The sequence below is a fragment of the Lampetra fluviatilis genome, chromosome 32 (genome assembly GCF_964198595.1).
Source record: "Lampetra fluviatilis chromosome 32, kcLamFluv1.1, whole genome shotgun sequence".
Taxonomy (NCBI): domain Eukaryota; kingdom Metazoa; phylum Chordata; class Hyperoartia; order Petromyzontiformes; family Petromyzontidae; genus Lampetra; species Lampetra fluviatilis.
In genome coordinates this window covers 11,755,073-11,826,664 of record NC_136306.1, presented here as the reverse complement: position 1 = coordinate 11,826,664, position 71,592 = coordinate 11,755,073, and the positions used below count along the sequence as shown (strand labels likewise).

General features: G+C 47.6%; 3 protein-coding genes across 4 annotated transcripts; 2 read left to right on the top strand and 1 right to left on the bottom strand.

Moving 5' to 3' along the window:
* Positions 1-1,439: 1,439 nt before the first annotated feature.
* Positions 1,440-9,823, top strand: PSMA5 (proteasome 20S subunit alpha 5). Of its 2 annotated transcripts, none has more exons than XM_078871599.1 (10): positions 1,440-1,511; positions 2,402-2,449; positions 2,780-2,846; positions 3,313-3,439; positions 4,371-4,438; positions 5,159-5,266; positions 5,680-5,738; positions 7,218-7,320; positions 7,620-7,706; positions 9,009-9,823. In XM_078871599.1, the coding sequence occupies exons 2-10, from the start codon at positions 2,421-2,423 to the stop codon at positions 9,084-9,086; spliced, it is 726 nt and encodes a 241-aa protein (XP_078727725.1). In that variant the 5' UTR covers positions 1,440-1,511; positions 2,402-2,420; the 3' UTR covers positions 9,087-9,823. The 2 variants fall into 2 exon arrangements, with proteins under 2 accessions (XP_078727725.1, XP_078727724.1); XM_078871598.1 differs by having other exon boundaries at positions 1,462-1,521.
* Positions 9,824-16,587: 6,764 nt separating this feature from the next.
* Positions 16,588-43,463, top strand: LOC144943771 (nicotinamide phosphoribosyltransferase-like). The gene is made up of 11 exons (XM_078871597.1): positions 16,588-16,785; positions 27,718-27,874; positions 31,124-31,227; positions 32,219-32,347; positions 34,986-35,144; positions 36,166-36,296; positions 36,932-37,160; positions 37,547-37,666; positions 38,418-38,558; positions 38,879-39,004; positions 39,532-43,463. Exons 1-11 carry the CDS (start codon positions 16,738-16,740, stop codon positions 39,694-39,696), a joined length of 1,509 nt encoding a protein of 502 aa, XP_078727723.1. The 5' UTR covers positions 16,588-16,737; the 3' UTR covers positions 39,697-43,463.
* A 6,924-nt stretch (positions 43,464-50,387) lies between these two features.
* LOC144943817 (uncharacterized) lies at positions 50,388-66,997 on the bottom strand. The gene is made up of 6 exons (XM_078871664.1): positions 66,839-66,997; positions 66,395-66,514; positions 66,014-66,160; positions 59,831-59,965; positions 55,511-55,643; positions 50,388-50,671 (listed from the first exon to the last, which is right to left on the bottom strand). The coding sequence occupies exons 1-6, from the start codon at positions 66,995-66,997 to the stop codon at positions 50,388-50,390; spliced, it is 978 nt and encodes a 325-aa protein (XP_078727790.1).
* Positions 66,998-71,592: the final 4,595 nt, after the last annotated feature.

Here is a 71,592-nt window from a genome sequence, read left to right as displayed (position 1 = left end):
GTCTTTGTTCGATGGAGAGTCAAAGGTGTAGTGTATATTGTAGTGTATATTGTAGTGTAGTGTATAGTGTAGTGTATATTGTAGTGTAGTGTATATTGTAGTGTATAGTGTAGTGTATATTGTATCGTATAGTGTATTCTAGTGTAGTGTATAGTGTAGTATCGTATAGTGTATTCTAGTGTAGTGTATAATGTAGTATCGTGTAGGTATTCTAGTGTATTGTATAGTTGTAGTATCGTGCAGTGTATAGTGTAGTGTATAGTGTAGTGTATTCTAGTGTAGTATTTATGGCATCTGAAAGCTCGCCATGCGGTGTTACCGTCTTTGTTAGATGTCTGAGCCACAATCCGCTGCTGTTGCTGCGAGGTTGAGCCAATCCTCCTGCTGCTGTTGTGGAGTGACTCAAGCAGCCAGCTATGGTTGCAGGGTTTGGTGGTGGTACATGTTGTTTATGTCCTTTATTGTGAACGGTCACAGTTCCTATGATCACTGTTTCATTGCTTTCATGGCTTTATTTTGGTGATTTCGAAAAGTTTTTTGGTTTGGCCATGTTTGTTTGTTGTAGTACGGAGTTAGAATGATGGCTTTAATCTAAGTTGTCTTGTGGTTGTTGCTGTTGTTGTTTGACTTGCATCCCACTGGGATTTTTGCACACAGCGTTGGTGTACGGTGCTTTTTCTGCAATATTTTGCAGTTTTTTCCTGCATTTTTCTGTTTGCGCAGAGTCTTTAAGATGTTTTCATGTTTTTGTTTTTTTGTTTGTTGTGGTTGCACCCGATTGAGGAGCCGAATGGCTCACAGGGCTACACCTAATACATGAAGCTGAGTTAGCCTGATGATGCTTTATAGCTCAATCTTGAAATCAGCAGCGAGGCTGGCATCTCGTGAATAGTCAGTGACTGGTGAGTGTCAGTGGGGAGTTCAGCAACATTTGTCTCGCAAGCCTGGCACTGCTGATGAGGCGCGGAAGTTTATTTGATTTAAAACAAATGCTGCTTCTTGATAAAGAGTGGCATAGCTGCAAAGTAAATGTGCTGACGGATTAAAACATAATCTATTCATTTGTGGACATTGCAGGGAATTATGTTTATATTTGCTTTCGTGTAACGGCGCTCAATTGAATTTAATAAATTTGTCAATAACGTTGTCTTAAAGATGTAAATACACTGTACGGATAAAATTGGCGACGTTTCGGCCACTTGCCCTCTTTTGAAAGTACAAACCCCAGTGATGCAGGTTTCGTTGCAAATGCACCACTGCCAACCCAGCATGATCACCAAATATTGTGTTCAAGGGGATTGGCTTGTATGTACATTTTTTTTAAATAAATGTTGTTAAGTGCCTTAGATTAAGGCGCTATATTTAAAACGTACATCAGCTCAGATTTCCCGAGCACGACCCGGAACGTGTAATGCCAATCACGCGGCCGGAAAGAATGTTGTGATCCCGCGGTTCTCGCCCGGACGTGTTCCCACAAGGCACCGCGTTCTCGTGAGTCGACAAAAGCTGTGGTGAGGCCGCGTGAGTTTCGTTATCGACAATTTTTTTTTTAAAAACCTTAAACCAAATTTAAACAAAATACACAAACCTCGAACTAATACGGCGACGGCGATTAACTTTGCGCGCGTCGCCTGAGCGTGGCTGCACCGTCGCGGGTGTGCGGTGGCGGGAAGGGCCTGGGCCGAGTGTTGAATGGAGGCGACGTTTCGCGCTTGAGTGCAGTCGGCGTGACGCGGTTTTTGTTGTTAATAATAATCGGCGTTAAACGTTTATTGTTGTTGTTATTATCAACCCGTGATGGTCGTGGTCTTGTAGCGAGCACTTGCTGTGCTAACGTTGCAGGCCGTATCGCTGTTATCGTTGTGCTTGATTGCCATGCCGTCGTCATTAAACGTCTGCAGCAGCAGAAGAGTTTTTAAAATGCCATCATCACCGTCAACAGCAATTGCCGGTCACGATGCATTATTAACTTTGTTGTCGCTACCATCACCGTCATCAGTGTTGTCATCACTTCCAACATTACCTCCGCCGTTAATGTCTTCATGAAGATATTGTTAGCCTCGTTACGTCATTGACATGTTTAATTGTTTTAATCGCGGCCTGCCGTTATGAGATCAATCCCATTCGTAATGATCGTGATTGTCATCATTGTCGTTACTGTCATCTTTTTAAAAACAGTTGCCATAAATAGGCTAATCCATGATCGATTTTCAATCATTAATACTAATCATTAATGTCGGTGTCATGAATGCTTTCACACCATCAATTGGCATCGTTTTTATTTCCATCGTCGCGGCAATCACGAACAGTATCACTCATTTAAATCATCACCACCTGATCGTAATCGTGAAAGTCGTGTTCGTTATAAGCCGCTGTCTGACCCTAGCGTGTGTGTTCGCAGGTGCTAGCGTTGAAAGAAGATGTTTCTGACACGCTCAGAGTATGACAGGTAATGTGTGTTTTTTAAATTAATCACTCTTGGTCAAAAGTTAAAAGTGGTTCATCTCAGTTGGTGGGTCTGAGCCAATGGTGGGAATTCCGCTTCATCGTTTTTTTCTGTGGTAGATAAAACGTATTTCTGCTTTGCAGCAAGACAGCAATTCTCTCTTAGTAGAGCTGCCTACTCCTTAAGCATGTGTAGTTTTCACCGATAAAGATGCGCTCCGCTCAATGCTTGCCTGAGCAGCAGTGAGACACCTTCTGCTGTGGTGCTGGTATTGCACCGGAGTCAAGTGTTGTCACTTTGGATTAATGCGAACCTCGTTCTTTTTTTTTGCAGAGGTGTGAACACATTCTCGCCTGAAGGACGAATCTTCCAGGTGGAATATGCCATCGAAGCCATCAAGGTGCGGATCCCAATTGACATCGTCTATTGTGTGTGTGTTACAGGTGATTTAGTCACAGGAGAATCTCGGCGAAGTAGGTTGAGACTGGACAGTGCTTGGATGTGTGGCCAGGATGCACAGCGGGCTAAGTTGCAGGGCTGCTTGGTGGGCAGCGGAGGGCAGTGCAGAAAAATCCACAATTGTACTGCACTTCTAAGTTGCCAAGTCTATGCAACACGCCTGTCACCCTTCCCCGTACTTACGATTAGCACGGTTGGTACGCACGGTGTGAAAGAAGTTCAACATACATGCGTACACATTCAGCCTACACTGAACAGCATGGTGAAGTATGCTCAAATTACCAAATGGCCCGCACTACATGGGAAAGCCTTCAGCAGTGGAGTGACAAAAGAGCTGTATAGTTGCGCATTCAGACGTGAAGGGAGTGTTACAAATGACGTTGCCTTTTGCTGCTTTTGCCACACAGCTCGGCTCGACTGCGATTGGCATCCAGACCTCGGAGGGCGTTTGTCTGGCGGTGGAGAAGAGAATCACGTCCCCCCTCATGGAGCCCAGCAGCATCGAGAAGATTGTGGAGATTGACTCTCATATAGGTTCGTGGGCACTTACCTCCAGCACGCACACTGCTCCTACTCTGTAAACTGGGCCTTTCAAAAGCCTCTCCTTGTGCCCTTTGCATAGCACAACATTGCTCTTAAATATATCTTGTGAGCACTCATGTATGTACAGGCAGGCCGTGACTTACGAACGCCCGTATTTACGAACCAGCTTCCGTGAAATATAAAAAATAACATTGACTTAAAACGCAAACGCGCACTTTAAAACTGAACCGCAGAACTATTTTGTTCAGAGGAGCAATCCTCCGCGAGATGTAGTTAGTTTAACAATGCTTCCCTTTTGTTGAACCGTCACATTTCACAACATTGACCATATGGGCATTTAAATGCATTGCGTTATTATATTCCGACTTACGAGCTATTCGACTTACAAACGGGTCTCAGGAACGAATTAGGTTCGTAACCCGAGGACTGCCAACCATGCTAATTGGAGGTGCGAATGTCGTAATTCAAACATTTAAACATGGCCATTTGTGAATTCAATGTAATGTTAGCAACTGTTAGATTTAGCGTGGGTTTTAATGGTTCAGTGTTTAGTAACGCTACTTTCTCATCACTCTTAAGTAAACTATAAGAAGTACATGTTTTATTTATGGAAAGACAGATGTCATTCTGTTCATGCATCGTAATACACAGTGGTCTACAACAGCACGAGTTGTCTGAAACCCAGCCGTATTTTTGTGACGAGCCTGAGTCTGCTGATGAGACCAAACTGTTGAAACCGATAGAGAGTTGGCTTGCTAAGACAAGTACTTCTGGATAGTCTTGTTACAGAGGGTCTGTAAAATGAACAGAAGTCTGTTTATTTGTGTTCTTATTGTATGTAAATAAACAATACAGTGATAATAATTACATTTTTTGTAAAACAGTATCTTGCATTGGTTGTGTTTTTGTTACTTCGTTTTAGGTTGTGCAATGAGTGGGCTGATTGCAGATGCCAGGACACTTACAGACAGGGCAAGAGTTGAAGCTCAGGTATCTTTCATTGTAACACTGTTCAGATTCTCGCTCCGTGTCGCTTCTAATTTCCAACCACCTGGACTCTGCAAACTCACATATACAAACACGTTTGCTAGACATGATTGGACTGACCTACCATACAACCAAGCATTTGTCTTTTTAGTCAATTTTGGATTTGGGCTGCCTTGTAGCAACTGGCCCAAATTTGCCAGCTGGTTGAAATTGGGTGTAGTAAATGGTGGCGCAACTCCAGGACTGACTTACCGGGCAAATGTCCAATTGTCTGTTTGCCCGGTTCAACCCTTGTCAGGTGTGAGAAAAATGTTTAAGAGCTTTTGAAAATGTAATTTCTTATAATTTTGTTGGTATGCCACATAACAAAATTTGAAAAGTCCCAACAGTGGAGCAGTGGTTAGTGCACTGCACTATAAACCCTCCAACCTGGGTTTCATTCTCAGCCACGACTAACATCAGTGGCGAGTGATAGTTGAACTGATCTTTGACCCCCCCCATTCACCAAATTCCACTGTTCAGTTTGGTGAAGTATGGTCAAATCAGCCCCCACGAGTGACACAGCTTGGTGAGCCTTCATCCACCAATATATTGAAAGCTTCAAATCAAGATTATATTGACAGAGTTGTACATTGTGAAGTCTACGATTAATGTTTAATGACATAATTATGTGAGAGACAGAATTCAATGGAGCAACGTGGGATGTGTGCGCTGCGTATACAGAACCACTGGTTCACGTACAACGAGCGGATGACGGTGGAGAGCGTCACGCAGGCCGTGTCCAACTTGGCACTGCAGTTCGGCGAGGAGGATGCCGAGCCTGGTGCTATGGTGAGTGACGCCTGTCCTGGCACGCGGACTTGGTCTGAAAATAGGACACCACAGGACTTCCGTTAACTCCTGAACCTGGAAATTTAAACCTTGCAACAACTTTTTATTTACTGATGGGGCTCACTTTGTATACACATAATATTAAGATTGGTGTGTCTCATGACATCACTGTGGGGTCTGTTTTCCTTGTCCTCTTTCTCTACTCATTCCAGTCCGAGGCCATATCCATGTTCACTCCACAGTCCTTCATATCTTAGTTCACCACTTACAACCACCGGTTCATAGGCTGACCTATCTGTGTACACCCTGGTGCTTCCACGTCCATCACCTTTCTCCTGATGTAGTTGTTTTATTTGAGCTCCTCTGAGATGGAACCGCTCTTTTCGTTCACAATGCTTCTTTCCCACCCGCAGTCTCGCCCGTTTGGAGTAGCACTGCTCTTTGGAGGAATCGACGAGAAGGGACCACAGCTGTATGTATTATTGCGCACGTCTCTGAGCCGCATTCATCATACACACACACACGGGCAAGTGGAGAAGTGCCCTGCTACATTAAGTTCCCTGTAACCTTTCTCCCAAAAGTGTGTGTGTTTGTCAATTATTCATTTATTGATGAGTGGGGAAAACTATTTTCAAGCATTGCCTTCATTAGCAATGAACAATGTTTGGAAGTTAGAATCTTTTTTTTCGTTGTGCATTTATTTTGAGTTCAATTTGTCCTGAAATTAGTCATTGTGGCAGGGCGGCTAAGCCAAAGCCTTGCACTCTGGCTTATAAGCATGACACTTGGCACAAATATGCAATGCCAGGTGTTGTATATCGATATGGACCTCACTTGGCAGTGTCCCCCGGTTGCCTTGGGGAAAACTAATGTGTTTGTGTCTTAAACATTCCAGTATGTGTTGCATGTACAATTGGAGCATGTTTCCTGAATTCACAAGTGCCTTTTGTTACATTGGCTGTAACCCCACCATGCATGTCATATGATACCAAGGCACTCATAAAAATAGTTGTGTTGAGTAAGGTCAATGACTGAACTTGGGACAATGGCATTCGTATAAGTCATAGTTAATTGCAATGACAATGTATTTTCGGCTGACAGTCTTCCTGTAACTATCCCAGGTCTATACAGCTCTTTTGTCAACAAAGGCAGGAAGCAGTTTTTTTTCCAAAAGATTGCAAGCCGCAGAGAATATCGCACTGACACAAGCAGATAGAAAACAGCACGCCGTGCTTTTGTTGATGTGCCGAAGTAGTAAGAAGGATTGCCGAGCTCGGTGTAAGTGCTGTTAAGGCCAGTCTGGGGAATACTGTAAAAACATGTCTCCTGTATCAATATATATTCTATATTTATTTAAATTGTTATTAAAACCTGCTTCAACAATCATTTCTGAAAAATGTAAGGGTTTTTATGCATTTTTAGTTTTTCAGCAAAATACTGAAACACAGGTTCCTAATTTGGCCACAAGGAGGAGCTTGAGTGGTGGTTCCATTATCAGAAATTGTTAATGGCAGTGGTGCCCACCCTGTGGTCCGCAATGCCATGGCAAGGTGGTCTGTAGAACTGTTGCAGATTCTAAAAGATGGAGAGCCGTTTTCATTTTTAAAATACGTTATTGGTGCATGGCCGTGGGCGAAGATGTTTTTTAGACTTGACGCTGATCCGTGAGTCTAAAACAACTATCTACGAGACTTTACCGAAAGACCCAAAGAAAATGAATGAATGTTCATGGCAAGTTTTATACTTTTTATCCAAAGTTCAAAGTTTTGGCCATATTCTTACCTTAACCACCCAATTGTTTGGTCCAATTGTGTTTAGAATAGTTTATAGGCAAATAGAGGTAGCCAGACATGTTGCTGCATTGTCCATAATGGGTGCTCCCTAACAACAAAAGCACCAGTTTAACTGAGCTAATGTTTGGCTGAATGTGCGTGTGTGTGCACGTCCGTAGCTTCCACATGGACCCATCGGGCACCTTCGTGCAGTGCGATGCTCGTGCCATTGGCTCGGCTTCTGAAGGCGCCCAGAGCTCTCTTCAGGAAGTCTACCACAAGGTCCGCTCTGTCACCAGTGGGCAGCAGCACTTGACAGCAAACAGGAGCTCGTTGCTGTCGCTGCTTGCTTACTCTCCCCTCTCTCGTCTCCCTTCCCCTCACCCCACAACTTCCCATTTCACTTTATCCACTCAACGTTGTTGTCAAGCGTATTGAGATAGAGTTGTAGTTATATGGTGTATGAATTTAAATTATGGTTGTAAAAATACCGCTGAGCAGCTACTGTTTGATGTTGTTTTCAATCCGACGACAATATTGCTTTCATTAACTGATATATGCTGGTGTGTGTGGGCTTCCAGTCTATGACCCTGAAAGAAGCCATCAAGACTTCCCTAACCATCCTCAAGCAGGTCATGGAGGAGAAACTCAATGCAACCAACATCGAGGTGACTTGCAAATCATACTGCCACTGATATAGATATGTTTGTTTAAAAACATGTCCATCTATTGTGTCGTCTATATCTCTTTTACAGTGTTGGTCAAAGGTTATCCCTGGAACACCCGCATCGCATCGTTGAAAAATGTATTAAGTGGGCCATTCCATAGCAAATCAATCAAGAATATAGTTGACCAAATCGATTTTGATTTAAATTCGGAAGATCGATTTTGTAATTGAGGAATGGGCTTCAAAGCTGGTCTCTCGGGATAGCCGTGGCGAGCGCTGCTCGTCTTCTCCCTCGCGACGTTCCGCCACCTCCCCCCACGTTGTGGAGGCATCTTCTGGCAGTGCGGTCGATCCAGCTGAGGTTTTGCTACCACTTGTAGAAGTTCTGGTGACTCACAGGAACGTGTGGTAAATACATAGAGCCGTGAAAAACCTATTTCATTAGATTTGTATTTGGCAAAGAAGGCCTGCACCCAAATGTTCAGTCAATCCAGCCTCCTGTTGCTCAGATACAGGTCACCCACCGTGACCAGTGGGTGACCTTCACCATTGCCTTTAGCACCTCCAGTGGTGGAAGTGGGAACTAAACTAAACAGTCAGGTGAAATCTATGTAACCGACCAGAATCATCTCTTGGCATCTGAACATGATCGTAACTCCCGAAGTAATGGAGTACATGTACACTTTTACACTTGCAGGAATGATTGCCAAGTCTGTACTCTGCGATATTTGAGCAAGGTGATAGTCAAAAATAACGTCGAGTTTTTGTTCTCCATTTCTAGGTTTTTGCCAGAGTAGAAACGTTAAATTTCATCTAGAGCTTTAAAATGACAGAATTCAACAAAGGGAATGCATAATACCTAGAAGGTTGCCGAGTGGTCATGGTAAAACTTTTATTTATTATATCTGTGAAACAGGAGGTGGGATTAACCTTAAATTAAACTTGCCTGTTGCACACAGCCACATGCCACGTGTCGTCCGAATAGATGACGGTCGTATCAATTCCACCCTTTTTTATTATTCGGCATTTAATGACCCATGTATGAATTATATTAGGGATTGAAAGTTATTTATACCTTTTGGTCAATGGAAAGAATGGGACGAAACAAACAGGATGGATCAAACGTGCCAGGAAATACAGATTACAAAGATAAGATTTTGAAATATAATTGTGACCCTGATCGTGATTATTGATCTCACCATGGAAGTGATTTGTTATCTGCCAAATACAGTTGCCCTGTATGAATATTTTTGAAATTCATGGATTGTGTATTCACTTAAACCTTTTCCTATTCTGTCAACAGCTGGCCACGGTGCAGCCGGGTAAACTCTTCCACATGTACACAAAGGAGGAGATTGAGGAGGTTATAGCAGACATATGAGCGCTGCAGCGTCGATGATGAGCAACGAAGTTAAGCCACTCTGCGTACAAATCTCCTTTACACTTACACCGCATTTTCATGAGCCACATCACCCGAGTTTGCCATTCCGACAGCAAGTTTCCTTATTTTGGGTCAAAACGACAAGTAAGTTGTGAATTTGGGCCTTACCCGAATTTTTCTAGGCCACTTTAGCTTCGTGGGCTTAGGCTTGATTCCTTTTGTCATAATTGAGGCGGAGAGAAAATTCATCGCCGGACATGTTATGATAAAAATGTGTGGGTGGTGGGAACGTTTAATCTTGTCAACAACACGGTCCTGAGGCTTTTCCTCGCAAGTATTTATGGGAAAGTTCTGCTCAGATCTATTTCTGGGCAAGACCTGCCCATCTTCCTTGACAACTCGGGTAACTCGGGATATCATGGAAACAACACTTTATAGGCAAATCGAGTTTTCCTTCAATTAGAGTTCTGGGAGAAATCAGGTCAATTCAGGCCAACTCGAGTCGGCTCAAGGTGGCTATCTTACAGAATTTGGGTATAATTTGTCTTTGCAGTTTCCTATTTCATCAAGGTGAAACTAGACATCTTCGCAAGTGGTAATTTTACCCAACTCTTTCATATTTTGAGCATTTATGATAAGAATTCAAACAAAAACATCCCTGTTGTACTTTTTCACAAAAATAAATCTGCCGCCACATTGTTGCTCAACTGGAAAATAAACGGTGTTTTGTTAATGGATGTTTGAGCTTCCGGAGGTTTCTGTTGGCTCACGTTGTTGCAGTGTAACTGGACAGAGTAACCTGATGAACGTTTGGTTGTGGAGGAGTGTCAAAAGTAAATGTCACCTTTTTTGTTGTTGCAGTTTATTTAAATGACCATTGTGTAACAACATCTACAACAGTGTATATTACAACAGGGAGTGTGCAACCTTTTTTTTTTTATGTGGGCCACATTTGGAGTCCAGTTGTCCGTAGACCAGCATGCCAGCCTGGTCGCAGCAAACAGCCTGCTGAGTGGCACTCCGAGCGTTCACATGTATCTCGAGCGCTCACGGGCCGGTCAAAACCACTTGGCGAGCCGATATCGCCCCGTGCGCAGTAGGTTGCACACCCCCGTACGTTAGAAGCTACTGCACAGACACACCGGGGGTGAGAAAATTGCTCCCAAGAGAAAGGGAACCGCTTTTCTCCCCAGGTTAACATTGCACTGGCGATGCTCTTCTGCGGCCGTAACTCGTGTGTTGGTATCGTAGGGGACAATTTCCATTAGCTGTGGCCAATTTGTATGCTTCGATTGCCTATTTCTTTTGTTAAAGGTAAACTTCGTAGGCATTGACACTTGACTATGAGGACACAGGGGTTGGCTCGTGTGCAAGGTGATACGTCTCCAGTAGATGGCGTTGCCTGCAGGTGGACTTGTAAAGCAGGGGACCCAAGGCTTGCTCTCAACAAGATGTACTGTCAAATGAGTGGAATTTAAAAAAACACATTTCAAGTATTTTAGACCCGTGTATGTTGGTGGTAATTGTCATCGTATGCCTGTTTTCATCCCAGCAAAAACAATTTTAAAGGAATAGTTTGACATTTTTTATTTGGGTTAGTGAACAGAAAAGAGTTCACTCTTGAAATTTGTTTAACATTCTTGTGAGTGTATTGGAAACTAAATTTGGAATAAAGTGAGTTTTTATATTTGTGAGCATTTCAACTTATGTTTCCTGGTACATTTGTTTGTGAACACTTTGAAAGAAACACTCTAAAGTGTTTGTATCACCAGATTACAGGATATTGTACATGCTTCTTTAAGTACAGGAAATTGCATTCAACTGTGGGTTTTAAAATTGTTAAATAGCAGGCACTGCCCTGCAGTAACATGAAGAATGATGTATAATGTCACGTGAGTTAAACCCTAAACTTACACAGGAAAATCATATCAGCTATATATGTCATGTAATGGAAATGTACATATGTCTGTCAGTCCACTGCTGGGGGAGAACCTTACCATGCTGTGGAGGTTATATGACCATACTTCACGTTGGTTAGTGTGGGTAGGTGAATGTGGGAAATGGAGCTCAGTTCATTCCAGCTATGGGTATAGCTGCACTACCTCTGCTTCCCACAACGTAATCCCACAAGATACGTGCTGGTGGCAACCCATCCAAATACTATCCAGGCTGAACTCTGCTTAACGTCTTACATATGGCGCCTCCATAGACATTCTCGAAAAATAGTTGAAGTCGATACCAACTGAAGAGCCCATTAAGTTATTGGGGTCTTGGCAAATAATTCTTTTTTTACCAATGTCCTTTATTTAGCCTGAGTGTCAACACATACTCCTTGGTTCTTTTGGTAAAGTCACATAGGTGGGAAAATAAATAATAAATCACGACTTCTCGATCGCAACACAAGCAATCGTCATTAGGTAAAAAGATACAGCAGTAGACCTGCTGAACAAGAAAGGGCTGCTGCAGCAAGAGTTATATATAGGGTTGAGGTGGGTGTCACCCAAGGGTACTTGCGCACAGCAGCTGCGTCAAAGGGAGAGATTGGCATGTTAATGTAAACGAATTTAATGGGAAATGTCAAAACATGTTTTGAGGAGGTACTGTCAATTATTTAATTATGAGGAAACCCCAATAAAAATGTTCATGGGAGGAGCACACTCAACATTAGTACAGATATGTCATCAATAGACTCGCAGGCTGGAAATCTTACCCACCTGATCTCTTCGACTTACCTATAAAAGGCATTTTTTGTCTGTGTGTCCGTCCGTCTGTCTGGACGCACGCTTGCGAAGGATTTGGCTTGCTTACTGGGGTTTACGTTTTGAAAAAGTAGCTGGGTACCACGCCGTAAGCCCCGTGGTGAGCCAGCGCTATTCCGTTTTCCCATCCGTCAACTTTAAAGTAGTTAAATAAACAATTGAATGCTATTTTTCTTTACTTAATTATTTCCTCGTGCCGCTAAAGCTGCCCAGGGGTTGCCCCCTAGCAACGCACACACGTCATCAGTGGAGCAGGGGGGGGGGTCTCATTCGCGTTCAAAATGCAAAAAAAATACAACGCTGAGGGAAATTCATCAAAGTGTCATGTCCTCTTCTCCCCCACCACCCCAATGTGTGCACTTACTACTATAGGGTCGGTAAATACTAATATAGCGCTTAGATAATATTATTGTAGCACGGGGGGGGGTGGTGGGGCGGGGGGGATAGCGGCCCAGCCCTGAGCCTGCCAAAGTGCCACCTCGGCCGGCTGGGCAATCTAGGCGAGGCCGGGGGCCCTGCACGGGACTAGGCCTCACCACGCAACTCTGTCAGGTGAGTACTTTGTGCTATAGAGTCAGCATGTACTACTGTAGTGATAGCAGGTACCACCACAGTAAGTTTGCACTGCTATAATCATAGCAGGTACCACCAGTCAGTATGCACTGCTGTAGTGAAAGCAGGTACCATCACAGTATGCACTGCTGTAATCATAGCAGGTACCACCCGAGCAGTATGTACTGCTGTAGTCATAGCAGGTACCACCACAGTCGGTATGCACTGCTGTAGTGATGTTAGATACTGCTATCGAGTTGGTAGATACTGCTATATCAAGTTAGCAGATACTAAAACAGTCAGTATATACCACTACAGTCAGTAAATACTGCTACATACTACTATACAGTCAGTAGCTACTACTGGCTCAGTAGATGCTACTGTACAGTCAGTAAATACAACTACAGAGTCAATGGATACTACTTACTCTGTTGTATGTAGGGTGTGTAGGTATATATACCTACACGGGGATAAATATATGTTTTGAGAGAGGGGGGGGTCGACAATTTTCGGAAACCTTTTAGATCAACCATTTACCCACCACTTTCTACAACTTTTTGGACTTCTGCAAGCCTTTTGTAATTGTGTTAGTGGAAAAATGGACACACGGCCCACCTGGCTTTCACAATCGCTGAGTATCTGTGTATGTATATGTAAGGTTTTTAAGATAAGTTTTTAAATATATTTTTGGCCCGGGCAACGCCGGGTACTTCCCGCGAGTGATTCATAAACTCCTGACCTCAGTGGATTGTCATGGTTGGTGATGTGTCACAACGCCCAGTCAAAAATTAGGAAATGAAACCACAAACCCTCTATGGAGACTGGAGCAGCAGCATCCCTTCATAATCCATCAATTGCAAGGTAAGGCAAACAAGCACATATATAGACGTTTTGTCCATCTCCGCATACATCACGCGGGTCCGTGAAGGTGGGACGACAACTACATCGTAATTTGCTGCCCTCTACTGCCCACAACGCCTATAACACCTGGTTCTTGTACATGGTGGACACCCATCGAGCACTTTCCAGGCTCAACTACGCTGACATTCCGAGACCAGGGGGTACATTATGATCGATTTCGTCAATCCCAGTTGATAGAGCAGATACATCATATCGCATCTTAAGGGGCCGTCCATAAATGACGTCACGCACCTAGGGGGGGGGGGTCAGACATTTGTGACGATGTGTGACGAGGGGAGGGAGGTGAGAAATGTGACGTCACATCAAAATGCGCAACTTTAAATCAATATAGACAACATGTTCCACTTAATTAAATATACTTTTTAATAAATGTTTTCTCCTACAACATCAGAGTGCAGCGCCACATTCAATACACACTACAATGACAATAGTTTAAAGAGATTTAAAGCATGTTTCATTTGGGGGGGGGGCAGAGCTTTGTGACGTCACATTTGAGGGGGGGTCTGACTTTGTGTGACGCCGTGTGACGAGGGGGGGGTCAAAAATCGTCCAAAATCGAGTGACGTCATTTATGGACGGCCGATTACACACTTTTACACAAGGCGACACGAGGGGCATACTACGGGGTGGGTGGTGAGGTGAGGGGGGACATGGGGGGGGGGGGCGAGCAAGAATGACGCCGGCTGTGGATGAAGCAACATGATTGGGAATGCCCCGCTCACAGACCCAGCACGACCCGTGCATGGAGGCCCTGTGATTGGAAGCACATCTGGTAATGTGTTTTTAACCTGCTTTACAAAGAGGATGGACGTCGAAAGGGATGTGTCGCATCTTGATTTGAAGTTTTCGTGACTGCATGAATCCATACTCTTTGGTTCTTTCGGTAAAGTCACGTGGGTAGAAAATAAATTAAATCACGACGTTTCGATTGCAACACAAGCAATCATCATCAGGTGGGAAAACCACGGCAATATTACTTTATTTTGTACCTACGTGACGTTACCGAAATGACCTAAGATCAGTGGCGTGTTACGTGTCAGTTGAAGGGGTAATGAGGAAGGTATTTACAAAAGCAAATATACTGCAGTCCACAAGTAACGTATAAGGGAAATAATAAAATAATCGAGTCTCTCACCTTTCTGAAGAGATGCCGCGACTCTAAGGTAATACCAAACGCATTTACACTAACATCTGCCTGCATAATGCATGGGCATAATGGGACTTTGAAACCCCTCCGCCCACCTCCTATGCATTGCCCATTGGTATGCTAAATTCCTCTTCATATGCACATTCTTTTGTTAAGGCGCTCCTCCTCGCTACACCTATATAAGCTCCTAGCTTGATAATGTTCTCATTCTTCGCCTGAGGACGGCTGCTTGCGTTGTGGCCGAAACGTCGTGAGAATTGTTTTATTATGTTTTATTTTTATTATTTTATTACTTCCCTTCTACGTGACTTTACCGAAAGAACCAAGAAGATGAATCCCTGCAGTCACGAAAGCTTTAAATCGAAAAAATAAACCAATTAAATAATAAAAATAAACCAATAAAATTAAATTCTCACGACGCAAGCAGCCGTCCTCATGAAGAACAGAGAGATGGCCTTCACCTGAGGACGGCTGCTTGCGTTGTGGCCGAAACGTCGTGAGAATTGTATTTTATTATGTTACATTTTTATTATTGTATTAGTTCCCTTCCACGTGACTTTACCGAAAGAACCTAGAATATGAATCCCTGCAGTCACGAAAGCTTTAAATCTAAATTTAATTTGTACTGGTTATTCCACAATTATATTGGCCATGAAAAATGTGAATGGCTCAAGTGATTGCAGCCCAGGTGAGGATGAGAGGCATCATCTTCGTCTGGGCCACGCAGGTGATTCGTGTGTCCAGTTGCGCAAGAGACCACGAGTGGTGGTGGTCAGGAGCCATTCACAGGACTTGCCATCAAGGCAGTGATTACGACATTTCCGTGAAAAGGGAAGCTAAGAATTGATGTAGTTTCGGTTTCCCGAAAGTACATCATTTGATTTGTCCATGAATGTATCTCTCATTCCAACGCATTTTAAACTATGTTAGATCACGTCAATAACACTAGTGACACGACAACTGTAATTTGGATTTACAATACAGTACTCGGATACTGTTCTGCAGAAATAATGGATTTATGGAAATTCCACATGTTCATGACGGGGCCGAGTCCGTTATGATAAAACACGTGTAATCACTGCCAAAACCGCAATGATACTGTAACAACGTAATATGACGAGAACACAATTATGTAAATGTCCTCCCCCACTATTGCTCATTCACAAAGACAACCGTCAACCCATTCATATCCTCGTGAGCCAACCAACATCGGTACCGCTACGACAGCTGAGCGTGCTCTTTGGCGGTTCATCCATCTCGGGGTGGTATCCGTGGTTGTGGTGGTGGTGTGAGTGTGGTGGTGGTTGTGGTGTGTGTGGTGGTGATGGTGTGAGTGTGATTGGGTGGTGGTGTGTGTGGTGGTTGTGGTGGTGGTGTGAGTGTGGTGGTGGTTGTGGTGTGTGTGGTGGTGATGGTGTGAGTGTGATTGGGTGGTGGTGTGTGTGTGGTGGTTGTGGTGGTGGTGTGAGTGGGTGGTTGTGGTGGTGGTGTGTGTGTGGTGTTGTGTGTGTGTGTGGGGGGGTGTTGTGTGAGTGGGTGGTTGTGGTGGTAGTGTGTGGGTGGTGGTGGTTGTGGTGGTGGTGGTGTTGTGTGTGGGTGGTGGTGTGTGTGAGTGTGTGTGGTGAGTGTGTGTGTGGTGGTGTTGTGAATGTGTGGGTGGGTAGTGTAGTGTGAGTGTGTGTGTGGGTGGTGGTGGTGAGTGTGTGTGTGAGTGAGTGTGTGGTGGTGTGAGTGTGTGTGTTGTGTGTGAGTGTGTTGGTGAGTGTGTGTGTTGTGTGAGTGTGTGTAGTGTTGTGTGTGAGTGTGTTGGTGAGTGTGTGTGTTGTGTGGTGAGTGTGTGTTGTGTGAGTGTGTGTAGTGTTGTGTGTGAGTGTGTGGGTGGTAGTGGTGAGTGTGTGTGTTGTGTGAGTGAGTGTGTGGGTAGTGGTGTGAGTGTGTGTGTTGTGTGTGAGTGTGTGTGTTGTGAGTGTGTGGGTGGGTAGTGTAGTGTGTGTGTGTGGGTGGTGGTGGTGAGTGTGTGTGTTGTGTGAGTGAGTGTGTGGGTAGTGGTGTGAGTGTGTGTGTTGTGTGTGAGTGTGTGTGTTGTGAGTGTGTGGGTGGGTAGTGTAGTGTGTGTGTGGTGGTGTAGTGTGTGGGTGGTGGTAGTGGTGGTGGTGAGTGTATAAAAGGCGCGGCGTGTGGACGCCCTCAACGGGGCTCCAGGAAGAGGAGTCTGAGTGAGTCTGAGCAGCAGCAGCACCACGCAGCGGCTCCCAGCGCGCACGCGGCAGAGATGGCAGCAGCGTCCTTCAACATCGTCCTCGCCACGGACTCGTACAAGGTCTGGCCCCGCTTCTCCCCCCTGTCCCACCGCTCCTTGTCAACCTCGTTATTGGGGTTATTGTTGTTGTTAGATGGCGACTCTCTCTGTGTCTCTCACTCGGAGGCGCCGCCGATGCGCGCTGCCATTTACAAAGCGGCGCCGGTCGCAGTCGTTCTGGGCAGGCCCCACGCACTAAAACACAAACAGCGCCGCGTGTTTGTGTTCGTTTATTTAGAGAGAGAAACCACGAATCGTGGAGACTGCCGCCCCCGTCGTCTGTAGTTGTGTGAATGTCGGCAGGGTTCTTGGTGGCGCGGCGAGCGAGGCCGTCCGCGGCCTTCGCCGTTCATTGAACCTCGAGCGGCGGCGCCTTGCCGCGTCGTGTTGCGATGCCCAGTCGCTTGTCCAGACGGGGCCCGCGGGCTACAGATCACTCGCAATCCTTTACGTGGCTGATATTCGTGCATATTACGGCGCTAACGTCATTTTTTTCCGAAATTTGATCCACTACCTTCAGCGGTGGGTGTCGAGTGGATGGACTTTCCCCGCCGCACGAATGTGGAATGTACGCCGCCACTGTCGCTGGGCTGAAGCAGGAGGCGAGCGGCCACCCTCGCTAGCTTCACGTCGAATTGACAACATTGAGCATGCGACTTTGTTTGTGTGTAGGACCTTTGATGTTATCGTGACTCTATAGATAACCCCTTTAGAACGCTGTCTTTGTATTCACTGCATGTATTGCAATGATGCAAATCGGCTCTCAGGGATGCATGCTTAGAATTGCATTCGGAGACGTGAGCAGGTTAAATATGTAATTCATCCTTTTATGAAACAATAAGAATACGTTTTACCATTTCTGGCGATAAAACAGGTGTTAAGATGTTCAAACGCCAAATATAAACCTTTTTATTTGCAAAGAATCCTGTCTGCATTAACCACACGTACACGTGGGGGTGCACTTGCAAGAAAACACGCTTCTGATAATATAATAATTTATCCTGTGATAAGAAGTGGGTTGATGGGCCTGGGCAGGAGGGGACACGGCCAAAGTGATGCCGGGTGATGATGGTGGTGAAGATGAACGGCCGAGTGCGAGACCCTGGCCGGGTGAATTAAAACAACTCGCGGTCGTGAGAGGTGGTGACATTCATCCAACAGTGGAGCGACCATGGCTGTTCTTGAGAGGTCTCGTAACTTTGAAAGAAATGACGAAGCCTCCATGTGTACGTTTCTCTGCTCTTCACTGGTAGAGCCTCACTCTGCTCGCTTTAATGCAACTGTTTGCAGGAGGTACAATACCTGGTCCACTGATGTTGGCAATTGTTTCTGATTCATATTATTAGCACGAGACTTAAGGCAATTTCAACAGTATGCTGATCTTGTCCAAAATGAGGGAAACCAATCAACCTCTGACTGTGAAAGCATGTTTAAAGATTCAGTAGTCGAGTCTTTGCACGCAACTTGAAAAATCTCAGCCAACAACATGTATGCCAAGTGAAAGTTGTCTTGCCCTTCTAGAACACGATTGCCATCTATAGTTCCCTCTAGAAAATGATTGTCCATATAAAGGTGCTGTTTTAGATTGTACATTACATTTGCGTGATGGCAGCACTGTGGAAGTGTAATTTCTGCACTACGTTTATTCTGCAATTGGCTACATGGTGAGCACTTGGTGACAAGTTAATTGGTTGTCCTGTGAAGAGACTGATCCTCGCCATAGAAACATGGAATTGCCTTGATTGGATCAGGAACACCGAAGAAGTTTAGTGTGCATTGTTCACTTGAACACGGGGACACTTGTAAATATTTGGCATACAGTAATGGAATCCTTAGCAGCAATATTCCATATACAGTTGTCTTACATTTCTGAACAAGTCTTGATCCTTAACATGAAGTTAATATATTGTGAGAACTTTATTGCCATCGCCATAACTCATAGCGGACTTTGCTCCATTTACAATGGTATTGTCACACTGAGAGGCAAATAACTTGATGATAGGACGGGTATGTATGTTTCACTTCTTAGCATGAGGCATAAAGCATTTAACACTCAAGGGTAACCCTGCCTTATTCGTAAAGCTTCTACATTTCTGGGCTATGATATAATGGATGCGCAAAATGATTGGTTTTAATATTTTTCTGATTCGAGCATAGGCATGACTCAATCTGTCACAGATTGGCCTTTAGTAACACCATAGGGCATTTGACGTAACGCACATGATGACGGAGACCCTGCTGATGCAGTTGAACATTCTCGTCAGTGATGCTTAAAGTCGTCTACGTCATAAACAGGTTGTGATACTGGAATGCCAGGCCGTGTGGGGTCTTTAGTTCCCGAAAAGAGGATGTTGAAACTGGCTTGACACAACCGCCTTGTTAGACGATGTGAATTGAAGACAGTACCCATAACACCTCCGTGGTTGTGAGTAGGTTTAAATCGGTGAAACTCCACACTTGTCCACTTATTTTCTGCAAAACGATTGGTAATTTGTTTAGAAGTAGCACATTGGGCAGTGAAGCCGGCAGCCCGAGTTTCTCTCCTGGTCAATGACCTCCCCCTTAACCCCTACACTGACTCGCGTGTTGAAGTGTCGTCAAACACAACCCCACATGATCAACACGGAGTGGGGGAGGCCTTCATCCTAAGAGAGTCGATTGACAAATGGCAGTATATCATTTTAGAGTAACTACCACACTGTTTTGGGCATCGCAGCAACAACGATACAATGCACAAACACTTCATGATGTGCAAGACCTGATGTCATTAAACTTGCCATAGCATTCCCAGTAACCGTAATCACGTGGTTTTATGCAAATAAATACCCTTTTATAACAGGTGCTTGAGAGTAATAAACACGTGTTTGTCAGGAAGAATGTGTATATTCCAGTTGAACAACTTTAACACCGGAGTAACAAGTATTGTATGACACTGCAAATACCATTTGCCAATGCGCAATATTACTCTGATGTAACTTTGGTGAAATAACATACTTGTTGAATACCATGCACATAGAGCTTGGTCCATTTTATGCTTTGATTCGGTCATATGCGTATTGGCTTGTAGTCTGTTTCTTAAGGTATTTAAATTTCAGTTTCATTATGAATCCACAAATGTAACAACTTATTTCCCCTTTTTCGTTGGTTTGTGAATGTTTTGTGAAACTGGCGTGATGCCATGGTTGGCTTGTATACAGCTGACTCTTTGCATAGTTATGCTGCGATACTGCAATTATAAATGTTTTAAGTATTAAAACTAATGCTATGTTATAATACTTTAGAGGTAGATTCATAGTGCATTGTTTAGCGGATTGCGCTATGAGCCCGGTGACCCAAGTTCAATTCTCGGCCATGGCTAACATGTGTGGCATGATTTCTAATTCTGTCATGGATTTCCCTGCCTCAACCCACGCTGATCAGCATGGCGAAATATGATTAGTAGCTGGGGAGGCTTTCATCCACCAAAGACTGGATAAAGGGCTGAGAATGATGCCTTTGTACTTTAGTTTTTCGTTTATCAGAACATTTTCACAAATATTGGCACTTGTTCTCAGTTTGTGCAAATGTTTAATCCGTGTACCGTGTGTAACAATGTTCCTGATATTCTGTACTTTGTCCAAGCCCTCTCTCTTGCAAGCAGAACATAATGATGCTGCAATATTAATAACGGTTAAACAAATGCATTTTATATTTTGCTTTCTTGGAAAATGACTGAAACCCAATTAACTGAGAAAAACTGCGGTGTGTTTTTTGTCAGTGGATGGACTAAAATGTTTTGGCGTGTATTGTAAATGCAGAATGCATGCGCTGACCTTTCCATTAACCCTTACCAACAGCGAGCAGGCACAAATAACCTTGGGAGTATGCCGGGTTCGTTTTAGACTGCACAGTTGCTCCATGCGAGTAAGGTTAAACACACAGTGCAAACAGCTGGGGTCTTCTTTCCCTGCTGCCTCTCCGCCACTACCTCTATAACCACCCGCCTGTGTCCTGGTGTCGGATCTCAGAGGCCCATGAGTTTTTTTTTAGGAAACTACTGGTACAAACCCTTTATAATGAATTGAAAGGAGTGTGTATCGTTTACTTTTGGTTGCCAATGGGTATATCCGACTCGGTTTGACACCGCCATACAGTGCACTGTATTCCTAATGGACGCGCCTGAAAGGATGTGTGATGTGAAGGTCATTGCAGTAAGGCACGTATTAAACCCACGTAACTAGACTCTCGGCAGCTGTTTTGGATATGATCCGTGCTTTGTGGGCCATGTTGTTTTCACGCCTAGGACCAAATCACCTGGAATACGCCTGATCTCATCAGATCTCCCAAGATAGGCAGGGTTAAGCCTGGATAGGGCTTTTGTGTGTGACCATCATGCAGAACAGGTTTACTTTGTGAGGGGTCAGCTGCAGAGGGAAGTGACAAGAAATCCACAGTTGTGTTGTACTTCTATGCTCCCTGCTGCCTACACCATGGAGTAGGGTAAAATAACTCCTGAGTGCTGCACGGCATGGATAAGCCCTCATCCAGCAGGGCTTGAAAAGGGCTCTCCATCTGCACATGTACTATACATCTATTTCATATTTGTTCCTGGATTATTGAACAAAATTTGGATTTCAAGTACATTGCCTATCTACCAAGACGCCTTTTTTTACGTCCGGTTTTATATCCTGAATTCGGTTTATTCACAGCATATCGGATACGTTGAGGAAAGTACCTTCAATGTTATTAAGGGGGTTTTTGGCGTTATTTTTGCTGTGACTGGGAAATATTGTTTAAATATTGTTAAAAGAAACAAACGCATAGCATAATAACGTTGTATCCCAGTTGTGCTCTTGGCGTTATTGAAGGATTCCTAAGAATCCATTAGGATATTTTACCAGTAGAATTAATTTGGTAAAGCTCTGAACCATAAAAATCTTAAAATATTTTTGTATCATTTTTTTTCTGCAGAGTACATGACCTCAACCACGCTAACCTTGAAAATACATGTCTAAAAATCATTGTTTTAATGAGGAAGTAATCACGTGTACATCATTGAAATATAATTGACCAATCTATGAGATGAGTCCTTGCTATGACAATGTAATGCTTTAACAAAAAAACCGCTCAGCCTCGGTGATAATGGGCCACCAAAGGATTTTAAATACACATACAAATTCCACTTTCTTGCCTGCTCTGCATGGAGTAATGTTCACCGCATGACAATCAACTGATGGGTTTTTTTTTCCTCAGAGCTGGGATTTATTCAAATTTAAGATCGGAACTAAATCTTATGGGCTGGCCACGTTTGTCATTATTGGCGTCAAGGTTCAGATCATAAACTCGCTACACTTGAGGCCCTATTTAATCACGATAGCTGCCTGCAGTTGGACCCAGAGTCGATGACTCGGAGGTCAACCACCAGGTCAACTCCGTCTAGGTTTTATTTCGCCTCCATTGAGCAATATTTCTTCCGTGTTCCTTTCGGTGTCTCTTTGAGACGCTTGTATGCAGCTGTGGTTTAATGGTTCACAAAGATACCCACCACGAACCCTGATCCTCACCAAAGTATTTATTGGGAGGTTTTCAGAGGTTAGAATCGACATGTAAAACCTGAAAAAAAATATTCGACCAGAAATGATGACGACGAAATGTTTGAATTTCAGCTAACCCCCCCTCGCCTCTATTAACCCCAGCAGTATACAGTGCAGTATACTGTACATGGTTGCACCGCAGCTAATCGATTGGCAGGTCGTGTATGGTGGGGTTAAAGTATTGTAGGTGTTTGTATATTTTAATCATTTGTCTTTTGTGTCTCAGAGTCAGTGGCTGTTTGTCCAAGACACTCTGTACTACACCTGTGCTTGTGACAGGTTTTGTATTTGAACGAATGAATGTATTATATTTTGTGGAATCACCTGTATCCTATGGTCTCTCTGAGAAACCAACAGATGAATTAAAATGGTAAATAAATCTAGCCAACGTAATGAGCTCAGAGCTTTGGGAGACTTAACACTCAATTACGTAACTGGACTTTAAACTAAATTCTAAGGTGCGATTTTTTTTTCTTCCTCTGCCAAGTACAAAAATTTCTCCACAACCACAGGCCGCTTGGTGCTCAAACAAACTTTCAAAGATACGCACACAAACAAGGTCGGACAAAGTAACAGTGGCCGAGAGCACACAGGAACGAGTTTCTGTTGTCAGATAATGCCTGGCGTACAGAGTTGTGACGTGTTATTTTGGAAATATGTTAATTTAGGAAAGTATAAATAGACTTGAGAAATAAAATCGGTTTTAATTACGGTGTCGTTTCTCTACGGCATGACTTTTGTGCACAAACCTCATTATGCAAATGTTAAATTCTCGCGAGTTTTTCAAGTTGTAAACGAACAGTTATGCTGTGACGCTGTCGCAGAGTGACGTCGCCGTCCTGCTGAGAATGGGGTGGATTTCCGCAAAGCGAATAGAAGCCCTTGCCAGAAGGACAAACGTGGCTCCAAGCAAATGCTTTACCAATGACATGCAATCATCTGTCAGCAGTTACAGTACTTTGATCTGTGCCAGCTCCTGCCTTATTTAGATCGTATATACAGCATCCTCGCTGCCAGCCATAGCTGGGGCTAAAGTTAGACTGACTTTGTGGACCTCGGTTAGATTTGCTGTCAGGTAATCGATTTGGGATGCTTCCGTGCGGTAACGTTTAGCACACTGTACTTGCAGTCAAGAGGTTGTCGGTTTGATTCGATGTCCTGGCACGGCAGTTTAAACGTTGGGAAAATTTGTAAAAAAACAAAAACTCCCCCCAACTCTGTCCATTTTTAAAGTATAAATGGATACACCACAGTGAATCGCCTGTGGTGCGGTTCGAGTTGATTTCCTGACACGCCAGTTGAATCAAGAGTGCAAGTCTCTCAAACTCGTTCACAGCTGTCACCCCAAGAGCATGAATTACTACACCCTGGTTAGTCCACTTGGCAAGGTTTCATGTGGTGGGGTAAAGTGTGGGTATTTCCAAATCTTCGAAGATGCCTGCGCAGTATGAACGAGTAGGCCAATACCTTCGAGAGGGGCCTTCTAGAGCTCCCTCTAGGGGAGGCCACCTCACCAGCAGTGGGGTGAGAAAGTAATCGCAGTGCCGCATCTCTTTTTTAGCTTTCGATGTTTTTGTTATTTGAGATTCTTTACAGCGAGCCTTTAGCCCGTCCAAGGACGGGTGTATGGCAGTACATCTGAAACTTGCAAGCGAAAAGCAGCCCGCGACGTGGTATTCACTGCATAAATTCGTGTGCAATGTGTAAGGCCGCGGTGACACAGACTTATTTTATTTTAAGGTTATAATCCCTTTTTCATCATGACGTCCTTTTTACTTCTACGTCTCAACAGCGTTACGGAGATCGCGCGATGTGAGGGTTCTGCCCTTGTAGTGAGGGTTGTGAGTTGAGGAGGGGGAGGAGGCGCCCACCCTACCCCATGTGGAGTGACGTCACCGACTCATGATTATTAATGAGGGGGGTCCATTTGAAGGACGTAACCTGTTCATGATGAGGGGGGCTGGTCGACGTGGAGTTACGTCACGTGCGTTACACACTGACGTTCTTGGGTAAATATAGTAGTATAATAGGCCTACAGCGTTAACGGCAGACATTGCACGCTTCCAGTGTTGAAAGGGTTCAGACTCTAGAGATTATTTGCTGGCTTCAATGCAAACATTGTGCATGTGATATACAATCCACAGACGTGTTTATCCTCCTACTGCATTATGGCTTTTGTGGCTGGTATAATTTTAAGTGCATCATTGGCAGTCTGAACGCCTTCCCACGCTGTGTCGATAATGGGGGCTGTTTAACCATACTTCACCACGCTGGTCAGTACGGGTTGGGGAAGGGGGAGCCCGGGGCCAGTTCAGATATCACTTGTGACCTGATGTTAGCCGTGGCCAGGAATCTAACTGGGGTGGCCCGGTTCGTGGCGCAGTCCGCTAAACGCGATGCCACAATAACAATGCAGCGTTCATTTAAAACAAATCCCATCTCGTGGCTTTCACTACAAATAGGTGCCAGGCACTTAGACTTTAAAAAATAACAAACCATGATACTTCAACTGGCAGATTAAAACTTAAAGGTTTTGGGGGTAATTACGTATTCAGCATTACAAATTGTTTAATTATAAATAAACAAATCCATAGCAATTAAGGAAAAGTATGATTTTTAAAAATCTGTCTTCATGGTATCTGTAAATGTAAAAACTACTTTTATTGTGGACATGTCACAATTCCCACCCCTTGGAATTGTTTAGATTCAGGATTTCCCTCAACTGTCCCATTTTGTATTTTCTCCTTTTTTCCTCTTCAGTGTTTTGTTCACTTCATTAGCCTACATACTGTATAACATTAGCAAGTAATTTGCCCGTTCGTAAGTAGATTTTTTTTTCGTATCTCAGAACTTAGTTGTACATTCGGTCAGTGTTATAAAAATGTGTTTGGATTCGACAAGAAAGGGAAGCATTCTTAAACTCATAAATGAGACGGCATTTGTGTGTAATACTGCAATAAATACTGTATAGTAAATGAAAGAACGTAACAAGAAAAGAAAATTAAATGTATATTTTCACGAACCCCAAGTCCTGATCCTGGCTTCCTTGTTGGAAGGGGCATTTCGAGGATGCTGGGACTCATTACATCTCGTGGAGGATTGCTCCGCCGAATAAAATAGTTCCACATTGTGAAATAATAACATCTTTATGGCGGTTCTTTCATAAGTGCAGATGTTTGTAAGTCGAGCATTCGTATCTCGGGGGCCACTGCCTGTAATTATCAAGACTCCTAAATACTTTTTAGGAGCATATTTCACTGTCCAGTTTTGTGATGGTGATGAGCACAGCTGGCGGATGGCAAATTGCACCAATGGAAAGTTTTCTGCGTTGCCCTCTGCTGCCCACAACGTAGCTCCAAAGCAGTCTGGAACACCGATTTTTCATGATGGTCACCCATCCAAGGATCATCCAGGCTGAAGCCTGCTTAGCTTCCAAGATATGAGATGGACACAATCCTGGTGATTTAGGCAACGCACACATTGGACATAAACATGAGAAAACATTGTTTTGTATGTCAGGCTTACTATTTTAGAAAACAGGCCTTTGTCACTGTAATACTGTGCAGGAAGAATACACTTGCCCTGTAAACTCTCTGCTTGTTTTTAATGGCTTGATTTCCCATGATAAATAACGACCGCTAATGAGCTTACCACACAAACCAAGTAACTCTCCTTTTGTTTGTTTTTGCAATGTCAAGGCTGTTTGTGATTGCAGACAGGCCCAATGGAACGTGTTGGCGTGCAAAGTTCATCTTCAAGAATAATGCGAATTGATGGTTAATTTTTTTTTCATTTTCAGATGTGACAATGCAAAGCGATTTTAGATTTGCCCAGCCTGAAATCTATTACTCGAGTTCACGAAAGTTGACTCTTCTCCGTGAACTATTCATTTCAAAAGTATTTCACAAAGAGGAGAGTCTTTTTATACTTTATTAGAGCTTGCGTAACAGAAAGAGGAAGCATTGGTGCATTCCATTCCTCCTTAACGGTACAGAAAGTACTAAGTCAGCGCTTTCTGTATTTTTTTTAGTGCAAGTTTTATCTTAAATCTTTCATAATTTCGCTGCTGGGTGAAGGCTTCGATGAGCCATCGCCATCGCTCAGACCCGCAATGTAAGAATCCACCGAGTGCCTCCACATGACACCTTAATGTGTCGTAGCTCCATTTCTGCGCGAGACTTGTTCCCTCCGGCTTGTGCCCCTCCTTTAGCCGGCACTCATTTGCTGGTCTCTACCACCAGCCATTATCCCTTCCAGCGAAGTGTCCTGCCCAAGCCTAAACACTTGATAAATTCTAAATAATATTTTTATGGCGCAGTATGCGCGTGTGGAACTTGTTTTGCATGCATAGGCAGGTGTAGTGTCAGACGTCTGTAATCTGTCAACTCTGATGTGGGGTTGTTAGATTATACATTGAATGAACATCCGTGTGCCTGAGACACTCCTCTATGAGGCAACAAGGTTGCCATAGGGAGCAGTCCAGCAAGTGGGTGGCTGACCTATCTGTATGCATTTTCAGTGTTGTTCATTCGTATGCATCGTTTCCCTCTGGGCCCTGTGGGCTCCAACTACAAAAGGAATTTGAGGATCCAAACATCTCAACCATGACGACCTTTTGGCACGTTTTCGACAATGACTGCTATTTTTATACAGGTGACGCTTTGTTGTGGGGCCTCGTTGTGGGCAGTAGGGGCCTCAACAGCAACATGTTTAGTTGTACTGTACTTCTGTGCTCCTATATCTGGGTACTCTGGTTTCCTCCGTCATGAGAAAATAATTCTTCAAATGCTGTTGTTCAAACATCCCAATGCAGGAGGATTCTCCTCTAAAATTTTGATGTGTGGCTATATATATTTTTTTTATTATCCAAATCATACTTTTTTCTTTTGAAACTATTAAGATCATGGCCTGGAATATAGAAAAAATGCACCTTGTAAACCGTTGGTAATTGTTATTGGACTGCTGATGAACCCCAAAAAGGGTAAAACTGGGTCCAGAGTTTACATGCTTAACATGGGTTTGTAAAAAATAAACCAAAATAGCCAAATCCTTATTCTTTGGGTTTTTCGGTAAAGTCTCACAAAGAACAAAAAAACTACGACGTTTCGATCGCAACACAAGCAATCGTCATCGGGAGTAGAAAAGGAGGGGGAAAGCTGCTGAGGCAGGCTGTTTTAGTTATTTGGTTCTACGTAACTTTACCGAAACACCCAAAGAATATGAATTTCTGCAGTCACGAAAGCTTTCGGTCAAGATTTAACCGAAATCCTTATCAGAATGTAAATATTTAATCTGAAGGAATCCGTTGAGCTGTAAAGCTTTCTTTCTAGATAAATGTTGTACATTCCATCATGACTATCATTCCCGTTCCTGTGCGCAGGTGACGCACTACAAGCAGTACCCTCCCAACACGACCACCGTCTACTCCTACTTCGAGTGCCGCGGCGGGAAGCTCAACGGAGCCGTGGACGGCGAGGTCAAGTTCGGGGAGGTGGTCGTCTTTGGTCTTCAGTACACTCTGCGCAAGTACTTCGCAGGTGCCTTTCTGCACGCACGCAAGCCCTCGGTGGGCGCATCGCAGTGCAAAGCACGCTCGTTTCATACGCGCTTATTCCTCGCGCGCACGCGTATTCCTGATGGTATCTTGCAGGAAAATGTATCCATGTACGTTGAACTTCTTTCCCACCGTACGTAGCCAACCGTGCTCATCGGAGGTGCGTGAAAAGATTTTTATCGGTGGCTAGGGATGTCACGATAAGCCCCCTCCCGCGATAAAAACAAAATCAAGTTTTAAACGTGGAGTGTAACGCACGTGTCCTGAGCTTTAATGTTAATCGATGAATTGTCGCATCTCTAATTAACGGCCTTGCGTCTGTTGTTTAGATGTTTGACTCTTGTCCAACTGTTAAAAATCGAAAGAATATGGTCTGGTTTCTTTGTACAGTGCAGTCAATATCTCAACAAACCAGATGTTTGTGTAACTGACCGGTTTACCAGATTGTTCACTGCACCTTTATCATGAACTGAACTGTCATGGGTGCACACAGTTTATGGGGACATTATAATTAAACGTCCAAATATAGGACACTCCTGAAAGGGCCTTGGGAATCTGTGCGCTATTAATGGACGAGTCAATGATATTAGTTTACATAATAACATTGTTCTCGTGATGTGTGTACGTGTCGGTCGTGGGATTGCTCCACTATGCTGGTTAGTGCAGGTTGGTAAAGGCATGGAGCGTAGACATTGAATCATACAAGTACAGTATAACAATGGATATCGCTGCACTGACACCTGCTACTCATAACGTTGCCCTACAGCAGCAGCAGCCTATAGCACCTGTTAACCATGGTGGTTGCCCATTTGACAACTATCCAAGCTTGGCTCTGTGTAGCGTCTTTAGATTGGCTGCACTCTGGGTGATTTTGTCATGATTCTAATTTGAGACGTTATTAACAAAAAAAATGCGTTTTTTAGATGTCATTAATCCTCCTATGGGCCATGTGCTGTGCTTATTAGGCGTGGTTCCCAAGACCTAGGGTGTGCCACCTGCGTTCAGGAGTGCCTTTCATGCATGTGAAGATCAATCGTACATTTCTTTTGAATGGCTTTCATTATTCCCAGCCATTTTTGCTTTGTCAAATTATTTTTCAATCGTGCACAAGCACAAAAACCAAAAACTCAACACGTGTGTCAATACCACTGCTTTAAAATGCAACCTTTTCTATATCGGGTGTCATTGTGGGCAGTGGCCCTTCATAGAATGCAGTCGATGGAGGCGAGAGAGATGATGAAGTGAATAATAATTGGAGACTGCACTAGGCACCATGGAACCCTGGTCAAAATAAAAATGTATCAATTTCCTGATGAAGATTCTTGAATTTTTACACAGTTTCCTATTGATATATATTGAGTAACGGACAAACCCCCCCAACAGTAAAAGATGTTGGCAATAAACTCGTTTGTATTCAGCGTAGAATCATCAAAAGTTGCTAGCACAGTGCATCTTGGGGGTAACCATGTTGAGGTATGGTATCTTTTTGAAGATAGACTCAACACGATCAACGAAGCTTTTTGGAACATACAATTTAAAGAGTGAGTTTTTTGTAACCCTTGCTGTCAAATTCTACCGCTTTATCAGATTGATAGGCCTTACGGTATGTCATTTTTATATTCCCATAAATAATTTCAAAACCTTCCATTTAATGACTCCGCACTATATCGGGTGGAGCTGTGGCACATTCATTAGCATGCACTGCGTTACAAACCGGGTGACACGGGCTCTTATGTCCGGCCACGGCTAGCAACAGTGACGATTGATATCTGAACCAGTCCTGGCCCCCAGCGTCACCAGCTGTGTATTGACAAGTGGTGAAGTAAGGTCACAGGCAACCCCCATGGTGACATCGCATTGGGGAGGGTTGTCAACCTGCACCAGATTGACAAAAATCCGTAAAAAAAAAATCGTTTTAAGACATCACTAAACCATGTGGTCTGTTTTGATGTAGCTAAGGTAATATGTATTGGCAAATGAATTGAGGATTATTTTATTGATTAATATGTTCAGCTCACGATACATAAACCGTATCACTTGTTTAGAAAATAGTTGTTTTTAAATTGATTGCTGTGTGTAATGGGTGTACGTCAGCGACTGCAACCACGAGATGCGGCTCCTCCAAACCAAAGCTGGTGAAATTAAATGCCCGGTTTGGTGAATTGACAGTGACCCTTGTTCTGTACCGATTTCAGTGGGTTCTTTTTTTATTACAGTAGTGTTTTTTTTTTACGTGTCAGAATAAAAGTGTGCCAGTCGATTGAATATTCACCGAAGCTGTGGTTAAAATAATTGTTTAGCACTATTGTTGGATTTATTTTTCCGTTCAACCTCGTGCACTATTTACAGCACAGTCCAGCGAGCTGCTTGACATGAATAATACAGTGTTCACGAAACCTGAACAATTCGACAGGCTTAAATCATTTCTCCCGTCAAGTTTTTCTGCTAATCGGCAAAAGAGATGTTGAAACCCTCATCAATTGCTCCTCCACTAATCCGGCCGTGGTGATTAACACGAACACACACTCCCTTTTAATTATAGCCAACAGATTGGCTCGCAGATTTTGGCCAGCGTCCAGTAAGCGAGCATTCCTTTGGCTAAATCAGCCTTTGCATGAGAGAGACACGGATGGCGCAACGCGATGCACCGCTCCCCCACGTGTTTCTCCCAAGGGTCACCGAAGGACATCGGCAACTCTTCCTCCTTGAGCCTTCATCCACTCCCTCTACAGATTATGCACAGAACCCTCTTCAAATTGATCATCAGCAGCAGCAACCATTGCAGGGTAAAGACCTTCCAAAGCTATCGCCATCTCTCCAAGGTCTTTCGTTGCAACTGCCAAATAGCCCATTGAACGCTTCTCTCTCCAAAGCAAGCATCCTCTCAGGAATGTTCCCTCCTTTGGCTGCCAGTATGACGCAGGTTTTGATCACCGGCCATCACCCTTCTAGCGACGTGTCCTGCGGATGTCCAATTACGATTCTAAATAGTCATAATGATGCATGTATATTGAAATTCCTTCCTACCATACGTGGCCAACCCTGCCAATCAGAGGTGCGGGGGAAGGACAACGTACTTGAACAGGAAGTAGTTATAAAGACAGGAGTTCTAAAATCTCGATTAAAAAAAATGCAATTATACCGAGGGGTAATACTTTATTGGGTTGGTTGTTTTGTTTGTTTGTTCAGCTCTGTGACTCTCATTTGACCCAATTCCACCTCTCATTCGCAGGCCAAGTGGTGTCGAGGAAGAAGATTGAGGACGCGAAGGAGTTTTACTTGAAGCACTTTGGTCAACCTATTTTCAACGAAGCTGGATGGATGCACATCTTAGAGGTGACACGATTTGTAAATGTGGAACGCGGATGTTTAACGTGCAAAACAGAAGCCGTGTACAATATATATATACACGTTTGGGGAACATCCTTAAAATGCAGCAGAATCTAAGGAATTGTTGAAGGCAGATCAAGATCTACTGGACGTCTGTGAAAAGAGCTTTATAGCTCGTCAGATTTCTCCAGTATAAATAAATATCCTGATTATAAGTGATTAAATGAAAAGGTGATTAAGAGCAGGACAGACTTTTTGAGAGTCTAAACTTGGTCGTGAAAATCGGCATGGCAAATGTGTCCGACGGAGGGAGTTTTCATTCATTGCGTATTACACTTTGTGATGAGTGGATACTGGGCAAAGAAAAAAGAACCCATTCTGACGAGTGCACAAAAAGCTTGCTTGGAGTTGCATTACACTGAAAGACCGCTGCAGTATATGGATTGGGAAACGCATGCAAATCGGAGACGCGTCGTATTTACTGTGAGGAGGAGTAAGTGGGCTCTGAGAGGACGTGTGGCTCCAAGGGATGATGGCCGATGGGCGAGCCTGGTGGTGGAATAGCAGGCAAAGGACGGAATGTGCCCGAGAGGATGAACACTGCAGAGATGGAGCGAAGGGATTCGTTGAGACGCAGATTGTGGCATCACGGGACCATGAGGCATGGCGACGGCATGGGAAATCTTTCATCCAGCAGTTGATAGACCGTGGCCGCTGATGATTTGTCCATTGAGACCAAAAGTTTATTTCTCCAGAGAGACCCGGGTCACGAAAACAATAGCATATGCATGTGATTAATACTTATCACAATAACGCTGTACACTGCTTAAATAAATAATTCCTTGTTCATGGGAGCAACGGGTGTGACGGTAGTGGCACAAGAGAAACCAAGTAGTGGTTTCTTGATGCCACGTAGTGCGCGGTCCTGTTGGAGGTGATGATGGCGACCCGCAACTCCGCGCTGATGGAGGGAGCCACTTCCTTGTTCTTTCTGCAGAAGCATGATGGGAAACTGCCTCTGCGCATCAAGGCAGTGCCGGAAGGCACCGTCGTGCCGGTCGGGAACGTCCTGTTCACCGTGGAGAACACCGACCCCGCCTGCTTTTGGCTGACCAGCTGGGTGGAGGTAAGACGAAGATAAAGATATCCCGTATAGCCTTAACAAACTGTTGGGGCAAGTGCTGTTAGCGAGTAGCACCCAATGAAGGTCGGCTCGGCACACGGGGGGGTTGGTGGCCAGCACCAGGCCCTTCCACCTTTTGTTTCCCAAGTGGCAATGTTTTTACACATTGCACTCGGTACTTATTTGAGGCAAAGTCGACCTCGGGGAAACCCAGGACCAGTGAAGGACACACACGCACGCACACACACGCACACACACGCACACACACGCTCATACCAGAAACCACACCTTTATTGGCCTTGGGGCTGTGCTCGCTGTTAGGTACCTGAAAGTATGGAAGGTGAATCATTCTTGTGGTTGAGTTAAATGTCAGTTCATGTTTACGGATCGAATACAGAATCGATTTTTGTCTTGGTCCTCAAAACTGAGCATGACAACTAGTGGGCAGAATGAATGAGATGGCACAAACAAGATCCAGCGTACAAACTAGACGGTACAAATGAGACGGCATACGTGGGGCGACATGGAGACCGACGGTACAAATGAGACATTGACATGCATAGTTAAGCATTCCGAAATGTCCCTTATGTACAGTAAAAGAAATACAAATGCAATGTCGACGTACTTCATTGTCATCTCAATTGTGAGCACTGTTGTATTCAAATCGGCTTGGATGGATGAGCCATCATGCCAAGTTTTTCAGAGGAGTAATGTCCAACTTGCGTGCATCAACCCCACATTTATTCCATATGCCCATTATTACTTTCATTGATGGTGGAGTGTCAGTTCCCTGCCTTTCACAGAGACATAAAATAAATCTCTGAATTTTTTATTGCAAAAGTAGCCCCATTATGTGCCGGTGGTGTAGCAACCAAACAATCAGCATTACCAGCTACCACCATCACCAGAATCCCCGCTACCGGATTATTATCGTGGTTTAACAACTGCGAGCTGTGCTGGCAAAAATTGACGTAATAATGACAGTGATAATATCTTGGGTGCATTTTAAAATATCCTCTGTGTCCCGTAGCTTGAGAGAAGCTTAATAGGCCTCGGTAAAATGGCTGGCAGTGATTTCCGCACTGTTTTGGGAAGCGACAGCTGTTGGATTCTGGAGGCAATAATTATTCAAAGTCCCTGGCCGATAACAACTCTAAACATTCTCTCAACGTAACTTCTCCCACCGCAGTGCAGGATTCTTAGACTAAGGACCCCAATGGAGTGTAGCAATCGTTGCCAAGTCATTTTCATTTTTTTAAGTGAAGATGCATATGTTGTGCGTCGCGAGCGCGGGTGGTTGCAAGCTTGCTGGAGCTGAACACATGTCTGGCCCGGCTGTTATCAGCCCCGTTGTGCCAAACTGTTGCCAGGCATTTACTTGGCAAGTGTACAAAACCAGTGGCAAGTTGTGAAGTCTTCATATGTCCTTGGAAATTGGTTCAATCGGAGAGATATCGTTGTCATCGGAGGAGGAGTAGGAGGAAGAGGTACTGGATTCAGATAGGTTTTGGTCATTTTAATTAAACCAGCTTCTCAAGTGTACTGATATCATGGTGAGGTGGTTAGTTGGTGGCTAATATAGCACTGAGCAGTAGCTAGCACTCTCCCAGTGTCTGTAGATGATCTTGGCTTCCTGGAAGATTATCTTCTTTTGCTAATGGGTGAGAGACCTGGATTTCAATAAATCAGCTCTAAGACAAGTATCTTCCTGTCGTTCAATGCAGGTGCATTTGGGAATTCTAGGAATGCAATGGAGGGTTGGGGTAAGCGATTTCGATGGGAAGAACAGAACATGGCAAGACAGCCTCGGAGATGGCAGGAAATAGGAGGTTGCAATGGTTTGAATCTGTGATAGAAAGAAGAGAGCTGATTACCGAGAGAGACAGACATCGCAGTGTGGCCAAGGAGAATCTCCAAAGCCAGGCAGTGTAGCGGTGTCTGGGCAGCACTGAGATCCTGCTTTTTAATCTGGGCAGCCGTCTGTGATTAAATTGGGTTCTGAGAATAAAAGAAAGAATGATGATGATAATAATAATACTTGTATAGCTCATTGTGTCAGTCCACTGCCGCGTGAAGGCCTCTACGCACTCTGTGGACACACATCGGGTGTTTGACCGCTCGTCTCGCTGTTGTTCAGTGTAGGATGGTGAAGAGGGGGGGGGGCACCATAGACATCGCTCGACACTGACATTGGCCATGGCCAGGAATCTATCTCTGTATCACTGGGTTCAACGCGCAATGCGTTATTTCACCGAGGCTCCAACAACAAATTGTAATTTATTATCATACAGGGATCTTGCCATGGTGTAACGACATCCAGAGGTCACCGGTTTGGTCTCGTGACATAGCAGTTGAAACGACGGTGCAAGTTTCTTAAATCCCCCCCACCGCCTCCTATAAATGGGTTCGCAACAGTCAATCGGCAAGTCGCGTGTGGGGTCTAAACATTTAGGTATTCCCACATTCTCCAAGTCATCTGGCCAGTGTGGAAGAGTAGACCAAACACCCTCTAGAGGGGCACTATCTACCACCAGCAGTGGCGTGAGCAAGCAATTGTGGGGCTACACCTGTTCACGGTGAGTATATCGCTCGCTGCTGTGCCCGGACCCCTTTCTGCGCTCCCGCTTCCCGCGTGCCGCAGACGCTGCTGGTGCAGGCGTGGTACCCCATCACGGTGGCCACCAACTCGCGCAAGCAGAAGGAGTACCTGGCCGTCTACCTGCAGGAGACGTCCGGCAGCCTCAAGGGCCTCGAGTTCAAGCTGCACGACTTTGGGTATCGCGGCGTGTCGTCACACGAGGTGCGTCGTGTTTCCAGGGCTTCGGTTCAAAACACAAACGCACCTTGTGCGAGTGCACACGCGCATCCATTTTGCACACGCATACTTGAGCTGCTTATGACAAAGTTGCCCGGTATGCACCCGATGTGTTCACATTTCAGAAGCCAAAGTGGGGTTGAGCCCTCCGGGATAGATTCTTTGATGGTTGACCGCCACATGCAGCAGGTTGTGCTGTAGGCTGTGGGTGCAGACGTGAGCTGCAGAGGGAAGTGCATCACTTTATCGTTGTGCTGTACTTGGGTGGACCCATTACGCTCCCCACCTTTATCGAGCCACCAGCAGAGTGAAATATGCCGGAAACATCCCCACGACCCACATGCCGTGGGGTCGCCGTCATCCAGCAGTGGATTGATGAAAGGCTGTACGTGGATCTACTGCCCTGCGATGGCCACCTCCTGTAGCGGGCTGTGTGGGTAAAGTCCAGCACAGAGTGTGGATCAGAGGTCGCTTGATGGGATCTCAGTAGTAGTTCTGTAATATCACTTGAGGTTAATTGTTCCGTGGCATGGTGTGAGATGTACGGCCTTGCAAAAATTCCTTTTTACATGACGCTGACAGCCACAATTCAAAATATTGTGGAAAAAGCCAAAAATACATTGCTTTGAAAAGTTAATGCATTCCTCCGTAGCATGATGTAATCACAATCACTGTATTAATGTATTAGATTGTATCAGATTGTTGCGAGTGCCATGAAGATGCACTTCACCATGATTTTAAATTCTATATTTTCTTCTAAATAATGAAGATTCCCACTTGGAACAACGTGGGACATACCGCTTAGGTGTGTGTGTGTGTATGCACAAGATAAGAGCTGCTCGTGTTTTAGGGCGATCTTTATTGTGGTTTTTCTCTCCAAACTGCCGAGTGATGGTCTCGCGCTCGGCGCGCTCTCTGCGCCGTGCTCGCGAAGAGCACTGCCCTCCCTGTAGTGTCCGTGAGACTGAGCCGGAGGTCTCCGTGCGATTTCCTGTTCCCCTGTTAGTCGGCAGGCATCGGAGGCGCGGCTCACCTCATCAATTTCTGCGGGACAGACACGATGGCCGCGAACCTCTTCGCCAACGAATACTACGGCTCGCCCATGGCCGGATTCTCGATCCCAGCCTCTGAACACAGGTGGGCGGTGCACCAAACTCAACCCCCCCCCGCCTCCCCACCCATAATAAGGGTTGTTTTAGGTTAGATCGCGTAAATCTAAATGTGTCGTTAAACCCGCCACCACCATACACGTCACGTGAACAACAAAACGTGCCAATTGGTTACTACGTCAGCACCGGTGCGTCGGAGAGTCAACCCACAACATTTACAATTTGATTACGACGTTAAGACCGAAACGGGAAGACGTCTTAACAATTCTGGCAAATCCCCTGCTGAAGCTGATTGTAATTGCCAGCGAAACGTGGGCGCCACGGTGGCGGGATGTTAAGGGATGGGGAACGCGTTAATTACCTCGCCTGGTATACAGGAGGTTGTGGGTTCAATCCCGACCCTTACGCCTGTATATTTGGAGGTTTGCCCGTCTCGTGAATATTTCTCCGGGTCCTCCATATTTAGAATCGTACGTTTAGAGTATTTGCAATAAATTATTTCCACGTGATAGGCCAATTCGTTGAGCTATCATTTGTAGCCAGGTCGCTTCTGAAAAAGAGCTCCACAGCTGAGTGGACCTTACCTGGTAAAATAAAATAAAATAACCCCTGCGCTAAAGCCGGGGGCCGCTTGCGTAACACGCGCACGTTGACACGGCGCAGCAACATCACGGCGTGGGGCAAGGAGAAGGAGAGCGACGCGTTTCGCTACATCCTGGAGGAGTTCCCCGAGCTGCCCGTGTCCATCGTGAGCGACAGCTACGACATCGTCAACGCGTGCGAGCACATCTGGGGCGAGGAGCTGCACGACTTTGTAGCGAGCACGCGCACCGCCGCGGCGCCGCTCATCATCCGCCCGGACTCTGGCGACCCCGTCATCATGGTGCTCAAGGTAGGCAGCCGACCGCCGGCTGACGGGCGGCCACGCACGTCTCGTGAAGGAGGGGGGAGGGGGCTCACGATCCGTGTCGATAACGTGCACGTCCGGTTAGCACGGTTGGCTCTGTATGGTGCAAAAGAAGTTCAACATGCTAAGTCACCTTTTTAAAATTGTTGGTTCATTGTTGATACCAGAGGTCGTCTCCTCATTTGAGCCAAACTCGGGCAACTTTGTGATTCTTAGGGGATTGGCGCCCCTCCGATTTAGCACGGTTGGCTACATACCGTGCGAAAGAAGTTCAGTGTACATGCACACATACATCGGAAGGCGCCAATGGATCACGATCCCGCTTCACACCTCGTGACGTCGAGTCTGATGGCCCCTCTGTGTGTGTGTAGGTGTTGAACATCCTCGGAGAGAAGTTTGGGACGACGATAAACGAGCGCGGCTTCAAGGTGCTGCCGCCCTACCTGCGGGTCATCCAAGGCGACGGCATTGGCACGCACACGCTCGTCAAGGTAGCTGGCACACTGATGCATTGGCACCTGTAACTTTACCTAGCCTGAGATAGATGGACGCTATCGATAAGCAGGTTTCCCTCTCTCTATGCGGGTTCGGTGTTTGTACGATGTCGCGTTGTATATGCGGCTAACCTATTTTTACCAAAAATTCGCTCTATGCGGTTTGAATTAACTTTACATGTGGCTATGCGGTCAGACGTGGGACGACGTTGTGTGGGTACTGTGTGTACTGTGTGTGTGGGTACTGTGTATGTTACTGTGTAATGTTTACTGTGTGTACTGTGTATGTTACTGTGTAATGTGTACTGTGCACTACTCTGCAGACGCATTTCCCGCATGAAGAGGGAAATCTGTACAAAGACAATGTTCTCCTGTATTGCTGTTTCGACTGTTGAAGCAAATTATGTTAGTGAACGCCTAATAAAGGCCAGAATGATGCACGAGGGAGAGAGGTGCAGTCTGCACCACACCCAAGCGCCATCGTCTCGCGCACTGCTGGCGCTTGCACACCACGTGCTTGTTTACGGCCGACTTATTTAGGACTCGGGCCCAGTTCGTGTTTAACTCCTTGCTGGTGTTAGCCGTGACCAGGAATCAATCCCAAGGCCACCGGGTCCGTAGCGTAGTACGCTAACCGTTGCGCCACTGCTCCCAACGATTCGTTTGACGCCCACACGCCCACACGCACACCACGCCCACACGCACAACTTGCCTAACCGGGGACTTGAACGGTCGCGTGGCCCCGCAGGTGCTGCGAGCGCTGCACCGCGAGCGCTGGAGCGTGGAGAACGTGGCCTTTGGGGCTGGCGGCGCCATCCTGCAGCGCGTCAACAGAGACATCCTCAACTGCTCGTTCAAGTGCAGCTACGCGGAGATCGCTGGTCAGGGGGTAAGCCTCGAACTCGCACAGACGGCGAGATCGCCGGGGTAAGACTCGGGTTGACACAGGCCCAGAGATTGCCGGTGGAAGGCTCGGGCTGGAACAGACGGGGAGATGTTGTTCACCGTTGAGTCGTAGCAAGTGTGCGCAGTGTGGTCCTAATTTGACAACAAGCACCGCTTAATATCTTGTTGTCCATGAATGACGGCGTTGTGTGTGTGTGTCTCTCGTAAATAAGGGCGAGTGTGGCCCAATTCCACACTTTGGTGCCCTCCGGCACCGTATCTTGCCACTGCCTTGCCGTGTTGAATGCCTCCGTCTCGTGGCAGATTAACGTGTACAAGAACCCCGTGACGGACCCGGGCAAGGCCTCCAAGCGAGGACGCCTGTCTCTGCACCGCACGCCCGACGGCTCCTTCCACACGGTGCAAGAGGGGCGTGGGGACCCCAACACCGTACGTCGCCCCACTCCATGCCGAGGCCACGAAATAATACAACACGGGCATCGTTTCGTCTCTTAACACAATCGCATTTTGGTCCCATCAGTGTTGTGGGACTTGTGGCTCAATGTTTCCAGCAGCATTGTTTAAGCCGGCTAACTCCAGACCAGTTGTGCCCTTTCAGAGTACCACCGGTAGCATAAGGCCAGTTAGACATGTTGCTGGGCTGCCGGATTGATTAATCAACTTTATTTAAATCAAACCAAGGTCAATTCAGTAGCTTTTTCATTAGACAAAAGCACGCAGTGGTTTTTGGAAATAATATTATTTATTTATAATCGGCCACTTCTTAGATTTTGTTTGGTTTTCTTTGTCAGTGTGTGTACATCGTAACAGGTCATGTTCACTGCTTTAAAATCTTTCTGCTTGAGGAACGTTGCTTTGTTGCTTTCATTATCAAATTAAGTTTCCCAAAAGCACTCTCCTCTAACTGCTCCCATCCACCTCTTTCTGCCCTTTTAATCCCGCCCCTTGCCGCGCAGGACGTGCTGGTGACCGTGTTCGAGGACGGCGTGCTGATGAGCGACTACCAGTTCGAGGACGTGCGGCAGAGGGCGGCGCTGAGCGACACGGAAATGGAGCGGCTTCGCGAGAGCGAGCGGCGGCGCGTGTGGGAGACGCAGGACGGGGAGGGGAATGCGGCGTGATTGGGGGGGGGGGGGTCGCCACCGGAGTTGCCCACCCCCAGTCGTCCACCCCACGCCACCCCTACCGAACCCAACACCAACCCCCACTCGTCCACCCCTACCGAACCAAACGCCTACCCCCACTCGTCCACTCCCACGCCCCTTCCGTCCGCTCAGGCTGCCCCATGAGCCACTGTAAAAACTCATGCCTGCTTCTCATTGGGATGCCAAGTCAATGTTCAGAGTTTTTCTCCTGCTTTAGTCGAGCACTAGAAGGCCCGAGGTGGTCTCCCTGTGGCAAGAAAATCCCGAGCTCTTGGTACAAATGCCAACTGGTCGTGGTGGAGGTCGGTCTCTGCATGGGACCACTACTGTTGATTGTCCATGCATTTGAGTTTTTCATGAATATATGAAGTTTTTCCCATCTGGTATTTTCCAATTGCGATTTTAATGGGAAATTTTACAATGAAGGGGGTCTCGTTTTCTTAATCAAACGCGTGCATGGGCAACCACCAACCAGTGCTGCTGCTCTGTTTATCAAATGGGCAAACGGCGGATTTGATTCTCGACTGGAATTTGAGCTCGCAACTTTAATATTGTGTGCTCTAACCGCGGCACCTCATTGAGATGTAGATTTTAATTCGTAGGACTAACCGATCAAAAAACAACTTGCACACGTGTGTGTCTTTGACTTCGACTGTGTGCCCGGGTTTTACTTGATGCGGTTTGGCTGCAGATTTCTCTTCATCCACACAGTAGTTTATGTATAACATTAATTCCCCTGCGCAATAGTTGAACGTGGCACTTTTTAAAATAAAAAACTGTAATTTATTCACATTGCCATTGCAAATGGGCGTTGGCGTATTGTCCCAAAGTATCCTACACTAACAGCGGCGTATGAAGCTGAAAGTTTCTTAGACAATGTTTTGTCGGATTTGTCCTTTACTTAAGACGAAAAATATTTAGTGCGTATACGATGCCTGTCCATTTTAAAAAAGATTTGCCCATAATTGGAGGGGAAAAGCCCCACAATAAATATATCAACACTCCACCACCACACCCAACAGGAAAACAATAATAAGAACGCTTCCAAAGATGGACATTGTCCACGTACCCATATAATTTTCAGTTCTTACCTCTCCTGGCAAGAAATTACCATTTATCTGCCACAAATTACATTACACATGCGGTTAACTGAGAACCATTTTTGTTGCTTTTAAATTGTAAAATATTTGGACTTGTGCACATATCTGTATAAAAAAAACAAGCCAAGCACTAATGAGAATGGTGTGTGCGTGATTACGTGGCCCAACCAACCTCTGTGGCGGCATCTGTGATGGACCAATTTATACCCCGTGTTGGCATGCAGTCAAACTAGCTCTTGATCTTAACATATTCTATTGTGCGCTGGCTGGACATTTTAATCTAGGATATGATTACGATACGCAGTGCGGCAGCCATGTGGATTCGTGTCCATGTGTTGTACAGAAGCTGTTAGTCTTGATTTATCTTTCCTACAATTGTGATTTTTTTTTTCTTTAACGTCTGGTGCCCCTTGTATATGCAGTCAGTGCTATATTTAAGGAGTGTTTTTGTGTGTGTGAATGTTTTTGGTGTGTAATAAGAATAAATATAAACAACTGCATTTGAAAGCTGCGCGTGGGCGTGACGTAAATAAGAGAGTGTGAGTGAGTGTGTGCGAGAGAGTGTGTGAGTGTGTGTGCGAGCGAGTGTGTGCACGAGAGTTGGTTTCATCAGATGGGTCGACAATGAGGCCGTCACTGTCGTCTTGCCGAGTCGTGGAGATTGAAAACGTTCGTGATTGTCTCCTTGATTTGCCTGAATGCTTGGTCTCAGATCTGGTCTCGTGAAATACACTGTTCAGCCGCGAGGGGGGGCTCCATTATCGCGGCTTCACGTTGGCTTGTGCTGAACTGGTAGTTGGACTCCTGCTGCGAATTTGATATTTTCATCTCAAAGCTTGGCTTGGTTACAAATGTTCGCAAAGAACTGGCATTGCAATAGTTTATGTTGATGTCTCTGTTCCCAATTACTCCCAAGGACATTTGTTGTGACTAACCTTATTTATAAAGACTTTGCCAATGTTTCTAACGAGGCATTAACACGTTCACCACGTATGCCGCTTAATACTTTTAGTCGCGGAGATTACATTTAGCAAACAAGAGACTAGGAAATGCCTAAGGTTATTTGTGTGGCCTAATTTTAATCTTTTTTTTTTATGTACGATGGGTTCCAAGGATGGTCGTAAATGTTGCTGTTGAGAAATTGTGTGAATCTGAACACCTTCACTTTTAATCTTGTGTTAAAATTTTGTTTTATCGGACGACTCCATGTTTGTGCGGTACTTTTTGCATTTTTTATAATCCAGAAAATGATGCTCGATTTAAAAAGTGACATTGAATGCCAAATTGTCGTGTGCGTGTGGATTTTACTCGCGCCGTTGGAGTCCGAATGTCTATTGAGCGGAGGTGTAACGCAGTATTTGGAAACGTCTCCCTTGCCGCCTTGGGCGGCTAAATGTGGTTAACAATTAAGAAATTGTGTGAATGTATTTGTGATGATTTGAACTTAATTCAAATTCGAATATGAAGTGTGTTTTTTTTCCCACACGTGGCTGCTTGCGAGTCTGCGTAGCGAGGAATTAAATATTGGCCATGTGCTGAGACCAGAATAAATGAAACCCCATTACCTGATTTTAAATGGAGCTGTTAACACGTAATCACAATCTATGGGTAATTTTTGTGCGACTGTTTTTTGCCGTTTTGTATTACCGAATGTTTGGTCGTGTGGCTAAAACGCGTTGTCGCTCGTCGAGTAGTAATCATTTTAATCCGAGTTCATTAGTACAACATCCTTCCATGTTTGGCCGCATGTTTGTTTCGGTACCAACAATGACAAAAGCTCGTTTTTCACATTTATCACGGGAATAAATTGCCTAACCATCCACGGTTTGCATATTGACGCATATGGTTACGTAACTTGCTTATAAGTACAACGATTCGTAGTTCAAATGAACGCAAGGAGCGTATCTTGCGCTTGAGTAATTAGCCCCGGTGTAGGTTCATTTAACAATCGGTGAACTGTTCAAGACGAACTCTTTATAAATGCCTTTGCGGGCACTTGTTATTGTTCTGGCTGCGCTGTTCATCGGCAGAACACGCGAGTGAGTGTTAAACGTGCGTCGCTTGCAAGACTTGAGATGAGGGATGTGTTTGCAGATTGATGTTTCCACTTAATGTCTCCGAGTGATGTTGTTGCAAGCATTCTTCAAATCTGCCTGCGAGGAGGGTATCATCATTTCACAGTCGTTTTTTTTATTGAGATGCTAATGTTGGAATATACGCAAAGCTATGGAGTACATTTGTGAAAGAACTCTGAATTGCAAGATGAAATAACATTTTTGTAATAAAAAATTACGATGTATAATGGCGTCCGTGAAATGCCCTTGGGCTGCACAAAATGACGTGGATATTAAATATTTCTGGGCATTTGTAGGATTCATCTCGAAAACTCCATAAGCTCCATGTTGCCTTTCCAATGAATCCTACAAGTTCCAACAGCTATAAATAGCAACGTGTAAAACTAGGTTTTTAATTGTAAGCAGTTAATGTCACCGATGGCCGGTCCACGACACTAAAAGCATCGATCGTGGGAGGAGCACACACTGTTTGAGACGACATAGTTGGTCTGATTTGAAGCGTATTTTAAGACTTTCATCATTGCAATTTAAAAAAGTGTTAACTTCAGGACTAACTGTCAAATATATATATAAACTAGAAAAGTTCGTGTTTGATCCATTCTGAAACCATTGACACATTGATTCCGTTCAACTTACAATGTCCTGTTCCTCACATTGCAGCCCTGTCATTGTGCGTCTCGAGTGTGATGTTAAGACCCTACTGAAGAGGCAGCAGCAGCATGTGTAATAATTGTTATGCTGTCACACGTACACATGTGGGTATGGTTTGCATGTGTTTGTCGGTCACTGTCCGTTCGGTTTGTTGTGAACACAACACCCTAAAGGTTTTTTTTTCTAAATTGGACAATTTAATAAAAGCTGTCCCAAAATAACGAATAATTAAGCTTTCTCTTTTTCAAATACTATCTTCTGTTGCTCGCTAATTGGAGTGCCTGCTAGACATGACCATGTGAAGTTTAACAGCACCTAGTGATTGTATTTGTAGAGTGTAGGCTACCACCAGATGTGTGTATGCAGCGCTTAACGGAAGGGGTATCTCATGAGTCGCATTGCCTCGTCACTGCCTAACCAACCACGAAGAGTTTCCGTGTCACTTGACACGCGAATGGGCGAGTGAATGAGCAAAAGCACACACACACATTCTGCTCCGGTGTGTGTGTGGAGCAGTGGCGTCACAGGTTGCACTGAGAACCCATTAAATTCCTGGGCCACGGCTAGCAACATTGGCGAATTAACTTAGAATTGTCCCTCGCTTTCCCCTTGGTACTAATCAACGTCATTACTCGGGCGAGATGCAGACTGCCTGGCGTGGTGCCGGCCACATCACCTTCTTGAGCGCCTTTCCGGCCTTAACAGGTGCTCGCTAACAGCGTTTGCCCCAGCAGTCTGTTAATGGGCTTTGCGGGGATCTTTGTGTGCGATTGTGTCTTTGTGCAAAGCCACACCACGATATACAATTAACCATTAATGTCATAAAAGATGCATAGCACTGTGTCTGTTGGTCACGTTTATGTCTTAATTAAACCGCATATTCATTGATCTGTTTGATTGTCACGTATCTAAGTGGTTATAATGCCCACCTCCTGATTAGTAACGTGGCTAATTTAACTGTGGTGTCTTGGGACCAGATTTTTTTTCTTGAGCAAATAAAATGTACATTTAAAATAAAACACTTTTTTTTCAATTCGCTTAATTAATCGGTGTATATTGTATCAATTCACCCGTAATGCACCCTATCCCATCATACCTCTGAAGCTAAGCAAGGTAGTGCCAGGATGGTGCTTTGCTGGGTGACCACCATGTACACAAAACACGTGGCGTGACAGCAAGTCGAAGGGCAGCACAGCGACATCAGCCGGGGATTGTGCACGGGACACGCGCACACTGCGGATTGCACGGATGCCGTTCACGACCTTCGTTCAAAAGCGTCAACGTGGCTTGGTTGCCCTGCCGTTAGGCTGTCGTTTCCAAGAATGCAAAAGCACATTTACTTTTCCCGTGACATTCGTTTTCAAATGTGCGCTGTGCGATGGTCTCGCTCGAATCGACGCTTTCGCTCTCCACCCCATGCTCGACCACAAGCGTGGTTTGAGCGCGAAGCCGAGCATGCGTTTGAGCCACGGGGGTCTCGCAGGAGTTCAACAGCAATATAATTTAAAGAACCCTCCTGAATAAGAGTGTAGACTCACACGTCAGTAATAATTCGAACTTAAGTTTACTTTGATCACAATAAAAATGGTGAAAGTCTTTCAATTTGTATTTAAATACAACAAACACAATTACGTGAATGTATACAATTCGTGCCTAAAATGTACTTAAATAATTATTTTGGGATATTTCAAGAGAGCATATTTGGTAATAAAACACGAGACGGATCGGCACTTGTTTCTGTTGTAAAAATGTTGCGGGATAGATGTCCCAAAAACAACAACAATATCTGTGTTGTATAATTGCGCGAAAACCTTTTGCAGGCACCGTCACGAACAACGTCTACCACCTGAACAAAGTCGCACGTGCGAGCATGGTTTGACAGTCATAGCAAGTTTAATCATCTTTGTGAAATAAATAAAACACACGTACACACTTATTCCTTGGCCACAATGAGTGTTAACGCATTTATATATAAATATGCTCGGCTGCACATTTTGGGTAAGCACACACTATACAGCATTATTAATAAATAAGTACCAGAGCTTTACAATTATATATTTTTCGTTCCGATGCATTATTAACAACATTTTTACAACCGGTGAACGTCTCGACATGCCGTTTGAGTTGTGCTCATTTTTGTATAAAGTTTTCTTCCTGGCATAATGAAAACATTGCGCCCATCACGACTTGTTATGTACAACTAATAGAGCCTGCGTGCTGTATATATGTGTGTGTGTGTGAACCTTATGGCGGGACCCCGGAGTCCCGAATAAACGGAAGTCAAAATTGTTTTTTTTTTTTGGCGACTCCGTCCCACCGCGCACATGAACGCCGCGACCCCTGTTGTCGTGTCGTCTAAACGCAGCGGCCAGGACGAATGCGCAGAAGAAACAGAACTTTGATTAGCGATTCGTGTAGAGCTCTTCGAGAGGAATAGATCGCCGTGTCGTTCGCCTTTAACAGACATAAAATGACGTCGCAACGCAGTTTATGCGAGAGCCGGGGGCTTATGGGACCCCGGGGTCCCGCCATAAGTTTCAAATGTGTGTGCGGTGACGGGGTCTCTTTGCCCTGGTCTCGATTGCCTGCTCAGGTGCGGTCACTCTAGTTGCAGGCGCATCGACAGCGAGGTGCCAATCTCGACCGCCAGGTGATCGTGGCCGATGGCGCCGTTTCCGTGAGGACAAGAAATGCCTTTTGCCCCACGTGTGCCTCGCAATGCACCATAACCCCATGGGCATTGTGAATTAAACGTCGCGGGGCAAAATACTCTCGCCGAAATGGACGTGCAGTATTTTAGGAACGCCTTTAGTGTGACCTCTGAATGCATTGTGACGACACGCTGTAGATTTGCACGGCGTTTCTCGCTCAAAGACGCTGCACAGAAACGGGGGGGGGGGCGTGTCAGAGGCAGTCGGCCCAATGCAGAGAGGAGTCGAGGCAGGTCGCCAGTGGTGATTGAGCAGAGTTCGGGACGTGGCAGCACGCATGGCCAAGGTGGCAGTCCACGTGCGTTAGTGCAGCGGCGCTGGAGACGGTAGAAGAAGCGCCATGGCCCAGATTTAGCAAGGGTCCAAATAAGTCACGCAATAAAGTCACCTAACAAGCACGCGTTAGAATGCTTTTGTATAAACGCATCAACAACACGGAATTTACACGAAACTTAAAACAGAGCTGTTGAAATATAAGTGGCCTGAAAAGAGAAAAATATAGCAGGCAAAGTTTCGGAAATGGCTTTTCTTCATAGCACATAAAATATGCTATGTGCTAAAAGGGCCAGTGCCCGAAACGTTGTCTACATATTTTCTCTTTTAAGGCCACAGCGTTATAGACACACGTGTTGGGCTCTTTGTTAATTGTGCACCGGTGCCAACACAGCAGTCGCTTCGCCAGGGTCATACTAACTTGTTTAAAGCGGTAGGGACACTTTCTCAATGGGGGCACCGAGGTACAAATGCTCTCCGGCCTGCTTGGCAGAGACTGGGGGGGGGGGGGGGGCGTCATGTAGAGACATCGCTTCTGTTGGTTCAAACAGCGCTCTGTACGACTCTTCATCAGCTTCCTTTTTGCCTTAGCTGGAGTCGTGAAAGCACTCTCTGCGTCACGTGGAACGCGTTTAGTAATCAGCAGGCGCATGCAGCGAGACATTATTTACATCCGAGTCTGTCTGAACGCCACCTGAGCAGTTGAGCAGCACTGTGGTCCAAGAAAGCCTGACACTGCTGATGAGACAAGAACTGCTGAAACCGGTCCAGAGGTTCTGTTAAAACCATCCCTGCTAAAATTATATCTGCGCTCCCAGAAGGCTGTGCGGTTGATAAGATGCGTAAAATACGTTGACTTTTTACACGCCAAGACATAAGGGACCCGTGTATTGTCTGCTTCAACTAAACTATTTAATTTACCGGGTGAAGCCCACGGAGCTATTAGCTATGTTTCAGAGGAGTCTGTGACCCATTAATACTGACGCTGGTACTCTGCTTAACTAGAATGTCCAGTACATCGATGTACTTAGTCAAGGTAATGAAGCATACATCGATGTGTCTATGTGTGTGTGCGTTTCAAAAGCATACACCATGTGACGCTGTTGCGTTGGCAGTGGTACATACGCACAATCACACTCACGTTCGTGTTAAACACCGCCATAAAGTGGACAACTACACATGTATATATAATAGGCGAAGTTTCGGTCAGTAGTCCTCCTTCAAAGCAGAGATAGAGATATCAGATTAGCAGTTGGAGGCTGCACTCTTGACCCATGGGACCTCGTGCACGCGCCATAGCTCCATAATTCATCATGAAGGTTTTTGGGTTAGATAAATGTGTGACGTTGACAAAACGCCAATTAGTTACTTATTCAGCCCACCGGTGTGTTTGAAGAGTGAATCCACAATGTTTAGAATTTGAGTAGTACGACGTTTCGCTCTTCAACCACACCGGTGGGCTGAAGAAGTACTGTAACTAATTGGCGTTTTGTCAACGTGACACTTTGTTTACTGATTGGCCGTGTCGGGTGGTGGAGGGTTGCGACACATTCATAATCAGAACCGGCCCTAGACCTTTGGGGGCCCTAAGCAAAATTTGGTTGGAGGCCCCTTTGATGTATGATTTTTTTCACCCACTAGCTAGCAGTGACTCTAGGGGGCCCTCTGCTGGCCACGGGGCCCTTTGCAATTGCAAGGGTCGCTTAGTGGCTGGGCCGGCTCTGTTCATAATAACGCGATCTAACCCAAAAACCTTCATGATGAATAATACTGGTCGCGAAAGCCGACGAGTTCAGTACTTGTCTGAAGTGCTGTATAATCGTTAAATGTGTCAGCACGTTTGCTGTAAAGTCGATGTCAGGTGACACCATAATGCTTGCGCTTTAAAAAAACCCATCAAGTTCCGTACAGCGACGGACAACCCCGAGACGAGGAAAGGTCATCATTTAAGTGATTCACGTTTAAACAATCGATGTTCTTTGTCGTTGTCTGCTTAGACACGCATTGGCCTACAGGGACACTGCTTCGTGCCAGAAAGATCAATGTTCCAAAGTAACGATACAATATTATCATACATTACACCATTATACACATTGCGCTTCGTAACATCATGATAATGTACACATTATATACACACACACACAAAGTTGCAAATAGTTTGAAACTTCGAGGCATTGTTAGCCGCCACACACCATCAATATAATCGACCAATAAAATACACAAATACCTTTGATGCAACGCTCCTCATTCATTCGAACTCGTGACCTTTGTGGAAAATATCACAACCTATCCGGGCTGACAAGGCTAAACCACGTGACCATCACACACACGGGTCGTGTGGAGCCAACGAGGCAGCAGCGCAAGTGAATTCACGCACCAAGTTAAACAACAACAACAACAATAAACATAAACAACAACAACAATCGTCATCGTCTTTGCGTTCATATGGCGCGAGCTTAAACCAACTCTGCACCGCCCAGCGCCTTCAAAATCGCATCCCATCCCAGCCATGCAAAGGGCACCCCCACTGGCAGCTCTCCCTGTGCACGGGGCCTGCACGTGGGCAATCATTCTGCCACTACCGGGCCACGTTTTCTGCCGCGTGTAATCCCAATTGAAGTAATTTGCGTTGTAAAACAATAACTTTATAATTTCGCAAATGTGGAGCATGACGCCGGCACACAATTTGCTGCTCTTTTTGACGAGTTATATCTGTAGGTCACGTGTGGTATGGTCAAATGTGGGTTACCCCCAACCTCCTCCTAAGATGTTTGCCACGCGTGGAAGAGTAGGCCAAACTCCAGAGCTCCCTCTAGTGGTATGGGCCAGCCCGCCACTGGTGGATAGAGGAAGCGACGGTTGGTGGATCTCACATTCGTGAAGCTCCCGACAGACTCTGACGGACATCGCTAGCGCTGCCTCGTGGCTACAGTTTCCTCCCGTTTATCATGAACACTCTTCGATTGGCTTAAAACAACGGGTCAAAATAAAACGATGGGTCAAAATAAAACGATGGGTCAAGATAAAACAATGGGTCAAGATAAAACAATGGTTCAAAATAAAACAATGGGTCAAAATAAAACGATGGGTCGAAATAAAACGATGGGTCAAAATAAAACAATGGGTCAAAATAAAACAATGGGTCAAAATAATGCAACGTGGCCAGGGCCCTCCGAGAAGTGTCCGACCAACGCTGTCGCCTGATGAAGATGGTTGTAATTACTGGTGAAACGTCGTACTCAGATTGTAAATGTTGTGGCTTGGCTCTCCAACACACCGGTCAGTGCTGTACTAGTGACTAATTGGCACGTTCTGTTTACATGACAACCCTTACTAGTTGGCTGTGCCGGGTGGTGGCGGGTTTAACGACACATTTATATATTTACGTGATCTAACCCCAAAAATCTGTATTATGGATAACTAAGTTTGTTGGTGTTTTGAGAGCCACCGTTGTTGCCTTCACACTCTTCTCACAATCATGTACTCGGAGCGCTCAAAGTAGTCTTCCTTTTTACCTACTAGTGTAGTACAACGGTAAGATAATATGTATTGTGATGGGAGGGTTTTTTTTCCACAATCTCGGTGATTTCTTAGAATAATCTGGCGAAATTATTACACAAATAGGAGTTAAAAAAGTTAGAGCAAGTTTAAATTAACCGCGTCCGTCTCCTGTCTTCGTTACTCACACCTCGTGGGTGTCGCGACCCATTAGAAGTCCTCCGAGCATCTTCCTCCACCGTTTCAACTCAATGTGAGGACAGGAGCCCAGCCAGCAGCCAGCCGGGAAAGCTCGAGGCGGTGATGATTCGTAAGAGGAAGTGCACGTCATTGGACGAGCGTCTAAATGAAGATTCGGATTATTCTGACGAATCCTCCTGCTCCTCGTGCGTGACGGCGACGGCGGCGGCGGCGATGGTGGCGAGCGCGTGCGACGAGCTGTCGTGCAGCTTCCGCACGTGCTTCTTGAGGTCGAAGTTGCGACAGAAGCCCTTGCCGCAGAAGGAGCACGTGAAGGGCTTGGTCTCCGTGTGCGTGTGCATGTGGAACGTGAGGTTGTACACCTGGTGGAACGCCTTGCTGCACACCTTGCACTTGAACTGCTTGTCGCCGCTGTGCGTCAGCTTGTGGTTCTTGTAGTTGCCTGGGAGCGAGCGCAGCAGCGGCGAGGCAGGTAGGTGGGAGACAAGGCACACGGCTGGGGGTTAATGAACGATGTCCTACCGCAGCGTTCCTCACCGCAAGGCCCGCGACAAAACACACGGCACGTGACAACACCCGCCATCGTAGTCGTTCTGTCAAACCCCAAATGGCTTCGAGCAATGTGTGGCGGTCTTCACGCTGGCGATGTCTTGTGGGTAAAAGTGCCCCCTGCCCCACCTCTGAAAATGAGTGGACTCTCGCCTACAAGGCGTCTCCGGTCGCCCTGACACCCATGGCGTGCCTGTGTTCACCCTCCGTCTCGCGCTGTCTCCTACTATGTTGAACTTTTTTCACGCCGTACGTAGTTAGCCGTGCTCATCGGAGGTGCGGGGGGGGGACAACAAACTGGCAATGTGGTTCGCAATGTTTTTATGTAGGATTTTATATCCACAATACAAGTTTCTTTGGGTTAGATTTCGTAAATATATAAATGTGTCGTTAAACCCGCTACCGCCCGACACGGCCAATTACTCTTTTTGTTATCAAGGTTTGTCCCGTAAACAGAACATGCCAATTCGTTACTAGTACAGCACGCCGGTTGTGTGTTGGAGAGAAGGATTTTATATCATTCATTTTCAGATGTAATTTGCATGAACGATGCTGTTATATAAAATCAAATTTTAATTATAAATTCACAAATACGAAACGCGAAGTTCTGACCCACAGCTGGGTCAGAGGGTGTCAATGACCGCTGAATGACGCGGCCGACACATGAAGTCGTCACACACACAGGGCTCAAGTGCCGATAGAGTTTCGTTTTCCAGCAAACCCGCTTGTACGTTGAAAAGGAAGCAGCAACATGTTCACACAATGTGGTTCGACGTTTAGCTGGGGATTACGTGGAGCTCGAGTTCAGTGCGAGCGCTTCTTCATCCCGTGGCTAAAGTCGGTGCCAATTTAATAAAGCTCGTTGAGGCGATTTCTGGAATTCGTCTTTTATTCAACTTATCTTACAGTTACTCCACGCTACTGCTAGGCAGCGTGAAGGGACAGATATAGAGAGAGAGACGCACTGCCACGTGGCAACTCGGAGCCCCGCTCCCGAGTGGCCTCCCCCCCTCTGTTCGTTCCCGTTCTGACCACGTGTCGTTCGTCTCCACCCCTATTTAATACCTGGGTCACGTGGTACGTTTCCGCCAATCCAATTGATTCTGCTAGAGGTCGTGTTCATGCACACACACAGCCACACACACACAGCTACACTCACACAGCTACACTCACACACACAGCTACACACACACACAGCCACACACACAGCTACGCACACACAAATTGTATCCCGACTCCTTCTGTCGTTTTGGTGACCCAGCTCCCGTAGTCTAAATGACGCCTTTCCCTGTCCTCTTGACTCACCGCTTGGTCAAGCAAAATGAAGGATAGGGATTGGCATTGACATGCGCCTGATGTGGGTGACGATGGGAATAGACACTGGCTGACCGATTGGTCGTGGCGAAGACGAGAAGGATGGCAGCAATGCGCACTGGCGTACGACTCAGCAACTGAAGGCACGCGACCGCACGTGTAGACTGACGATAGACACTGGCTGACTGATGGTCGTGGTGTAATTCATTGTTCTGTCAACCTCCCCACCACCCCCACTACTGCCGACAGCCCGACCCAAACATTCCATCCCACAGCCGCTTCTGGTCCTAACACATTCCTGCGGAGGGAGCTGGTAGGAACGTTGGGTTGCTCGGTCAATGGCCAGGGTCAACGGCGGCGTGGTGTATTCCGCAAATATGCCCGACTGTGAGGGCGGGCACAAGCCGGCGTGAGTAGGTTAAACGTTGAGTTTTATAAGGGCACCACGGGGTGACCAGCCCCTCCCCACCAAGCTCCACCCCTCCCACCCCCCACCCAGCCCTACCCTCCCCACCCAGCCCCTCCTCACCCTCCCCACTCCACTCTCCCCTCCCCACCCAACCCCACCCTCCCCACCCAGCCCCACCCTTTCCACCCAGCCCCTCCCACCCAGCCCCTCCCTGCACGACGGACGGACGGACACAATAATCCCCTGTGGGCTGGTGTAACCAGGATGTTCCTACCAGTATAATAGATTTGAAGCTTCGTTGGAGGTGTATATAGATAGTAAATAATAATAATAATACTACCAACATCGCCGTGTCGTAGCCATATCCCGGGACACACCGACGCATCCAGCAGTGGATTGGCACAGGGCCGTGCACATACAGACGGTGTCTGTATGTACACACACGGTGTCTGTATGTACACACACGATGTCTGTATGTACACACACGGTGTCTGTATGTACACACACGGTGTCTGTATGTACACACACGGTGTCTGTATGTACACACACGGTGTCTGTATGTACACACACGATGTCTGTATGTACACACACGATGTCTGTATGTACACACACGGTGTCTGTATGTACACACACGGTGTCTGTATGTACACACACGGTGTCTGTATGTACACACACGGTGTCTGTATGTACACACACGGTGTCTGTATGTACACACACGGTGTCTGTATGTACACACACGGTGTCTGTATGTACACACACGGTGTCTGTATGTACACACACGGTGTCTGTATGTACACACACGGTGTCTGTATGTACACACACGGTGTCTGTATGTACACACACGGTGTCTGTATGTACACACACGATGTCTGTATGTACACACACGGTGTCTGTATGTACACATACGGTTCATGTATGCATACATACGGTTCATGTATGAATACATACGGTTCATGTTTGAATACATACGGTTCATGTATGCATACATACGGTTCATGTATGTATACATACGATGTCTGTATGTATACAGACGATGTCTGTATGTACACATACGGTGTCTGTATGTACACATACAGTGTTTAGTATGTACACATACGGTGTCTGTATGTACACATACAGTGTCTGTATGTACACATACGGTGTCTGTATGTACACATACGGTGTCTCTATGTATACAGACGATGTCTGTATGTACACATACAGTGTCTGTATGTACACATACGGTGTCTGTATGTACACATACAGTGTCTGTATGTACACATACGGTGTCTGTATGTATACAGACGATGTCTGTATGTACACATACAGTGTCTGTATGTACACATACAATGTCTGTATGTACACATACGGTGTCTTTATGTACACATACGGTGTCTGTATGTACACATACGGTGTCTGTATGTATATATATGGGAAGGTAAACACTGCTCGCGTTTGAGTCACAATTCCCTCCACCGCGTGATTCCAATGGACCTAATGACAACGATTGATTGCTATGGATTTGATATCGACTGTCGATTACAATAGGGCTCTTGGGCCAATGTCACGTTCAATTACTAATTCATGGCTTCATTGTGCAAGGGAAACAAAGTGCCCGGAGCAGACCCACCACGCGTTGGAGGAACGCTCAAACCTCAAGAATCCACTGCTGGGATGCTCTCTTCTGGCCACCTCGCAGCTCAAATCTGCCCCGCCAGCTGTAGGCCGTGCGGGCAGCCGTCTCCCGCCCAGGAGGTGCCGGGCAGACGAAACCTCGCGTCGCTTCCGAATTCTCACGAGGGTGTGTAACGTGTCGAGGCGGTGAGTGTCTCCAGGAGCCTTCCATAACCTCATTGCGTTGGCTGAGTGGTAAACGAGACTCGTCTCCCGGGACTGCTTTGCCTTTGTCAAGGAGAGGAGCGCTCAAGCGCTTCAATGGGGAGCGTGCAATTGAAATGCCCCTTTAGGCGGATCGTGAGCTACTCCATCGCTGTGTCAATCCCAAGGCTGGGTGAAGGCACCCCCCCCTCCCCCCCATCACCGCCACGCCGCCTCCTGGCGGTGAGCACTGCTCACTGCTCGGCCATACTTCACCACTCTGGTCTCGCACGTCGCTCGCCACTGACGATCGCCGATGCCTGGGAATCGAACACCGGAATGCGGCTAACCGCTGCGCCACCGCTCCCCACACACACAATGTGCTAACCACTGCACCACCACTCCCCACACTCACACACACAATGTGCTAACCACTGCGCCACCGCTCCCCACACTCACACACACAATGTGCTAACCACTGCGCCACCGCTCCCTACACACACAATGTGTTAACCACTGCACCACCGCTCCCCCTCCTCCCCATATACAGGAGCACTGGTGAACTAGACCCCCCCCCCCCACACACACACAGTGCTCCCCCTGTGGAGGGGGTGGACACTGTGGGGGGAGGGGGTGGACACGGGGGGGGGGAGGGGGTAAGCACCCCCGGACCCCATTGCGCGGATGACGTCGAGGTCCCCCTCCGGGAGAGACGCGAGATGACCTCACGATGACCTCACAATGACCTCACGATGACCTCACGATGACCTCACAATGACCTCACGATGACCTCAAGCGATCCGCCACCGCCGCGTTGCTGGTGGTGTTTTGAGCCGCTGCCGACCAGTGTGGTAAAATACTGTACTGTAAACTACTGTATTGTAAACTACTGTACTGTCATCTCACGGCCAGGAGATGGCAGTAGTGTACACACAGTGGGATTAATCTCCATCTGTTTCCATCTGCACGGCGACCGCATGTTACCCTCCCAGGCCCCGTCGTACGCGTGGATTTCTTCGCTGCCACGTGGTACAAAACGCTCACTCCGTGGGGTTGGCCAAGCAGCCCAATGTAGGACCGCAGAGCGCGGGGCAGCTGTTGGTGGAGCCCCTCCCGGCCGGCTTCCCGCCCGCCCTCTAGCTGCCCCTGCACCTCCCACCCAGAGGAGGAGGTGGAGGAGGTGGAGGAGGTGGAGGAGGAGACTGAACTCACCTTTCTGATGGAAGCCCTTTCCGCAGAACTCGCACACGAAGGGCTTGTACCCCGAGTGGATGCGGATGTGCGTGTTGAGCGTGGAGCTCCTGTTGAAGGCCTTGCCGCAGTGCTGACACTTGTGTGGCTTTTCCTTCACACGCCGACACAGACAGAGAGAGAGAGAGACAAGACAAAGATCCCCCGTGTAGCCTTGACACACTGTTGGGGGCAAGTGCTGCCAGCGAGTAGCAGCACCTATGAAGGCCGGCATCACGCTCGGCCGCATTTGACTCCCCAGTGGCGATAGTTAACGAAGACACGCGCACACACACACGATGTACACCGACTCTCTCAAGCTGCATCTCGGCTGTGAGCAATCAATTACACCACCGCTCGTCGTGTGCGTCGCAGCAAAGTTGACTCATTAATGTCTGCTTCAGGTTGCGCTAAAAATCCGTTGGCAATTAATGTAACAGAGAAAGATGCCCGCTCCAGCCTTGCACACATCGCCATGGCAAGTGCTGTCCACGTGCGCACACGAGGGGGTTGGTGTGGACAACCCGGACGCCTTTGTCTCCCCAGTGCTCATGCTTACATAGCTGCACCGCGTACTTGATGTGCGGCCGAATAGACCTGGGGGATGAGACCCAGAACCGGTCCGGAGAATCGCCACTGGCGCTGGGGGCTGTGGATCGAACTCGGGTCGCCAGGATCCGTAGCGCAGCGTGCTCACCGCCACCCCACCGCGTGACTCACACCAACACGCGCACGCTACGTCGGTGGGGAGATCGTGTGAGGTTTTATTTATTTATCACAAACTGTTGCAGTCTGTCGTAATGAAATCCACTCATCGTCAGACGTGGACAATCCACTGCTGGATGACTGCCTGCACATGCCGTGTGGTGACCGGGGGTTGTTCTAACCATACTTCACCCCGCTGGTCAATGCGGGTTGGTGGGAGTGGCAGGACGGGCTCAGACACCACTCGCTGCCACTGATGTCAGCCGTGTCCCGGGAGTGGCACTCGGGTCCCCGCTGTTCGTGCTTCACGCAGTGCGCTCACCACTGCGCCACCCCTCCTCCCCTGTGAGTTGTATCGGAGTGGTGGTGAGAGGTGCTCGCTAACACACATTTAGAATCATGCGTCTGAAGGTGTGAATCTTCCTACGCATAGTTTTGGTTCTTTCGGTAAAGTCACGTAGAAGGGAAATAATAAAATAATAACAATAAAACATTATAAAATACAATTCTCACGACGAATTCAGACGCTGTCTTTCCGACAGCTCTGTTCTTCACCTAAAGACGGCTGCTTGCGTTGTGGCCCAAACGTCGTGAGAATTTTATCTTATTATGTTTTATTTTTATTATTTTATTATTTCCCTTCTACGTGACTTTACCGAAATAACTAAGAATATGAATCGATGCAGTCACGAAAGCTTTAAATCTTCCTACGCATGTCTGCGTGTGGGTGTGTACATCGACTCAGCCCCAAATGAGGAGCTGGTGCGGTGTGTCAACATCGCCACTGGGGATACAAAGGCGGTCGGGAGTGGAGCGAGAACCCACCCCCTCGTGTGCCGTGTCGGCCTCCGTAGGTGCTGCTCACTAACAGCACTTGCCCCTACAGTCTATGTAGGCTAAGCAGGGGACCTTTGTCTTTATTTTGGCAGTATCTGTGCGGATGCCAGTCGCTTAGCTGCGGAGTGTGCAGGCGGTGCAGCTGCACCGGCCCCGGGGGGGTCGGGGGGGCCCTGGGGCGGGCTACGTAGGTAGGGGTAGTGGGGGGGGGTCATTCCTTGCATCAGCGACACGCTGCGACACTGACGCATGTGTACACGTGTGTGTGTGTACACGTGTGTGTGTACACGAGTGTGTGGGAACACGTTTGTGTACACGTGTGTGTGCTGTATGTATATGTGTACACGTGTGTGTACTATGTATATGTGTACACGTGTGTGTGTACTATGTATGTGTACACGTGTGTGTGTACTATGTATATGTGTACACGTGTGTGTGTACTATGTATGTGTACACGTGTGTGTGTACTATGTATGTGTACACGTGTGTGTGTGTGTACTATGTATATTTGTGTGCTGTATGTATGTGTACACGTGTGTGTATTATCTATATGTTTGTGCTGTAAGTATATGTGTACACGTGTCTGTGTGTACTATGTATATGTGTGTTGTATATCGTACTGAACACGCAATGGTTCGCACACTGCGCTACGAACCCGGCCACCAGAGTTCAATTCCCGATCACGATCAATAAAAGCCGCTTATTTGAACCGGTCCTGAGCCTACCCTAGGTTGACTCAGCCTGAAATGCGCACCTACTGCGGTCTGTGAACATCGTCACGAGGGAGACAAAGGCGGCCGGGCGTGGTGCTGCCCACCCACCCCCTCGTGTGCCACAGCGCCGGTAGTCTTCGTAGGTGCTGCTCGCTAACAGCACTTGCCCCAACAGTCTGTTGAGGCTACACGGGTTGGATCTTCGCCGTTGTGTGCTTGTGATGACTAACAGCACTTGCTTGCTGCAAGCGTGTGACACGCTGGACTCTACCCTGACGACGCAATGTGGAGCTGCCGCCGTGAGAAGAAACGAACATCCCGACGTTTCGAGTAGGTAACCTTTCTAAGTGTATCACGTATTTCACTTGTTCGTGTGTGTGTGTATGTGTCGCGCCGTTGATACGTGCTCGCTAATATGCTCGCGTGGAGGCGGGGTGACGCCGCTGTGGTTAGCGTCGAGACGCTGGACACGACGACGACTCGAGTTCAAGTCTCGACCCACAGCGAGTGACTTCTGCAGCGGAGCCCCCCCCCCCTCGCTGCCCCGTGCCATGTGTCACTCGTCGTGTTGAGGAGGCGAAGGGTGGGATGGAAACACTCGACTTTTCATGTAATGCTTAGCCTCTCTGAATCTATTGCGATTGTAACAACATGTTTAAAATTACTTTCATTTACACGAATGCATGTAAATGAATTAGTTAAGTAAAAAAAATACTAAATGTAAAACATGTGTTGGTTAAATAATGAGCATATCTTACTATGCTTATAGCCTTTAAAAGTACATAACGATTGTAATTAAGTATATAAAACATGCACTTTTATTTCAATTGAATACATGAAATGAATGATAGTGAAATAAAACAATTTGTTTAAACATGCGTTTGTTAAACATGTTCAGAATTCCCTCCTCTCGTCGCGTCCGGGCGAGAGCGACCGACCCCGTGTGGGGCATCCGACGCTGCCCGGGCCGTGAGCCAGCGACCCACCACGTGGCAACCCACCACGGTGGCTACCCACGGTGACTACCCACCACGTGACGACCAACCACGGTGACGACCCACCACGTGGTGAGCACGTGGCGACCCACGATGGCCTCTCTCGGTGCCATTGAGGGGCTCCAGACGTCGACGTGAAGAACACACGCGGTCGATTCTAAACTCAACCAATTGTTTAATTTCACCAGCTAAGGCCCACTGAGCTATACGACGACTCTTTATTCAGAAGCGACCTGGCACTCACAAATGATAGCCCAACGAAGTGGCTCATCATCGCGCGTAAATTTAAAGCAGCCAAACACTCTAAACGCGTGACGTTGATTCGAAATGTGGAGGGGAAAACCAGAGGACCCGGAGAAAAATCCACGTGGCCACGGGGAGAGAGAGAGAACACATGACCTTCTGTATACCAGGGAGGTAGTTAACATCTCGCAACGTAGAGGCATTCAAACACCACATTATGACGAGTGATATGTTTAATTATTCTCGCTTCGTGTCTGCAGCTTTTGAAGGGCGCTCAATTTTATTCGGAGCGTGACGCTGAAGCCGATAAAAAGCGGCCCAAGTGCAGCGCGCTAACCACGACACGACCACTCATCCCACACAAAGACAAAGATCCCCAGTATAGCCTTAACAGACTGTTGGGGCAAGTGCTGTTATCGAGCGCCGATGAAGGCCAGAACGGCACACGAGGGGGTGGGTGGCCAGCATCACGCCCGGTCGCCTTTGTCTTCCCAGTGGCGATGTTTACACACCGCACTAGATACTCATTTCAGGTTGAGTCGACCTAGGGGAGACCTAGGACCGGTTCAGATAATCGTCACTGATTTTGGCTGTGAGCGGGAATCGAACTCGGGTCGCCGGGTTTGTAACGCAGTGCGCTAACCGCTACACTACCGCTCATCACTCACACTGACACACAAAGACAAAACACGCTGACATACACACAGTGACACACACTGACACACACACTGACACAGACACACACTGACACACACACACACTGACACAGACACACACAGTGACACACACACACACGTCACGGCGCGCACCTGTGTGTGGATGATCTTGTGTCGGCACAGCGTGCTCGCCTGGCGGAAGCCCTTGCCGCACACCTTGCACACGAAGGGGCGCGCGCCCGTGTGCACGGGCATGTGCCTCGTGAGGTTGTACTGCGCGCTGAACACCTGCGCGCGCCACACAGAGACAAAGATCCCCCGTGTAGCCTTGAGACAGGGTACAGCCCGGTGAGCCATCCGGCTCTTGAGTCGGGTGCAACCGCCGGGTTCGTGGCGCCAGCGCGCTGACCACGACACTGCCACAATGGAGAGGACACGCACGGGGTACACGCCAATACCGAATACCACCCACCCCCACATATGGCCTTTAACAGACTGTTGGGGCAAGTGCCCCAACACACACAGTGTGCACACAGTGTGTGTGTGTGCACACACACAGTGTGTGTGTGTGGCCTCTCTGCAGCGTCCACGACGACGTCTCTCCCATCCCACGTGTTGTCATCGTTGTTGTCGTCGGTGTCGTCGTTATTGTTGTTGTCGTTGAACACCCAGGTGTGTTCACGGGTAACACGCGGCACACTGTGAACACCCAGGTGTGTTCACGGGTAACACGCGGCACACTGTGAACACCCAGGTGGGTGTGTGTGTAGTCAGTAGCTACACACTGTGAACACCCAGGTGGGTGTGTGTGTAGTGAGTAGCTACACACTGTGAACACCCAGGTGGGTGTGTGTGTAGTGAGTAGCTACACACTGTGAACACCCAGGTGGGTGTGTGTGTAGTGAGTAGCTACACACTGTGAACACCCAGGTGGGTGTGTGTGTAGTGAGTAGCTACACACTGTGAACACCCAGGTGGGTGTGTGTGTAGTGAGTAGCTACACAATGCCTGTTCACAGCTTGTAGGCTGACGGTAGATGGATCGCGGCTCGGTGACAGCTCCTCAAGTGAACTCGGTGAGTGTGCACGTTCACGGGTAAACATCCCTCTTATCAGCGTTAACGTTACACTTCACCAAAGACAAAGATCCCCCGTATAGGCTGAACAGACTGTTGGGGCAAGTGCTGCTAGCGAGCACTTATGAAGGTCGGCACCGCACGCGAAGAGGTGGGTGGCCAGCACCACGCTCGGCCGCCTTTGTCTCCCCAGTGGCGATGTTTACTACACACCGCACCAGGTATTCGTTTGAGGCTGAGTCGACCTAGGGGAGGCCCAGGTCCTGCACCTCCACCACCACCACCACCACGAGCAGCAATGTCCGCCTACCGCATGTGGCCACGTGATGCCGGGGACGGGACACGTGGTCGACAGACTTCGCCCTCGTGCAGCCCTTTGGGCAAATCCACTGCTGGATGATGGCCTCCCTCACCCCGAGTGGGGGAGGAGGGGGGGTATTTGACCATACTTCACCACACTGATTCGGTGAAAGCGACGAGCGAGTTCGACTTCAGTGGGAGCATCGTAGTAAAGTCATTTCTGTCTGCGGGTTATCATTGTGTACATCACGTGGTGAGTTTATTGTTGTTGTTAAGATCGTGTGATGTGTTTCATCAGCGGTTGTTAAACAACGATGGTTTAGTAAACATTCGAGGAACGGAATTTGAAGACTATGTATAATTCCTCTATATTGTTTCAGTATGTGTATATATTTTTCCACATTGACTTTGAATACGAAACGCGGTAAATACTTTGCTGAAATAGAGCCTATTGACAGGATATCTCTACAAATGATAACCTATGTACACACACAATGCCACATTCACACTGATGTATGTATCAACAAATACATCAGTCTCTCCACGAGCATTCAATGACTCGGGAGTAATATTTGCAAGTGATACTTCGTTGTTAGGATAATGTGCATTTGGCGCATTACGTAGATTGATGCGTAATTGGTATTAATCGAAACATGATCGTGCGTATTTTGTTAATGTTGAGATTTACTGAATGATAGTTAAATTCACACCAGTGTATCGAAAGCCACATTCCCGTACAAAACAAACAAAGTCGACGCACTCGGAAATGACGACGAAAGGTCGACTGACCTTCTAACTGGCAGCGCATCGCTGCTATGAAGACGAAGAGCCATTGCCTAAAACGTCGGACATTATATATACAGCACATGTTACACAGCAGTAAACATATGCTGTATATTTTGTTGTTGTTGTTGTTGTTGTTTGTGATATCACGGTTCAGGCAGCAGCATCGCCAACGAATCACGATGAGACACGTGGAGGTGGTGGTGGTGGTGGTGCTTCTGGGAGTACTGTGGGATAATCACGCAATTGCGTGACGTTAATTGCAAAGGCAAGCACCAATTAGCCTTCTCACAATTAACGCAAGAGCATCTTCGTCATGTTCCCATAGCGTGTCATATACACATAGTACGCACACCTGATTGTGATACAACATATACACATCGATGCAGGGACCGCAATTCGTATTATAACAATCAGAATTAACACTCAATGCGTATGCATCACAGCAGGATTAATCACACCTATTGTAAGTGCAGTATAATGTATATACAGCACGGAGGGTATACACCACGATGCCATTATATTTCGTGATAAACTGACTTTGAGCAAACTTAACTCGGATAAATATATTGTTTCACCGATATATATCATGCACGTAAATGTACACACACAGATATAAACACAAGAGGACAAACATCTACTGAATTATAGCCTTTAACAGCGCCATGTAGAGTGACCCCAAGTGCTGTTAGCGAGCACCTGTTAAAGACGAACACGTGTTAAAGATGAACACCTGTTGTAGACGAACACGTGTCTGTGTGTGCGTGTGTTGATGTGTTTAAGTCTTACAGCGGTCAGCGCTACGAACCCGGCGACCCGAGTTCGATTCCCGCTCACGACCAACACCCAGCGACGATTATCTGAACCGGTCCTGGGCCTCCCCCCCTAGGTCGACTCGGCCTCTAAACGAGTACCCGGTGCGCGCTGCGTAATAACGTCGCCACTGGGGAGACAAAGGCGACCGGGCGTGGTTGCTGACCACCCAGCCCCCTCGTGTGCGCCGTGCCGGCCTTCAAAGCTGCTGCTCGCCAACAGCACTTGCCCCAACAGTCCGTCACAGGCTACACGGGGGGCCTTCGTCTGTGTGAGTCTGTGTGTGTATGTGTGTCTGTGTATGTGTGTCTGTGTATGTGTGTCTGTGTGTGTGTGTCTGTGTGTGTGTGTCTGTGTCTCTGTGTGTGTCTGTGTCTCTGTGTGTGTCTGTGTGTGTGTTGGTGTGTGTCTGTGTGTGTGTGTCTTTGTGTGTGTTTGTGTCTGTGTGTGTCTGTGTGTGTCTCTGTGTGACACGTCACGTGTGTCTCTGACTGTGTGTCACGTCACGTGTGTCTCTGTGTGACACGTCACGTGTGTCTCCGACTGCGCGTCGAGTTCTACGACGAGTCAGCGCCAACGACTTTCAGATTGGTGGAAAGTCTTCATCCAGCAGCGGATCGCCCGTGGCCGATGTCCACTTTGAAACCCGACGCGGAGCTACAAACGCAGCTGTATCTCTCCACCGGCATGTGCCGTTCTCAAGGCACCGCCTCGGGCTGCAGCGACGCCGTTTCAGGCTCTTGCAGGTCACCTGAATAAGCTTGGGGCCACCCCCAAGTCTAAGTAGCAAAACTTCCTCGACGGATACACGCCTGGAGGTCACGCGGCTTGCGAACACACAAACACAACACACACAACAACACACAATAACACACAGCAACACACAGCAACACACAACAACACACAACAACACACAATAACACACAGCAACACACAGCAACACACAGCAACACACAACAACACACAGCAACACACAACAACACACACACAGCAACACACACAGCAACACACAGCAACACACAGCAACACACAACAACACACAGCAACACACAGCAACACACAACAACACACAGCAACACACAACAACACACAACAACACACAGCAACACACAACAACACACAACAACACACACACAGCAACACACAACAACACACAGCAACACACAGCAACACACAGCAACACACAGCACGTGCAGCCTGTGGGGTGCAGGAGGCAGTGGACGCAGCGCAGCAAGTAGGCTAGGGTGTGAAGGACTTACGCGAGGCGTTAGTCGTCGTGACATTAAATATCCAATTCACTGTTAAAATTATATAGAGGTTGATCCATTTATAGATACCCCACTCATAATGTAATGTCTCTCTGACTTTCTTCTCAAGGGGTGACGAATACCGCGAGAGCGACGGTCCCGCAGGTTACAGAGAGGAGGGTCGCGAGGTTTAGCAAGCGCATTGGCATCGTGGGAGACGCGTCGAGGATTAGCAATCCCAAATATTGGTTCTACTTAGAATGTCTCCCTGTTGTTGTGGTAGGGTATCGATAAATGGATCACTCCGAATTTCTGTAATACATTTGTAGAATGCGTCTGCTAGTAACGAGTTACTACACGAACACAACTCACGACAATGCTGCAAGGCTGTTTGTAGTTTCAATGCGCTGTCGTTAATTACGTAACAGTAACACGCCCTATCGTCACTGGTCACATGACATTACTACATCTATAGTTACTTGTTAAATTACATAAATACATGTCTGGTTACGAGTTAGATGCCTGCGAATCATCTCTACTTCCCACTTACATTACCGTAATAGACTACTAGTGACATTAAACACGTCGGCTTTCGCGACCAAAATGATTAGTTGCGAATTGCCCGATGATGCTGGATGCAATTACCAGCGAAACGTCGCACTACTCAAAAACTGTAAATGTTGTGGTTTCACGCTTCAACACACCGGTGGGCTAAAGCAGTGAACTATTTGTCTTTTGTCAACGTGACACTTTTTTGCCGATTGGCCGTGTCGGGTGGTGGAGGGTTACGACACATTTATAAATAACGCGATCTAACCCAAACACGTTGATTGTGATTACTAGTTACGTTACAGTAAGAGATCGCTAGTTACTAGTTAATAGTAGATCACCCTAACACTGCTGCCGTCACTGGTTACGTTTCATCTCCACATCTCTCGCCTCTGTGATCGTGAGTACACGGGGTGAGAGTACACGGGGTGAGAGTACACAGAGAGAGAGTACACGGGGTGAGAGTACACGGGGTGAGAGTACACGGGGTAAGGTGATACGGGGTGAGAGTACACGGGGAGAGAGTACACGTGGTGAGAGTACACAGAGAGAGAGTACACGTGGTGAGAGTACACGGGGTGAGAGTACACGTGGTGAGAGCACACAGAGAGAGTACACGGAGAAAGAGTACACGTGGTGAGAGTACACGTGGTGAGAGTACACGTGGTGAGAGTACACGGGGTGAGAGCACACAGAGAGAGCACACGGAGAGAGTACACGGAGAGAGCACACGGAGAGAGTACACGTGGTGAGAGTACACGTGGTGAGAGTACACGGGGTGAGAGCACACGGGGTGAGAGCACACGGGGTGAGAGCACACGGGGTGAGAGCACACAGAGAGAGCACACGGAGAGAGTACACGTGGTGAGAGTACACGTGGTGAGAGTACACGTGGTGAGAGTACACGTGGTGAGAGTACACGTGGTGAGAGTACACGGGGTGAGAGCACACGGGGTGAGAGCACACAGAGAGAGCACACAGAGAGAGTACACGTGGTGAGAGTACACGTGGTGAGAGTACACGGAGAGAGAGTACACCGGGTGAGAGTACACGGCGTGAGAGTACACGGCGTGAGAGTACACGGGGAGAGAGTACGCGTGGTGAGAGTACACGGAGTGAGAGTACACGGGGTGAGGTGACACGGGGTGAGAGTACACGTGGTGAGAGCACACAGAGAGAGTACACGGGGTGAGGGTATACGGAGAGAGAGTACACGGAGAGAGAGTACACGGGGTGAGAGTACACGGGGAGAAAGTACACGGGGAGAAAGTACACGGGGTGAGAGTACACGGGGTGAGAGTACACGGGGAGAAAGTACACGGGGAGAGAGTACACGGGGTGAGGGTACACGGGGAGAGAGTACACAGTGAGCGTGGTTGATGGTGAATTTGAATCCCGTGGTTTTCCGGCCTGTGCTGTTACCACGGAGGAGAGGTTCTCACCATCACCATCATCATCACCATCATCAACAACAACAACGACGACGACGACGACGACAACGACAACGACAACAACAACGACGACGACGAGCGCCATGCCGAGCGAAATGATCGCACATCGCGTTGTTACCTTGCCGCAGAGGTCACACGCGAACAGCTTGTTCCTGTCGCCGCTCGGCTTGCCAGACTCCGTCTTGCCCGAGACACTTCTGATGACGCCGCCGGCGAATGCCCCCCCCCCAGACGAGAGCCTCTTCCCGGGCCCCCCGCCCCGGGACTGCAGCCCGCACGACAGCGACTCGCATCCGGGGGGGGCCTGCGCCTTGTCGCCTCCAGTCTGGATCTCCTCTTTGGCTCCGTGAGCCTTGGGCATCTCCACGCACTCTCGATGCTGCTGCTGCTGCTGCTGCTTTTGCTGCTGCTGATGATGATGGTTGTGATGCTGCTGCTGCTGGTGGTGCTGGTGGTGGTGGTGGTGATGTTGTTGTTGTTGCTGCTGCTGTTGTTGGACTTTCGTCTGAGCCTCCAAGCCTCTGGTGGCCTCGGCCGCTGCGAGTGGCGCTGCCGTGGAGCCGAGGCGAGCCCCGCGTGGCCCCGCGGGGCCCTGCGGCACGGGGGCCGCCTTGGCGTGCTGCGCGAAGCACGAGTTGAGGGCGTAGAACGTCCTCGCCGTGTGCTGCAGGTGCTGCAGGTGCTCCACAAAGGCTGGGCGCACCACCTGGTGGTGGTGGTGATGGTGGTGGTTGCTGTTGGTGGTGGTGGTGGTGCCGTGCTGCTGGCCGTTGGCGCACTGCAACGCGTGGTCCACAAGCGAGCCGCCCCTGGCGAGGAGCTTCCCACCAGACAGACACACGGGCCCGCAGGACGCGTACGGCTGCTGCTGCTGCTGCTGGTGGGGGTGGTGGTGGTGGGGGTGGTGGTGGTGGCTGTTGTCGTGGTGCTTGCCGCCCGGCACCGCGTACTTCCACAGGTCGGGGCAGGCCGCGCACCCCGCGGGGAAGGCGCAGGGCAAGGGGGGCGCCAGGGGCCCCGCGGGCAGCTTCGAGGCCGCGTCCGAAGTGTCCGCCATGATCCGTTCGATGGAGAAGGTGAGCGCTTTGTTGTTGTTGGCCATGGCTGAGGGCCCCGCTGAGCTGCCCGCCTGCGGCGTGCCAGGGGAGGTAGAGGGGGCCGCAGCGTGGACGCGGCTGGCCGCTGGCCGCTGGCTCGGCCACCTCTCCTCCTCCTCGACGCCGCGCGAGACGCTTCCTCAACTTCACCTCCCGCGCGCAAAGCGGAGGGCGCTGCGGGTCACGGCTCCGTTTGGCACGGAGACCCCCAGCGGCGCCACCTCTGGGTGGCACAGGAGACACAGTCAGGATATTTATTGATACTGGGAGGAATCCGATGAGCTGTTAAGATCTTTTTACCCCCCCCCCCCCGACAGATGTCCAGACGAGGCCGTTATCACGAGACGGGCGGCACGAGCGCCTTACGGATGTCCGCGTGAAGGTTCTGTAGGAATCATCCTACAGAAGGAATCATCCTACAGAAGGAATCATCCTACAGAAGGAATCATCCTACAGAAGGAATCATCCTACAGAAGCAAAGAACGCCCCATCTCTCTCTCGCTGTGAATTGGTGAGGAACTCTCCAGGCAGGAGGAGAGCGCGTGCAGGCTGCGGGCAAATAAGAGGAGTCGGCATTGTCGCTATGAGCCGTGGTCAATCCGCTGCTGTGCGAGGGCCTCCTCACACAGCAGTGTGTCGAGGAATACGGCACGCGCAAAAGGGTGATTTGATGTCCAGGAACCACCTTGATTATGTGCGTGGCGTTACTCTGTGTAGTTGTTATCGTTAGGGTAGTCGAGTGAGCGAGACACTGACGCGAAACGGAGTGAATTCACTCACGGGGGCAAGGAATAATGAACAGGCGATGGTCAAACGGTCATTAATACCGAGCGTTCACTTGAACATTGAAGCGTGCGAGTGAATATCACCAGCGGGCGTACGCACATTAAGTCGAGAACGCGCTGAGTTAAATACAAGTCGCGATCTTCGTCACTGCGTGAGCGAACATTCTTACTTATATCGGCGTTTCTGAAACACAAATATACTCCATCATCAATCAAACTCGAGCGTCTTTGTCGCGAATTATTCTCGTCAAGTCAATAATCACACGCGGATTCCACGCGAGTTTGAGCCACGATGACGATCATGAATTCAAAAAAAATGTTTAACATCTTCGGCGAGCGCGTGCATCACATAGATCTGTCAATCACTGCACAAAGCAGCATCACGTAACTTCAGTCCGCGCGCAATTAGTTGATTAATGATTCAAGAGCAGACATACCTGGCGTGCCGTCGCTTAACCGTCACGCGGCACAGATGATGATGGTGCTGATGATGATGTTGATAAGAGGGCGTCTCTCTCTGTATCTCTATTGAAGGGAGACGTGGCCGGAGATTGGAATGGAGTTGTCCCGCAGTGACAGGCGTGCTCGCGTGATGTTCTTTAATGAGTTTCTAAAGAAGATGACGAGTCCGTGTCTGGGCTAAAGAGTGAGAGAGAGAGCGAGAGAGGGGCGGGAGAGGGAGGTGGGAATGGGGGGGGGGGGTGTTTGGAGTTCGGAAAGCCTTCAGATGGTCCAGCAATCGCAACCACCTCCCACCCACCACCCACCCACCCTGCCCGTCCACCCACCCACCCTGCCCGTCCACCCACCGTCCCCCTCTCCTCGTCACCCCGACATCCACGCGCCACCCCCTCCCCTTCCTCCTCCTCCTCCAGCCCACGCCTCGAACCCAATCAGGGCGAATCTCCAGAGTCAATTACACGCACGCACACATCACCCGCATCCTCTCTCTCTCTCCCCTCAACATCATTCAGCGCCTGCCCTTTTATTCCTCTGCTCCTTCGTTATTTATTTATCTAATCCCGGATGGGGTGTTTTCATCTCCCCCCCCTCCCCCCCCTCTGCTCGTGGTGTTTTTGTCGTTGGAGGTGAAAGTCCCTCGGGGCCGCTTGGGAAGCCGCGCACGGCACCGGACGGATCGTGCTGATGGAGCTCATGATGATGATGATGCAAATGTACCCCCTGTACAAGCCCAATTGTAGATAGATCGAAAGATAATATCTAAAGTAAAACGACTGTCGATTCTTCGAGATGCGAAAGCGAGGGATTGCCTTGAGTATTCGTGGAGTCGTGGCTTCAGGTTCTTCACAACGGCGCTCACGTTTGTATTGCAGTCCGTGTGACACGCGTGCTCATACGCAACTATGATCTCAACGTTTTCTTAACGGAGTGCGTATCGTATCGTAATAATCATCGTAGTGGAACGTGTGTGTGTGTATACACCACACGAAAACCGACAAAAACCCCTTTTGTCAATCCACTACTGGATGATCCCCTCCCCCAGCGCCGTATCGGTCGCGTGGCGTTGTTTGACCATACTTCACCACGCTGGTGTCAGTGTGGGGTTGGTGAAGAGTGTTGGGGTCACGTGGACCGGTGCAGACATCCGCGAGCGGGAGTCACACTCAGGTCGCCGGCGCTCACGGCGCAGTGCGCTAACCACCTGCGCCACCGCTCCTGCTGCAACTTACGGGCGATGTGTACGCCGTGTCGAGTGCCACCTGCGAGCAAAGAGCTTCACAGCTCATCGGATTCCTCCAGGTCTAAATAACGATCCCGATTCTGAGCAGAAAGAAGGTGGCGCCTGCCGTCTACGCCGTCGCGGCCGTTTACGTTGCCCGAGAGCGGAGTCGGGCAAGAGGCTCCCCCACATCGCGAGCAGGGGGGGGGGGGGGGGCACCATGGCCGCAGCGGCGCTCTGAGAAGAGCGACTTTGCATGGGACGCGCTCCGGGGCACCAACCCCGCGGAGACGGAGCGGCGGGCTCGTGGTGAGGGCAGCGCGCTCGTTGTGTTGCAGGCACCGCGAGGAGGTGGCTTTCATCCAGCATTGGATTGGTGATGGCTGGTCGGGCGAAGTCCATCACCATGGACCGTCTCGATGTGTATACAGTACTTGTTAAAAGTGGGAATCATAACGGGCTTAATGTCCATGAAATTAAACGAACCAACACTAAAAATAAACACTTAATAACAATCGTATATATGGGTGTGTGTGTATATATCAGTTGCCTTGTGTTTCGCGTTCAAGCGCTGCATTCATAACAAGCGGCACGCTGCTGCCGCAGTCAAACACTCGTCGTGATCGTGAGCAGCAGCAGCGCAGTCAGACGCGCGCACAAGGGACGAGGCCGTGGGAGCTGCTGCTGCTGCTGCGTCCGTGGCGATGCCCGCGACACTGGGAGACTGCGAGAGGGGCACGCGGATCAGACCCCGCAGCTTCACACACCGTGGCATCGTCTCGGGGCTCTGGCGAGGACGCATCGTGGCTTGAAGCGTCGCATCGCAGCTCGTCAAAGCTGAACGATGGCGGGGGGGGGGCGCAGACAAAGAGATGGAGCGACGAAAATCAGAGATCGCGTGGCAATGGATTGTTTGCGTCTGGCGACGGCTTGGTAAGGTTTTCATCCAGCAGTGGATCGTTCATGGAGGGCGATGATGGTGATGATGAGCACTGCATGATACGGTCCTGTTCGTTGAATTACGTTGGCAGAAGCGCAGAACAAGAAAACACTCAACAGCATGAAGATGGTCCAATGTCCGAAACGTCATCTGTTGTGTCTAGTTCTCTCCCTTGGCAGATTGACGAATGTGGCGAGTGTTGTTTTTGGTATACATTGAAGCGGCGCTGTTTGGCGCACTATCTTTACGCGTTTGTGACAATTAATAAGTCTTCTCCGCCTTTCCGTTGGCTTTAGCGTCACACTCCACGCGAGGCGAATTACTCGGTTCGCTGTGCACCGAGAGTTGTGTTGCACTGCTTCGCGTGGGCGCGCGACTCGGGACACTTGGAACTCCGCGCTGACCTCCAAACGAGTGCCGCTCTGCCCGACGTCCACACCCCGTGCCTCATAGAGCGTCACGACCTCGTCCCGAGTCACTCTCCGCTCGCCCGCGAGATTGGGGACAACCTCAGGGCGCCGCTGCTTCTGCTGCTGCTGCTGCTACTGCTGCTTCTGCTGCTGCTTCTGGTGCTTCTTCTGCTGCTGCTTCTGCTTCTGCTGCTTCTGCTGCTTATGCTGCTTATTCTGCTTCTTCTGCTGCTACTGCTGCTACTGCTGCTGCTTCTGCTGCTGCTTCTGCTGCTGTTGCTTCTGCTGCTGCTGCAGCTTCTGCTGCTGCTGCTGCTTCTGCTGCTGCTTCTGCTGCTGCTGTTGCTTCTGCTGCTGCTGTTGCTTCTGCTGCTGCCGCCACTGGCTCACGGAGTCGCGGGCTTGATGATTTTTGCGTCAAATGCGAGTCGTGAGCGTCGCCCTCCTCCAACGAGCAACGTGACCGCGGTCAACTTAGTCAGCGGGTGGACATTCCACATTACAATGGCCGGAGCCCAGTCCATGCGAACAACTATCACCACTTCGTTGGCGGTGGCGCATCGAGAACGCGTCGCGTGTGTGGGCAGTGCACAAGCAGAGCGCTAACTCCATTATCTATGCCAATCATTGCCAATTTCACAAAAGATTTCGCTGCCCCGAACACAGTCATAACAATAATTATTAATCTGAACTATACTCTGTGGTTCTTTCGGTAAAGTCACGTAGGTAGAAATAAAATAGAATAAACCGCGACGTTTCGATCGCAACACAAGCAACCTTCATC

Bases quoted from the DNA above. Each gene is read 5' to 3' on its own strand.
- LOC144943771 (XM_078871597.1), top strand. From the start codon at position 16,738: ATGGCAGCAGCGTCCTTCAACATCGTCCTCGCCACGGACTCGTACAAG. The intron at 35,145-36,165 runs GTGCGTCGTGTT...TTCCCCTGTTAG, and splicing joins GCGGCGTGTCGTCACACGAG to TCGGCAGGCATCGGAGGCGC. The intron at 38,559-38,878 runs GTAAGCCTCGAA...GTCTCGTGGCAG, and splicing joins CGGAGATCGCTGGTCAGGGG to ATTAACGTGTACAAGAACCC.
- PSMA5 (XM_078871599.1), top strand. From the start codon at position 2,421: ATGTTTCTGACACGCTCAGAGTATGACAG. The intron at 2,450-2,779 runs GTAATGTGTGTT...TTTTTTTTGCAG, and splicing joins ACACGCTCAGAGTATGACAG to AGGTGTGAACACATTCTCGC. The intron at 3,440-4,370 runs GTTCGTGGGCAC...ACTTCGTTTTAG, and splicing joins GGAGATTGACTCTCATATAG to GTTGTGCAATGAGTGGGCTG.
- LOC144943817 (XM_078871664.1), bottom strand. From the start codon at position 66,997: ATGGCCAACAACAACAAAGCGCTCACCTTCTCCATCGAACGGATCATG. The intron at 59,966-66,013 runs GTAACAACGCGA...TGGCGCGCGCAG, and splicing joins CGTGTGACCTCTGCGGCAAG to GTGTTCAGCGCGCAGTACAA. The intron at 55,644-59,830 runs GTGCGCGCCGTG...CGGCGTGTGAAG, and splicing joins ACAAGATCATCCACACACAG to GAAAAGCCACACAAGTGTCA.